Source organism: Vulpes lagopus, chromosome 2, assembly GCF_018345385.1.
Source record: "Vulpes lagopus strain Blue_001 chromosome 2, ASM1834538v1, whole genome shotgun sequence".
Classification (NCBI taxonomy): Eukaryota; Metazoa; Chordata; class Mammalia; order Carnivora; family Canidae; genus Vulpes; species Vulpes lagopus.
This window is the reverse complement of record NC_054825.1, coordinates 157,356,427-157,428,195: the sequence shown is the minus strand read 5'-3', so window position 1 is coordinate 157,428,195 and position 71,769 is coordinate 157,356,427. Positions and strand designations below refer to the sequence as shown.

General features: G+C 44.4%; 1 protein-coding gene across 3 annotated transcripts; it reads right to left on the bottom strand.

Annotated features, from left to right (window-relative positions):
* Nucleotides 1–18,266: 18,266 nt before the first annotated feature.
* On the bottom strand, nucleotides 18,267–71,124 carry LOC121484176 (zinc finger protein 132-like). Of its 3 annotated transcripts, XM_041743034.1 has the most exons (6): nucleotides 70,879–71,124; nucleotides 48,716–49,480; nucleotides 31,276–31,357; nucleotides 25,420–25,738; nucleotides 23,375–23,501; nucleotides 18,267–22,633 (listed from the first exon to the last, which is right to left on the bottom strand). In XM_041743034.1, exons 4-6 carry the CDS (start codon nucleotides 25,450–25,452, stop codon nucleotides 21,351–21,353), a joined length of 1,443 nt encoding a protein of 480 aa, XP_041598968.1. In that variant the 5' UTR covers nucleotides 25,453–25,738; nucleotides 31,276–31,357; nucleotides 48,716–49,480; nucleotides 70,879–71,124; the 3' UTR covers nucleotides 18,267–21,350. The 3 variants fall into 3 exon arrangements, 1 of the variants encoding a protein (XP_041598968.1); XR_005985955.1 differs by lacking the exons at nucleotides 18,267–22,633; nucleotides 23,375–23,501; nucleotides 25,420–25,738; nucleotides 31,276–31,357; nucleotides 48,716–49,480 and adding exons at nucleotides 63,647–63,974; nucleotides 64,859–64,995; nucleotides 65,126–65,240; XR_005985956.1 differs by lacking the exons at nucleotides 18,267–22,633; nucleotides 23,375–23,501; nucleotides 25,420–25,738; ... (1 more) ...; nucleotides 48,716–49,480; nucleotides 70,879–71,124 and adding exons at nucleotides 63,647–63,974; nucleotides 64,859–64,995; nucleotides 65,126–65,240; nucleotides 70,018–70,078.
* Nucleotides 71,125–71,769: the final 645 nt, after the last annotated feature.

Here is a 71,769-nt window from a genome sequence, read left to right as displayed (position 1 = left end):
GTGTTATGGTGGCCTTAGCAAAGTCTTATGGGGGCCATCAGCATCTAGGAAGGAGAGGGTCTGCAGGGTGCCTAGGGACAGAGGGAGGAAGCTGATTGGGATCCTTAGAGTACTTGGAACCCAGAAAGAAGAATGGGCTTGGGATTGATTCCTCCATCCCCACCTTTCACTGCAGATCACAAAGAGAAGCTTTCTGCCCTGCCTGGGTTTAGCTTCCAGCTGTATAAAATGGAGATGATGAGCAAACCTGCCTGTGGGGCTATTTGAGGGTGTAAAGAACTCATGGCCTAGGAAAGGGGCTCAGATGGAGAGTCTTTGAAGAGTGATGATTGTCCTAAGGGTGGGGAGCCAGTGCACCAGTGCCTTTGGAGAGGGGGACAAAAGACCACTGGGGGAGAGTGTTGGGATATTTATTTTTTTAAGGTTTTATTTATTTATTCATGAGAGACACAGAGAGGCAGAGACATAGGCAGAGGGAGGAGAACCAGGCTATGCAAGGAGCCCGATGCGGGACCTGAATCTGGGAATCTGAAGGCAGATGGCCCTGAGCCGAAGGCAGATGCTCAAACACTGAGCCACCCAGGCATGCCAGTATTGGGATATTTATACCTGAGGGGAACTTGGAGGGGCTGAGGTTGACATAAGGGAGTGGGTGAGGTTCCTACCTGGCTCTTCCTGAAGCTCTGGTCCCTACTGGCGTGGCAAATAGGGATTGCATGGCTTGGACCAGGCAAACATCACCATGGAGACCTGGATAAGTGGTGGCCACACCTCAAGGGCCCTTTGAACACTTTCAAATGGATTTTCTACCCTCCATGGGACTTAAATGTTTTGGTTATTTTATGTCTATTTGCAGAATGGATTAAAGCATTTCTTTGCTGAAAAGCTACAGCTCTTATAGTCACTGAAAAGCTGATTGATTTTGTTTCCAAACCTGGGTCATCCCAATGTTTACATCTACATCAAGTGATCATGTCACACATTTTACGGGAAACTTTATATAAGAACTCTATAAGGCAGTTGCCCTGACTGAAAAACAGCACTTCTTTTTATCACTCAAAATCTAGAAAAGTTGAACAGACCACTGGCATTATTAACATCAGCAAAACTTTCAGAAACCTTTGAGCTTCCTTGGCCAAAAGTGTTCCCTCTAGACCTATGGCCGTGTAGTCCACTCATTCAGTTATCCTCCTATGAATTACTAATGTGGAAGACCCATGCATGTGTCGAGGGATTTCATTTCTAATACTAGTCGCTGCTCCGCTACATGCAGACATGGCAAAATATTACCAGGTATTCACATACTATATCTAGTGCTATCACGAACTGATTAAGGCCACCTCCTGAAAATATGTTTTAAAGAGCTTTTTTATGATCTTCACCTAGTAGATTGCATTTATTGGAATAGACCTCAGAGAGTAACTGCTCTTAAGTCTCATTGGAAGGAATCTACCAGGTGCTATTCACAACAAATAGAGCAGTGAAACTCCAGGATATCACTCTGGTTCATGTTTCACAAATAAGAAATTTGGAATTCCACACAGTTGGAAGTCTCCTCCAATCCAAGACTGCAAACAGGATTCTAAGCTGATCTTCAAAAGCAGACAGGTGACCCAAGACTTTCGGAACAAACAGATGCCAGCTTCCACTCAATATCTCAGAGCAAGACATCTAATAAATTACTGTTTTGGTTTTTTAATCTGCCTGCCTATAATTGTTCCTCTTCTCATTTTCCACAGACCCCTTGTCATCACCACTAATGGCCCTTTTATTCGTTCTTCTCCTATTATAAGGTTAAGTTAGGTCAGAACATACTCATTCTAACACCTTTATTAGATTATCCCTAACAGTAGCCACTGCCCTCAGTCTTACTGCTGGATATGCCATTCATCACCAGCCTGCCATAATAAAACCTCTGGGCCATGCAGGTTGCATCAAATGAGACTATAGGGAATTACATCAGATGACATTTCCACATGAACAGACATGAAGGTTAATCTTAACATAAATCAATGTGTGACGTTGCTAGTGTCCTTCTCTCCCAGAAAAAGAACTGATTACTTCAATCTATTTATCAGACCCCAGGTGATTCTAAGTTTGATTTCAACAATCTTCATAGAGCAATGTGCCCAATACTTAATACCTGGAAGAGAATGATAGAGATCCAAAAATGTAACACAGTCATGTAAGCGCCTAGTTCTGACCATATGTCATGAAATCCTTTGTTCTCAGATGTCTATGTGCCCATGACAGATAATCACTTCTTTTGTGGCCAGGACCCGTAGGATTCAGACTACCACCTCGTGTACTGTAGGAATGATATCCTGAGACTTGTCCATACATGAAGGACCCTAGTTCTGTAAATCACCAACGTTGGAAATCCAACTCATGTAATTTCCAAAATGAGGTCTATTCTATTATTCAGCACACTGAGGCAATTACTAATTCATTATTTATATGAACAATGTGAGCAGTGTTGCCATCAGTGGGAATCCTACAAATGGAAAAAACTAATAAGCCTAGGACACCTTGGTGGCTCAGTGGTTGAGCATCTGCCTTTGGCTCAGGTCGTGATCCTGGGGTCCTGAAATTGAGTTCCGCATCAGGCTCCCTGGAGGGAGCCTGCTTCTCCCTCTGCCTATCTCTGCCTCTGTGTGTCTCTCATGAATAAATAAATAAAATCTTTTAAAAAAGACCAATAAATCTATCACTAGCCTTGGCAGAAGTTTTAAATGACACCACTTCTGCTCTAGATGTAGTAAACATTTATCTCAACTCATTGACACAAGTAGTGATGGACAGTCTCATTGCTCTAGATTTCTTGTTGACTAGTCATGGTGGAATCTGTGCCATTGCTAATACTTTTTTGTACTTGGATCTATGAAACAGACAAGGGACTATTAACTGCTTGCTTTTGTCCTAGTGATCATGATACTAGTCTGCTTGACCAGAGTCTTAAATGCTTCTGTGCAAATGCACTGTTGTCAGATGATCACCATGATGATGCAGCAATAAAAAGGTTAAGCCAATCTTGCAATACCATTATGAAGACGAACAATCTCTAAGCAGTGAAGATTTGAATCTCGCATTTTCCCCAAATTGGGCAACTTCTCTGAAGTGAAAGACCAGAGTGGGACTGAGAGAATATGGAAACAGACAATTGCCAGACCACATAGATAAATAGAACTCAGACCCACAGTTGCTGGTAACCAGCACAGAAAACCAACTCATTATCTATATGACCAGCCTGAGATGTCAGCTATCTAGAAGTGAAACCTATAGGAAATTATACCACTATACCTAACAACAATTCAGGACGCCAAAGGATGACCCCAGTAACAATGGTGTCAAAGAGCCAGGACATAATTAATGATGGACAAATTCCTTCATTTTTGTTTGCAACATAATACCGACCAGAGAAGACCAATTATGTACCCTTAACCAAACATGTAGGATGCATATTCTATTTAGCCCACCTACAGCTTCCCAATCAAGGCATACCTGAAGTCTTACCTTTTTAAACTTTACCAATCTGCCGAAATGCAAGTGATGGGTCCTGACAACCTTGTTGCAGCAAGGTCTGAATAAAAAGCCCTTGAAAGTTCTCATTGGTTGGTTCATCTATTCTCCATAGCTCTTAGATATTGTCCTCAAAATATATGTTGTAAATTGATTTAAAATAATTTTGACTGTGACTTTTTTACAAGGATTTATTAGCAATAGTGTTAAGTTTACTTGTTGCCTTTCACTTTTCATCCTAGGTTATTGACATTTTGGCAATGGATCTAAGAATGTACCCTTATCTAAACATCTTTCAGGGAGGCAAGTTTGAGTGTAAACTGCTTTGGAGCCTCTCCATATCAAGTATAGAAAGAGGGTCATCAATTAATCAGAATTTTATTTCCTTTTTGTCCTGCAAATAAACAATATTGCAGGGGCCACTTAGGAACTCTGGCATTAGGTAATTTATGATAAGCGCAAACCTTCCTCACTGGTGAATCCTCCTAAATCTCTCCCTCTTTGTCCTACTTTTACCCCTGCTTTCCTTTCTTTTCCTTCCCTCTACAGTATTCTGAATTGGCTGAAATGCCTCCATGTCCCTTGAGTTTGTAACTTCCTTATAGAGGAGACATTCCTGAAAATGGACATCAACCTGGTTATGTTAAAATCTGTCGCATTGTCAAAGACCTCCCAAATCCCAAGTAGAAGAAGTTTGCTAAGTCATTCTTCTCCTGTGCATACACTCTCCAGGAATCAATCTATCTTCTGATTGAGCCAAGAGATGCAAAAACATGGTTGGAAAGAGTCCAGTAGGCCTGACTTTAAAATATGTCAAGATTAATGAAACTTTAATGTTTAGGGATGCCTGGGTGGCTCAGCAGTTGAGTGCCTGCCTTTGGCCCAGGGCATGATCCTGGAGTCCAGGGATTGAGTCCCACATTGGGCTCCCTGCATGGAGCCTGATTCTCTCTGCCTGTGTCTCTGCCTCTCTCTCTCTCTCTCTCTCTCTCTCTCTCTCTCTCTCTTATGAATAAATAAATAAAATCTTTAAAAAAATAAAAAAAAAAGAGGGCAGCCCCTGTGGCTCAGTGGTTTAGTGCCGCCTGCAGCCCAGAGTGTGATCCTGGAGACCCAGGATTGAGTCCCACATCGGGCTCCCTGCGTGGAGCCTGCTTCTCCCTCTGCCTGTGTCTCTGCCTCTCTCTCTCTCTCTCTCTCTCTCTCTGTGTGTGTGTGTGTGACTATCATAAATAAATAAAATTTAAAAAAATAAAAAGAAAATGTCTAAAAAATAAAAGAACTAAAAATGCTTTGAAACATTTACAAAGGATGCTTGATAATGTGCACATGAAGTATCCTTCATTCCATCTGGACCTTTCTGTTTCTAGAATCTTCACATGGCTTCCTAGCACCATTCTTTCTCAGGCACTTTCTCATTTTGGAATACTCTTCCCAACACTCTACATTTTGTATATTATTGCACAATATTTATTCCAGACATAAAAAATATATTCTCAAGAATTGTTTCCTTGAGCCTTCAGGCTAGGTCAAGTACACTGGTTATACTTTATCATATTCACCTAGTTGACTTTCCAGCACTTATAGTAACTTAAATTTTGTAATAATTTATAGAGATGTATGTTTATAAACTGTGTACTGGCTCAGCTATCTTTTTTTTTATTTTTTATTTTTTTTTATTCATGATAGTCACAGAGAGAGAGAGAGTGGCAGAGACACAGGCGGAGGGAGAAGCAGGCTCCATGCACCGGGAGCCCGATGCGGGATCCGATCCCGGGTCTCCAGGATCGCGCCCTGGGCCAAAGGCAGGCGCCAAACCGCTGCGCCACCCAGGGATCCCTCAGCTATCTTTTTTAAAAATTAATCTAGCTGGCTGTCTCAGTTGGTGGAGCTCAGGTCATCATCTTGGGGTCCTGGGATCCAGCTCCGCTGTGGGCTCCCTGCTCTGCCTCTACCCCCTCCCTCTACTCATGCACTCACTCTGTCTCTCTCAAATAAATAAATAGAATCTTTAAAAAAAAAAAAAAAAAAGGTACCCTCTCTGGACCCGGAAGAAAGAAGATATTGTTATCAGCCTAGAGAAAGCACCAGAGAAACCTATACTCAAAACCTTACTACATTAGTCTCCTCCCATATATTTCCCTTCTCACAAATGCCAACCTGGGGGCAGTCCGGGTGGCGCAGCTGTTTAGCACCGCCTGCAGCCCGGGGCATGATCCTGGAGTCCTGGGATCGAGTCCCACATCAGGCTCTCTGCATGGAGCCTGCTTCTCCCTCTGCCTGTGTCTCTGCCTCTCTCTCTCTCTCTCTGCATCTCTATGAATACATAAATAAAATCTTTTAAAAAAATGCCAACCTGGGAACCCTAAAGCTGCTTTTCTTTTAACATTTCTCTACAACTTAATTGTTCTTTGTTGATGCTATAGAAGCTGGAATTTTGAGCCACCATTTTGAGTTACTTCTGGTTTAAGTTTCTCCTGGAGATGTGCACTGCATGGCCTACTAAACTTCCTCTCTCTCTCTCTCTCTCTCTCTCTCTCTCTCTCTCTCTCTCCTCCCTCCCTCCCTCCCTCCCTCCCTCCCTCCCTCCCTCTCTCTTTCTTTCTCCCCCTTCCTCCTTCCCTCCCTCTAATCTGTCTTTCTGTTACATGGACCTCAGCCAAAAACACAGAAGGGTAATAGAAGGAACATCATTTTTCTTTTCCCTACACCTGCTGAATGTAGACATAACACCAAAGAAGTCTTCCCTACCCCCTCACCAATTTTCTTTTCATCCTTGGGGTCACACACAGCCTAAGTACGTGGACCTTGATGGAAGATTTGACAGCAGCTTTAGTTGCTCTGCAGTATTTTGTTTTGTTTCTTTAAGATTTTATTTATTCATGAGAGAGAAAGGGAGGCAGAGGCAGAGGGAGAGGCAAGCTCCTCACAGACCAGGGAGCCCAAAGTGAGACTCCATCACAGGACCCTGAGTTCCATGGGAAATTGTCTTCCTTATGTCAGAAGGAGAGTGACATTCCTGTCAAGGACAGGAAGCTGAGAATAAGAAAATTCTGTACAGCCCTTTGAATCACTATATTTGTATCTTTGGAGTAAATCTCCAGTAGTGCAATTGCTAGGTCATAGGGTAGCTCTATTTTCAACTTTTTTTTTGAGGAACCTCTATACTGTTTTCCAGAGTGGCTGAACCAGCTTGCATTCCCATCAACAGTATGAGAGGGTTCCCCTTTCTCTTCATCCTGACCAACATCTGTCATTTCCTGTTTGTTGATTTTAGACATTCTAAGTAGTGTGAGGTGATATCTCATTGTGGTTTTGATTTATATTTCCCTGATGCTGAGTGATGTTGAGCATTTTTTCATGTGTTTGTCGGCCATGTGTATGTCTCCTTTGGAGAAATGTCTTTTCATGTCTTCTGCCCCCTTGATTGAGTTATTTGTTCTTTGGGTGTTGAGTTGGTAAGTTCTTCATAGATTTTAGGTACTAGTCCTTTATTACAGTGTCTTTCAAAATAAAACATCCTCGGGGATCCCTGGGTGGCGCAGCGGTTTGGCGCCTGCCTTTGGCCCAGGGCGCGATCCTGGAGACCCGGGATCGAGTCCCACATCAGGCTCCCGGTGCAAGGAGCCTGCTTCTCCCTCCGCCTGTGTCTCTGCCTCTCTCTCTCTCTGTGACTATCATAAATAAATTTAAAAAAATTAAAAAAAAAAAACAAAAAACAAAATAAAACAAGCCTCATAAATAAAGGATCCAGCAATAAATTGGTATTTATTGACCCCGAATGAGTCAAAAAAGTATGTTCACACAGAAACCTGCGCACCAATGTTTATAACTTTATTCATAACTGCCAGAACTTGGTTGGAAGCAACCAAGATGTCCTTCAGGAGGAACCAACACATTGTTCTGGTGGAGGATGTTGATAGGCTAATGGGGGGGTGGGATGGGGCTCTGAGTGCCTGTGTGTGTGTGTGTGTGTGTGTGTGTGTGTGTATTTGGTGGGCAGGGAGCAGTGAAGGCAGAGCAGAGAGCATATGGGAGATCTCTGTACTCTCTGCTCAGTTTTGCTAGAAACCCAAAACTGTTCTTTAAAACACACACACAGGGACACTTGGGTGGCTCAGTAGTTGAGCATCTGGCTTCAGCTCAAGGCATAATCCCAGGGTCCTGGGATCAATTCCTGCATTGGGCTCCCTACATGGAGCCTGCTTCTTCCTATGCCTATGTCTCTGCCTCTGTGTGTGTGTGTGTCTCATGAATAAATAAATAAAATATTTCTTTTTTAAAAAAAACAAAAGGATGCCTGTGTGGCTTAGTGGTTGAGTGTCTGCCTTCAGCTTGGGGTGTGATCCCAGAGCCCTGGGTTCGAGTCCCATATCAGGCTCCTTACATGAAGCCTGCTTCTCCTGTCTCTGCCTCTCTCTCTGCCTCTCTCTGTGACTCTCATGAATAAGTAAATAAAATCTTTTAAAAAATAAAAAAACACACCCATAATAAAACCTATGTGTTTTTTTAAAAGATTTATTTATTCATTCATTCATTCATTCATTCATGAGAGACACAGAGAGAGAGAGAGAGAGAGAGACAGAGACACAGGCAGAGGGAGAAGCAGGCTCCATGCAGGAAGTCTGACGTGGGACTCGATCCCAGGTCTCCAGGATCAGGCCCTGGGCTGAATGCAGTGCTAAACCGCTGAGCTACCTGGGCTGCCCAAACCTATGGGTTTTTTAAAAATTATTCCAGAGACAGCTGGGTGGCTCAGTTGGTTGCATGTCCAACTCTTGGTTTTGGCCCAGGTTGTAATCTCAGGATCATGAGGTCAAGCCCTTGCATCAGGCTCCCTGATTGGTACAGAGTCTGTTTAAGATTCTGTCTCTCCCTCTCCTTCTGCCACTTGATCCATGTCCTCACCCTCTCTCTAAAATAAATAGATAAATCTTTTTAAAAATTCCAGTACTACCACATAGCTGTTCCTCTTTGAGATCCCAATTTGTCTGAGCCAATTCAAAGTCAAACCTCTGTGACTACTTGCCTTTTCAGCATGGCTCCTTCAACCTCTTCACCTGACATCCGTTCTTCACTACACTCAAGTCATCCACCAGATTGCTCCAAAAACTGCTTTCTCTTGCCATAGACACCAATGAGTTCTGTGGCGAACATCTAATGTCCACTTCCTATTTACCAGATTACTGGACATTCTAGCACCTGTAGGAGAGGAAAACGTCTCCTCTGCCCTCTTAGACTCTGGTTGGACCTAAGATAGGAAATGACTTAAGACATTAATAGGAGAAAAGCATACACATTTTGTTAAGTGTTAAGGTACACAGGAGGGAGCCTTCAGAAGAGAATGAAAACCTGAAGAAGTGACCAGAGCAGGAAATATTTATACCTTCAAGACAAATAATCAATAAATTTGTGAAGATCTGACAAGACAAAGGGTTGGGGTAGTTCATGGTGAAGAAGTGAAAGATAGAGGCTAGTTTAATAAGGTTTGTTGGTATGGATTGCTTACCCCAGTTCCTGCATCCATCTGCTATCTCTGGTGACTAATGATTTCTTCCTCCTTTGTGGTACATGAAGGGCATCTTTTCAGAGCATGCTTCTTGCATCTTCTATATCTTAAGGCTCATGAATATGAAAGACTCCATGTGCCAAAGAGGCACCTTTTTGGAGTGTTACGTTCTGGTTTCCTTCAGAAGAGTCCAGGTAAATGGCCCACTCATCTTATTTTTCCTTAGGACACTCTCATCGCTGGCTCTTGACAACCAAAAGCTTCTCCTTTAATTCCTGCCTTTCTTGATGCCCCTCCGTAGCACTGTTTGCTGGCATAGGCTCCTCTGCCTGGGTGTTAAAATTTAAAGTGCATCCATAGCTCAACCCAGGGCCTTACCAGAATCTGTCATTGTTATTTATTTTTTAAAAGCAATCTCTAGGTGATCCAGTCCATTTGTAAGACATTAATAATGAACTCTCTAAACCCCAGATTCCATCTCCATTCAGATTTGAATATACAACCACCTGACTGGGTTTCTGAATTGAATGCGTCATAACACACCATATTAAAAATGGTTCAGTTATAAAATCATGGCCTTCTTCCTTCCTTGCCTTGGCTGTCCCAGATTTCCCATATGAATGGCTTTTAGTACTATTTACCTAGTGACCCTGTTCCATACTCTGGAAGTGTTTCTTTATCCTGTATCTTCCCATACCATAGATAATCCATTGCCTAGTCCTGCCTGTTTCTTCCCTTGATATGTATACCCAAACATTTATTTCCATTTCTGTGACTACTCCCCACAACTATTTGTTTAACCACATGATCCTGAAGGACATCAGGGTTGTTGCCGGTTCAGGGCTGTGGTGAACAGAGCTGCTAATAACATTCATGTCCAGGATTTTCTGTGAATATGTGTTGTCAGGCCCAGAGATGGAGTCCTCCAGACCAGCCTTGGGTTTGATGCCTCACTTCCTAGAAGGACCTCTAGGACTCCACAGAAGCTGACCTCCTGGAGGTCAAACTGATACATGGCCCGGGGCCACCACCATAAAATCACATTATTAGCCTTAAGTACCCAAGATCCCAGCTAAACAAGACAGTCACTAGGCATGACATTCCAACAGTTTAGAGGTTTCCTCCCAGGAGCCAGAAGAGATCAGATGATTCATTGGAATGTGTAGGTTCTGAATATCCCAGACCTGCTCAGGCAACCCTTTACTGCATAATCTGTTTTCATTTGTCTGGGATCGAAGCCCAGAGGTTGAGATTCTGGGTTGTAAGACACTAATAAGTTTGTAGTTTTTGTTTTTGTTGTGTGTTCAAAACTGCAACACTGTTTTCCAGAGCAGCTGTACCATTTTACATCACCAGTGATGCATGAGTGACACAATATCTGTACAACCTCACCAGCGTTTTGATACTGTTCCCCCATTTTGTTTAAGACATCCTGATGGATGTGTCCTGATATCTTGCTATGATTTTTATTTGCATTCCCTGGAAACAGCTCGCATTTTTTCATGTGCTCATTTGTCATCCAACTGGATCTCTTCCTCTCAGGTGAAATGTCTGTTCTGTGTCTTTTGTCCATTTTGCATTTGAAGGGGTTTTTTGTTTAAGAAAATATTGGTGTGAAAAAAAAAAAGAAAAGAAAATATTGGTGTGTTTTGAGAGTTTTTACACATTCCTAGTGAATGTTTGATTTATAAATTTTTTCACAGCCTCTGTACTTTGTTGTTTTGTCCTCCTCAAAGATGTTTTATATAGCCTTTTAATTTTGATGACTTCCTCTGTCTCCATTCTTTTTATGGATCATCTTCTTACGGCAAGTGTTATAATCTCTTTGCCTGACCCTATATCACAAATTTTTCTTAGAACTTTTCTCTCTAAGTGTGTTCTAGTTTTACATTTCAATACATATTGCATTGCAATATCCATTTTTGAGATTATGTTTGTGTGTAGGAGGCTGAGTGTTTAGGTCAAGAGGGTTTTTGGTTGGTTGCTTGCTTGCATGTTTTCCTGTTGATGTCTGATGGCCCTAATCCCATTTTATGGAGAAGCCATCTTTCCTCTGTGAATTGCTTTGCATATTTGCCAAAAATCAGTTGGGCTTGGGCAAATATCAATTTGCAAGCTCCTTGGGAGCTTCCTGGGTATAATCTGAAATGAGCCCCTATATACAGAGGCCAGGAAGAGACCAAACCAAAGGGTAAGGCCACCCAGATGGGTAGATGGCAGGTTTAATAAGCAAGGGAAATAATATATGAGGCTTGGATGCCACCAGAGGAGTAGATCTCCTTACCCATCCACCAAATCTTGACTGGGTTCAGTCATATATACCATCCAGATGGTCTCAACAACACTATATTCCCCTAAGGCCGTGTCCTTGAAATAGCTCCCACTGGGGACAGTAGGCACAGTATACATTCCAAGGACAGGAGAAGTGAGGAACCTCCAATTGTTGGGGTTCAACTCAAGGGTAAATCAGACCTCCAACAGTCTATTTGTTTGAGTTTCTTCTTTTCTATTGATCAGTGTGTCTGTCTGCTAATTTTATTCTTGTCTTTTGAAATTACTGTAGTGATTCTACTTTGGCACACCCATTTTTAAGAGAAATATTTATTTTTGTTTGCTTACAGCAAAAAAGTTCTAGTTTTTTATTCACAGAATAGTTCAACCCTTCATTTCAAACACACACACATAGTGTTGCATTGCATGGATGGGTAAGTACTGTATTTAGTAAACTGGCTATTTATGCTCCTCAATTTTTTTATTATTATGGTAAGTAACACCGAAATTTATGTTTTTTTTTAAACATTTTTTTTTAATCTTTATTTATTTATGATAGTCACAGAGAGAGAGAGAGAGGCAGAGACACAGGCAGAGGGAGAAGCAGGCTCCATGCACCAGGAGCCCGATGTGGGATTCGATCCCGGGTCTCCAGGATCGCGCCCTGGGCCAAAGGCAAGCGCCAAACCGCTGCGCCACCCAGGGATCCCCGAAATTTATGTTTTTAAACTACATTTGCACTGATATTCCAAACATGTATTTGTGTCTTTGGATTTCGTTGTTGTATACGCAGGGAAAGATCTTGTGTAAACTTCTAAGGTGTCATCTATCAATCAACTTCGAGGCTTCTGGGCTTTGTCTTCACGCTTTATCATTTCCTCCACCGGAAATGATAGAACTAAAACGATTCAACCGTCCCTGGTCAGTCTGCAAGCACTTGCGTGTTTGTGTTTGTTTGTTTGTTTTACAGTGCCCACCCGCAAAAGTTTTCTAAGCCCTCTCGGGAGCCTCGGAAGCGCTCGGGCTGCTCAGGGAAGACCACGCGGGTCAGCGGGGCCTCTAGGGCTCCCGGCGTGCGGTCTGGGGGCTTTGAGGCGGACGCCCGAGGCAGGGCCAGAGAAACGCAGTCCAAGATGGGGCGGGAGGAGCTCAGACGTCGGTGCGGCAGGCAGTGCTCCCTCGACGGCCGGCGGTGATGATCCGTCCCGCTGACGTTCTGCGGTTCCTCGTGGGGTCCGGTGGTTGGAGACGCTTCTGCGGAAGTTCTTCCAGGTCCCAACGGGTAGACGTGCATGGACGGCCACACCCCACACGGCTGGGGAGAGGGCAGGCCTTGGCAGTGCACCTACCCGCGTTGGTTCCTGGCGGTTACGCTCGGTTTTCCGAGGTTTGTTTTGATCCAGAAGTGAAGACGGTCACGGGGTGTACAGGGTGGCCAGGCTGAGGGACCAGGGCCGCCCGCGGCTCTGCATGGGGTCGGGGAGTTGGGGGTGCCTCTGCGGTTCTCCTCAGGCCCCAATCTGGAAGCGGGGACTCGCAGGCATCCCGCGAGGGAAGGGGATCACCTAAGCTTTCCAGGTCGGCGGTACCTGCGTGGGACTCACGCTCCGATCCAGGACCCCAGTGGATGGGCCCCAACTGCACGGGCAGCTGGGAAGAAGGTCTGCAACCTCTATAGCGTTGGGGGTCTGTGCCTATGCTCCAGGGTCAACCAGATGGCCGCAGGAGCCCTGGAGCTGTGAAGATGGGGTCCTGCTGGGGACCAGTGGCTGACCTACGGTTACAAGAAACCCATGGAATCCGTGAGTCAGCGCCATCTCCGAACAGAGTAATTTTTTTTTTTCACGTGAAATTGACACTTTTTGTGGCTGTGTAGCCGGGTCAGGGGTCTCGGCAGCTAGCAAAAGAAGCTAGATCTCAGATCGCGTGTGGGAGCTTTGAGGCTTGATTTTGTTCCTGTTTGAGCTGTTCGCCTGAGTCATCCGTGAGCTCAGGCCGCCCAAACGTGGTGCAGGAGGTTGGGGCGTGATGTCCTGCTGCAGGTACTTGGTTGCCTTCGCAAACCTGCCCTGCCATCCCTCATGGTTCAGGGCTGTGTCAGGTGACCGTCTCCAGACTACTGATCTTTTCTCGACAACACAGGGCTGGGGACCAAAGCAGGCCCAGGACGCTTGCCCCTGCTGGGCACCCTTCAGGCTCCTGGAGCCCACCGCCGTGGGGAGCGGCTCTTCTGCACTAAGCCAAGCTCCAGGCAGGAGGCGAATATTGGAATATCTGCGGCCTGGGGCACTCTTCCTCTTTCCCCGCTGGGGTAGGGTTGGTGCAGGGCCCAGACAGCCTCGCTCTGCTCTCGGCCACACTCAGGTCAGGGCCTCCTACCAGCAGATACTTCCCTTCGTTTCCTGGTTATCTCCACGGTGGAGATGCCAACCTGCCACCCTGTGTGCTCCCCAAGGTCCACTACCAGGTGCCCGTTCACAGTGGCCCCTCAACCACTTGTTCTCCCGTGCGTCTGAGCGGGAATCGGGAATCAAGTGGGAAAGGAAGATGCGCCATTCCCATGTGGGGTAGGCACCTCGCTTGGCTGCACCAGTGGCAAGCCAGAGGCGACGGTGGGGGGTTCGACAGCCTTGTTCCGGAGCTTTACCGCTTCTGGGAATAGAATCTGAGCAGCCAACGGATGAGCTCTCAAGGCAGCACAGTTCCTCAGCCGCTGAAGGGCCCCGTGCGCTCACCGGCAACAGGGAGTCCCGAGCCCGGGCCTCTGGACATCTCTGCCGTCCTGCCCGGCGCTGACCTGTGGGGATGCGCAGAGACCATTCCCCCCAACTTTCAGGGCCCTGACATCCTTGCGGCCACCACCCCCCATGCCGAGTACCACTTGGGGGCACGCCGTTGTGAGTGGGCAAAGGCCTCTTCCCGCCGTTGACCCCACGGGGCCCTCGGTGGGGGCCGAGCACAGCTTTCCCTGTCCTGAACTGTGAAGCCGCCTCCAAGGCCGGGCATGGCCTGCCGAAGCTGGACCAGCAAGGACCGTGCATACTGGTCTCCTTTCCGGGGCCCTGAGGCTGTCTCCAGCACCCTGACCCCTGCTCTCGGCTGCTCCTGGCCCCTGACCTGGCGGATGGCTAGTGAGCCCGGCTCGGGCCACCTCGCTGGGGGTGCTTCCCGGACACAGTCCCAGAGCGGAGCTCTGGGCAGCCCCACAGTGGGGCCACCAGGCAAGGAACGAGGGTGCCGAGGCCGACGTGCGCCCCAGGTATCCCAGGATTGCTTCAGCGGCTGTTGTTCAGACCACGTTGGCCTGAGCGCAACCGAATTGGAGGTTCTTCCTCCGCCTTCTCGGTGTGTGCGCCCGTTCCTCTGTGCCATCTGAGTCTTCCTGTGCGTGTCCTGCCCGTCAGCGCTGACTCTCCGTCTGCCAAAGGACCCGCATGAACCCTGCCTGCTCCCGCAGCCAGTCCTGGCTCGCGGATGTCACCCTGGTCTTCCCCCCCCACACACACCGGCTGGTGGCATCCGGGGTGCGGTTGGCATGATGTGGGCCCCGCGCTGCGGGCGAGGTGCACGTGGTCGGGAGAGCTCTCCAGGGCACAGTGGCGGCTGGGGGTGGGGGAAGGGCTGAGCCTCCAGACGTGCAGGGGTTACAAAGGCCAATGTGGGTGTTCTTGGTGCCCAGAGCCCCCACCCCTTCGTCCTAGAGCCTTTTAAGGCCTGAAACTCTCGAGTGCCCAGTGGCCGACTTACAGCCGCGGTGCTGCCAATCCGCGGGTGTGGCTCGAGGCCCCTTGTCCCCTCACCACCCCGTCCCTCCCGCCTCGCTGCCCACCTGAGGCCGCGGTCCAGGGCATCTTACCCTGCCCCCCGAGGCTCCCTCCGCGTCCGTCTACTGTCAGTTCGACAGCGGCGATGTGTGGGCGGCAAGGACGCTTCTCTCACCGCTCCTGCTGAGGGAACAAGGGTGGAGTCCTGTCCACCCGTCCTGATCCGAGGGCCCGGCGCTCCCGGGACTGGGCCGTGGGCTGACCTTTGTCCGTGCGAGAAGCTGGCCTCGACGGGATCGCCCGGCACTCCATGTCTGCCTTCTGTGCCGCGGTCGGGGCAGCTTTGGGGGAGGAGGGGGTGCTGGTGCTCAGTAAAGGCGCGAGAAACCCCAATCTCGTTCCCCTGGTTGCTTGTTTCTCCCCCGGAAAAGAGCGTCTTCTAAGGCTTAGCGCGCCGGGTATACAGGCCCCTTCCCTCCTATTGCAGATCGTGGTGGCAGTTCTTGTAACTCTCGAGGCGGTGATGGGGGACCCGGGGAGAGAGACAAAAAAAAACTGCCACCAAGTCCGAGGGCCGCAGCGGGGGCTCACGTACCCGGCTCCCAGCCTCAGACCTGGAGTGACGTGCAGGACGTTTGGGGGGCCGTGTACTGGAAGTGAGGCCGCTTTAGCTCCTTCAGCAGGCGGGCGAGGATGGAGCCGTCTGCCGTGGGGATGCGGCTCTGGGCGGTGGAGGACGACCAGCTCCGAGGTGGCCTTGCGGGGCGTAGGGAGCTGCTGCCGTCCCCACCGCTGGCCCCTGTGCGCCTCCCAAACCCCTGCTTCTGCGCGCCTCCCCAGCCACGTTCCTCGCCGCCCCCCTGAACCTCCGTAGACACTCACCAGGCGGCCCTGCATCTCGAAGCCGTTGCCTGTGGACCGTGAGACCCCAGACTGTGGTCGAGGAGGGGTGGGGGGTTTTTGTCTTCTGTTCCCAGAGGAAGGACGCTGGAGTGTTCGAGGTAGGACTGGAGTGAGCGCCTTTGCCAAAAGGAGGGTTTGTTGAGAACGGCAGTCCCATCCTCGCTCTGTCCTGAATGATGCCCTCGGACAAAGCAACGGTGACCCCGTGAACCCTCCACCCAGGCACCTGCTGGGAGAACCAGCTCTCTGCCCTTCAGGCGTGCATGGCTGTGAAGCTGGACCAGAGGCATGGTCAGCATTGGGGTGGAGCTGGTGGCTTGACCTAACATGGGGGCCACACCCAGGCTGGACACGGGCAGCACTGGCCCTTTGCTCTCCCCCCATTGTAGGGGGTGGTGCTTGGAGGATGGAGTGGTTAATCCAGATACTGGAGACTGGAATGAGTACTAGGTGTGACCCCCGCGGCCAACTGGAATGCGGCAACTTTTTAGGGGAACAAGTGGTGTAGTCGCCCATTCCCCCCAGCTTGAGCCCTAACACGTGCGGGATGCTCTCTGGTGGGCTGCTCGTGCTCCACTCGCTGAGCCCTTTGGTCGAGAAGTGCCATTGCCTCTGGCTGTCGAATCCGAATTCCCGGTGCGTAGGAGTCACAAGTCCTGCCCTTTGTACACCAGCCCGGGCAGGTTAGGGAGCCCCCCAGATGGGCCGCGGCCGTGGCAGAGCGCTAACCTAGTCGAGCTTGAGAGGTAGGAAAGGTCTCAGTTTCTGTAGGTGAACCTTGAAGGGGCGGGAGCGATCGCTGGGCGGTGCCTGAGGCCTCACCCGCCCGACCCCGGGCGGTCCGCGGCCGCAGGGGCGAGTCATTGCTCTCCCCGCCTCTGCAGTCACTGGCTGCTGTGTCACCCCACGAGGCATGTGTAGTTTCCCACGTTCGTCATCCCTGCCCCTGCGGACCGGGTCGTCCCTACCGCAGGTGCGTCCTGAAGCGTAGGCTCGCAGGGCGCTCCCTTCTCCCCCGTGGTTCCGTCTCCATCCATCTGCCCGGATTCCCCCAAAGCTCTCCACGCTTTGGGGCCCCGGCGGGACATCCCCGACCCCAGCCCTCCTCCGCACCCCAGCCGTGTCTGCTTGCTCCCGGCTTTCCACCGAAGAAGCCCTGCACCCTCCCAGTTGAGAGGCTAGGGCGCGGGTGCAGGGAGAGGACGCGGGGAGTCGACCTCAGAAGCAGCCTGGTGCCGGTCGAGGGGGGCATGGGAGGGGCCTCGCCTGGTGTTGTGTAGTTTGGGTTGACATGGCAATTTGGAGGCCTGGTGGTCCCCTTTCCGCCTCCAGTTGGAGCGGCGTGCCCAGGGCAAGTCGGGAGTTGGTGGGAGGGGACCGGACTGTGGCGAGCCGGCTGCGCCCTCCGGAGTTGGAGCGCTTGGGGAATGCGGCCCACAGCGCCTGGTGGTGTGGGTGTGTAGGTTCCGGCTGAGGCTCGACGCTAGCACGAGAGCCGATCGTGAAAAACGGTCTTGTGGGGAAGCTGGAAAGCACTTGGTGCAAGAGAACTTGAGAGCGTGAAGCGCTTTTAGAGCCAAGCGCATTCCCCCCGCCAGTCGCGTATTCCCGTCGGAGGGGCTCGGGCAGGCAGGGCACCAGGCGCGCCCCGCCCATGGTGCTTGCTGCTCACCGAGGGGCGCTCGCGGCGATCGGTGCCTGTTGGAAGGTGGCCTTGGGCGTTTGGGTCCTGGGGATCGTTATAGGTGACATGAGGGTGTTGGAGGGCCGGGGTGGCTTCACACCGGGGCCAGCTAGGAAGCCCGAGTAAACCCATTCCATGTGAGCGAGTCAGGGCCTCGCTGGGAAGCCGTGGGGGCTGGGACGCTGCCTGCGGGGGAGGTGGGGTCTCCAGGCTCCCACAGCCAGCCCAGGGCGCAGCCACCCCCCAGTTTGTGGAACTGAACGTGAGCGCCCGGGGTTAGGACACAAGAGCGGAAGGACAGGCCTGGGCGTGGGAAGGCGGAGGGTTTGGTCTAGCGACGCCCTAGGGCTTCGTTGGGAACTTTACATTTGACAAATTTGACAAACTTGACATGGACAGTAAAAACGAACTCTCGGGGGGGGGGGGGGGGGGGGGAATACCTGTGTTGCTCAGTGTTTGTGAGCACATTACCTTTGGCTCAGGGAGTGGTCGCGGATCCTGGGATCTAAGTCCCCATCAGATTCCCTGCCAGGAGCCTGCTTCTCCCTGGGTCTCTCATGAGTAAATTAAATCTTTAAAAAAAAAAAAAAAATGATGGCTCTCACTTCATTTTGGTTTTCTTTCCCATTTTTTTAATGTTCTCACCAGAAGTCTACTTGCAAATACACCTTTAGGACTCTGTAAACCACTAGCTCCTTTAAAGGAAGCTTGCATACAAAGCTTTTTTTATGGCTTAATGTATTACAGGTATTTGAAGAATATGCCTTGCTATTTTTGCCCTTTTAGTGCTGCTTATTTGGCCCAATTTAGAGAACACGTGAAAGTATTGGTTTTAGGGGGACACCTGGGTGGCTTAGTTTGAGCCTCTCTGCCTTTGACTCAGGGCGTGATCTGGGATCGAGTCCCACATCCAGCTCCTGCAGAGAGCCTGCTTCTCCCTCTGCCTCTAATGAATAAATAAAACCTTTTTAAAAAATGGTAATCGTTTTAAAACAAGGTAGGACACATAATGTTATGTTCTTATGATCAATACATCGGGTTGGATATGGGTCAATTATAAATTCCTTCCACTTTTAATGCAAGACAACAAATCAATTGGGGAAAGCTATTAACAAGACAGAAGGATTTTTACAAATTGTTCCCCAAGTACTTAAGCTCTTAAAAAGTGTATGTATATATTTGATTATTTTAAATCCCTACAACACCTGCCCAGGCTCTGAGGAAGCCCCATAAACATGCCACTCTTGACAATCCCCCCTCCTACACCAGTGGTTTAAGGGTATTGGGGGTGGACTGGCTTGGGTTGGTTATTTTTGAGCCCGTGTTGCACCTTTAAGGAGGAAAGCAAGAGGATTTTTATAGGTCCTTAGGTTCATGGTGTGGGACACACAGCATGTAAGTAGGGGCTGAGGATGGAGTGTGGTAGGTTGGTGGGTTTTACTCTTTACAGGGTAGATTTCAGCGAGGAAAAAAGGGGGTGTAGATCAATGTTTGCTGCTGGCCCAATGGATCTTTTTTAGTAACTTGAAAAATAAGCAAATAGACTTCTTTGGCCCAAAAAGGGCCAGGTGTCCCTGTTCCTTGCTGCTGTTGGAAACCAAAGAAAGCTTAGCCTTTTATAAGTTGAAGGCGATAATATAACACTCATGCTGTTGAACGATGAGGTTAGACAAATGCAGATTTTCCTGCTCAGGGTCTAAACTAGGAACCAAATTCTAGGGTGTGCTATCATCTTCATATCGTGCAGTGAGCTGGGGTTTTTTTTTTTTTTTTTTAAGATTTTACTTATTTATTCATGAGAGACACACAGAGAGAAGCAGGCTCCATGCAGGGAGACCGATGCAGGGCTTGATCCTGAGACTCCAGGGTCATGCCCTGGGCATGAAGGCAGGCATTCAACATCTGAGCCACTCAGGTGTCCCATCTGTGTAGGATTTCTGAGTGAGATCTGTCTTGGTGTTTCAGCCACAATCTTGGGGCAGTGGTGTTAGTTTTATTTTATTTTTTTCCGGTGGTGTTAGTTTTAGAAATGCTACCAAAATGTCTACAAGTTGGGGAAAGGGAGCAGTGAATGTGGTATGGATTCCCCAGTTTTCATTTTGTAGGGTGGGTTTTTTTTTTTTTCCTTATATATACTTACAAATCTGCCATTTCATAGGTCTGGGGATAAGACAGTTTTTCAACTTTTTACCCTACACAAAGCACTATTTTTAGCAGCAACATTCACTTTAGAGACGTCTCCAAAGTTTATATCCATCACACATTTGTAAAAATCAAGAGTGATTTCTAAGTGGTTAAAAGGGCTACAGGGTAATACAGTAAGAAGAAAGACAATGACTACATGGGGGAAGGATTCATGGGGGAGGGTTGTTATATATATATATTTGAAGTTTTATTTGTGGTGAGTGAGCAGCATAGATTAGTAGTAGGATGAGTAAAAACATCTTGGTTCTTTCAAAATAATTACTCAGTGTAAAGGAAACCACAGTTTAAAAAAAATAAACATTTGAGTCTAATGTAAAAAATACAAAATAATTTACTGTGGGGGAGAAGTTTTTTAAAGGGCACAAGGAAAAGGAGTTTATATAGATTTACCATCCACAGTTTTGTATACAACTTTAAATATGTGCAGTTTTACAGCATGTTAATTAACCTCAATAAAGCTTTACTTAAAAATCAAATAGAGGTCTTGGGTCCCCCAATTTATTTTATTTTATTTTATTTTTGCACAAGGAGTCCAATGCCCTGCATCACTGAAAATTTCAAGATAATTTCTATTTGGGTCTGCAGCTGACCAAAAGCTGCAGGGTCCCACCAACAGGATTTTTATCTCTATCCTATTGCCATTTTCTTGCCCGTGCAGTAATATCCTTGAGACAGACTAGAAAAATAAGATTGACAATGGCCTCAAGTTCCTCAGCTACAGAAAGAACATGCACGTGGAGTGTATAAACTGAACCACAGGCATGGTCACTGGAACACCTGGGGATGCAAGTTTCAGTAGACAAATACATCACTTCCTGCAGTCCTATTTCTGTACACATCACCTGGCCCCTATAAGTAGTCTTACAAACAATAACACCAGAAAAGTGAACCTACACACGAAGGCACATGATTTCTTTGCAGTATTTGGGGAATAGCTCCCCCACAATAGTGCTCAACATTATTTGACAGCCCTGGAGAAAAAGAACCACTCCCCTATGAGCTCTAAAGGTGGTCTTAAGAGAAATATACTGTTCTCATGGCACTCTAGGCCTGGAAGGTAAAAAGTATTATCAACCCCTTAGCTTTGTCAAAACTAGGTCAGAACCCTAATGAGGAAGAAGGAAATTGCTGTGTAACCCCCATCCCCAATCATTCATGATGGTCAAGAGAGAACACCTCCCTTGACTACTACACCCACTGAGGAACCTGGCAGAGCAGAGGGCTATGCAGGGCTCCAGAAAGCTTGCCCATAAACCTACAAGTCTTGGGGAATCTGCCCCAGTGTTGGATGTTCATAGATGTGATGTTCAATTTCCAGGAGATGGCTCCCTCACAGTGAGTCTTGCTCTATGAAATATACCACATTCTGTGCAGGGCCTTCTGGTACCCAACCAGGTTAGACCTTTAGATGAAGGTTTTCCACCTATACGTGCTGCACATTTGTAACACAGACCTGGGTTATGAACATTTTGCCACACTCATTGCATTCACAAGGTTATCTGGTATGAAGTTTTCGGTGTTGAATGATGTGGGAGCTTTGGCTGAAGGATTTCCCACATTCCCCACACTCGTAAGGCTTTTCTCCTGTGTGGACTCTCCGGTGCTGGATAAGGTTGGACTTTTGGCTAAAGGATTTCTCACACTCATTGCACTTATAAGGTCTGGCTCCAGTGTGAATTCTCTGGTGTTGATTGAGAGTGGACCTGTGGCTAAAGGATTTCCCACACTCCCCACACTCATAAGGCCTTTCTCCGGTGTGAATGCGCAGGTGCTGAACCAGTTTGCATTTGTAGCTGAAGGATTTTGCACATTCATTGCATTTATAAGGCCTTGCTCCACTGTGAATTTTCTGGTGTTGAATGAGGTTGGAGCTTTGGCTGAAGGAATTCCCACACTCACCACACTTGTAAGGCTTTTCTCTTGTGTGAACCCTCTGGTGTTTAATGAGAGTAGAGCTGTAGCTAAAGGCTTTCCCACATTCACCACATGCATAAGGCCTCACTCTAGTGTGAATCTGCAGGTGCTGGACAAGTCTGAATTTGAAGCTGAAGGCTTTTCCACATTCGCTGCATTTATAAGGCCTTGCACCAGTGTGAATTCTGTGGTGTTGAATGAGGTTGTAGCTTTGGCTAAAGGATTTCCCACATTCGTTACACTCATAAGACCTTGTTCCTGGGTAAGCTCTCTGACAATTACTAAGGATGGAGCTTTGGTTAAAAGGTTTCTCACAGTCATCCCAGTCATGATAACTTTCTCTAGTGTGAAGTTGCTGAGGCTGGAAAAGTTTATGTTCATAGCTGAATGGTTTCCCAGTGTCACTGCATGTGTGAGGACTTTTCCTACCATGAAAGGACTCCCCATGTTCAAAGCTGCTGTGCGGTTTGGCCCCTTTGAGGGTGGCCTGATGCTGGAGAAGACTCAATATGGCCAGGAAGTCCTTCCCAATTTCCCCACAGGGGAAAGGCTTCCCTGACACATGCAATTTGTAGCTTGTCACAAACTCCATGTCCCATCTGAATGGCTTCTCTTCATTGTGCTTCTGGTGCTGGCGAAGATTCGCACTGAACCACAACTGTTTCCCACACGCCTCACAAGTGTACGATTTCTGCCCATGATGTGATTCTTGGTCCTCAGCCAGGTACAAAATGTCTCTCCCAAGCAAGACACACTTCTCACAGGGCTGAGCTTTCCAAATGGATGGATCTGGACTTGGAGTCTTGCCCAGTGACATTCGTTGCACAGAAAGTGCCGCCTCATCCTCCATTCCATACCAACAACCTGGAAATACAGAAATGCCAGTGTGATGTGCGTATTATATTATCTTTGGGGGAAGGAGCTGACCTCATCATAAACATCTGCTGGGTACACCAAATAATAGGTCACTGCATTTGTTTTCAAGAAGAGGGTGTTGGGGTTAGGCTATCAAAGGGCTGTAGTCCTGGTACTCTAAAGTCACAAGACTTGGGGAGGCCCCACAGGAAGACGCAGGGTCTCCAATTCATTCCTCTGCCAATGGCCTTCACTGGGGCTATATGTAAGTTTAGGTCCAGGCCCAGGAATATCTAGTTGCAACTGATTAGGGATCAAAAACTGAGGCAGAAGGAAAGAAAGGTAGAAAGAAGGGGTGGGCACTGGCATCAACACACTGGTAGGCCATCCTGTGAGGGGTTCCTGACTCCTCTAAACCACAGTTGAATTAACTGGGATTCAGATGACACAACGACAGGACAGGCAGAGGACTGGCCATGCCCCAGAGCAATTCTGCATACGACCCAGGAGAGGAAACACAAATAAATACTATATGCAGACCCACAGAGGAACATCTAAGAACAGCCCCTGGGCCTCCAGGTGAGGAGGAAGAAAACCTGGAGGCTGATCCATCAGGCTCACAGGGGTTTGCAGGCTCAACCAGAGGGCAAGTGCTGAGCCTAGACCTAGTGATGGCAGTGCCCACAATCCAAATGTGAGAAAAAGAGCAGAGTCTAGCCCAGGGCACTGGGGTGGGCATGAGGGTCTTACCCAGTGAGATCACAAGTGCAAAGTTCTCCAGCATCACATCATGGTATAGGCATCTCTGAGTCTCATCAAGGAGACCCCACTCTTCCCAGGAAAAGTATACAACCACATCTTCAAAGGTCACACTACCCTGCCATGATGGGGAGAGATAAAACCACAAACATCCCTTCTCCATAGGACCCACATTCCAGTCCCCCACCCCCACCCCACCCCACCCCAATCTATCCCATGCTCCTCCTCCTCCCAGGGCACCCAACTCAAAGGATATACCAAGCCCTGGTGCCAGTAATGACTATGTCCAGCCCTCTGCAACAACAGGCAGGTGGGCAGATAGAATCTTAAGTTCATGGCCAGTCCCCAACCATGCAATTTCCCTGAAATCCTCCACAGCGTATCTACCAGGTATCATAAAACATAGCCTCAACCACTGTTCCTAAGTCCCTAATACCAAGGATCTGGGGCCCATCAGCTCATATACCTCTTTTATACCTTTATGGCATCAAGAGTTCTTGGCAAGTAGCACCCCACTTCCTAGGGCAGCCTCAAGTCTCCAGTGTTCAAGGACACTAATCACATGGGATTTAGAGCCTACTTGAAAAACCTCACTTTAGGGCAGCCCACGTGGCACAGCGGTTTAGCGCTGCCTTCAGCCCAGGGTGTGATTCTGGAGCCCTGGGTCGAGTCCCATGTCAGGCTCCCTGCATAGAGCCTGTTTCTCCCTCTGCCTGTATCTCTGACTCTATCTGTGTCTCTCAAGAATAAATAAAATCTTTAAAAAAAAAATTTTTTTAATAAAATCTTAAAAAAAAAAAAAGAAAAACCTCACTTTAATACCCACTATCTCTAAATATTGAGAATTAATATGTAAACATAATACTAGGTCTAGTAATTAACAGATGATGACCTCTGCCCTTGAATTAGGCTCATCTACCAGGTTCCAAGTAAGGTTGCCACAAATAGGCAGCAGCCCCCTCTTGCCTCTACATCCTGCTCCGGTCTCCTCTTCTGTAAGTCTTCCACCCCTTCCGTGTGTTTGAGAGGTTATGCAGTACCCACCCTCTTCTTCCTGGCCTCTTAATCTTCTCTCCATCATTTGAATTTGCCTTCCTAATGTGACACAAAGGTCCACCTATGCATCTAATGCTGAACCCCAACTCAAATTTACAGACTTTTATATCCAGCTGCCCTCCTAATGCCCTGCATTGTTTTCTAAAGATGTCAGACTCAACATGGTTGCTGAGACAAAAGCCCTAGGGGTCATCCCTGTCTCCTATTTCCTACATTAGAAAATCTGGTTCTACTTTAAAAAAGGAATTTAGGGATGCTTGGGTGGCTCAGCGGTTGAGCGACTGACTGCCTTTGACTCAGGGCATGATCCCAGATTCCCAGAATCGAGTCCCACATTGGGGTCCTTGCATGGAGACTGTTTCTCCTCCCTCTGCCTGGGTCTCTGCCTCTCTGTGTCTCCCATGAATAAATAAATAAAAATCTTAAAAAAAAAAAAAAAAAAAAGGAATTTAAAATCCAACATTTTCTCTTATCCCCAGGGCTGTAATTTACATCTATGTTGCACCCAACCCTAACCTTCCCTTTGTGTTTGCTGCAGTAACAAAGCATTGGTAAGGTAAGATCCAAACCATCATAAAGAAAGAACACCTGCATTTCCCTGAATACTCAAAGCTCAGCCATACTGGTACCTGTACCCCATGAAAACCTCATATTACTGGCTTTTGCTACACCTGGATGTCTTTCCAGGGTCCTGGACACCCTCCCCTTTATGGGTAGCTTCCAAAAGTACTTCATCAGTAGAGCTCTGGTCTCCACTGCATCTCTGACCACCTCTCTGCCTGTGAGTCCAGGCATGCCTCTGCCTCACACCCTGCTTACCGTGTAGACATAAAACTGACACCAGGTTTCCCCCAGCCTAGAGCCACCACAGTGGCGCTCAGACACAGGGCCCCCCTGACATCAGAGCCTGGGCAGGGAGCAGGCACCCTGCCCGCAAGTGGGTGGCAGGAGGGCCCAAGAGAGATGAGACAAGTGTTTACCTGAGCTGGATCCCTGGGCTCGGCCGCCGCCATCAGACTTGGTGGGTGGAGCGGGGCGAGGAGCAGCCCAGTGCTGCGGGAACGCCTCCTCTCCAGCGGCACCAGTCCTTGCCTCGTCCTGACCCTGTGCTCTGGAACCTCCAAACAGGAAATGGACCCCAGAGCTGCCAAAACAACTGCCACGAGGACCCTGGAAGTCCCACTCTGATGTGATGGCACACACAGAAACGCCCGTCTCCTGGACCTTCATTGGCTCCACGATGGCGTCACTTGGCACGGGGTCCTCTGGGCAATGCAGTTGTTACCGCTCTGCAGGCTTCTGCAAAGGGCGCAGCACATAAGAACCTTCTGGAACACAGGCAAAGCAGCACCACAAGGGGCACTGGGAAGTGTTGTGCTGGCTCTGAGTGCGGGGTTGGGAGGTTGTGCCCAGATTCCAGGGAGTTCCCGACAACTGATCACTTGAATGTTTAGCAACACTGATGCTAATTCATACTTTACAATAGCAGGCTCCCAGATGCCCTCCAAAGGTTACAAATCCAAATGGATGTGGCATTCCATAGAGTCACTCATAATAGTGTGTCCTTTATTGTGGAGGGAACTGGGAATAATGTGACCTCATCTCCTATATTTTTGTTTTCTCAAGGCTCATTGTCCAATCAGTGCTTTTGTCCAACATCAGAAAGCCACTGGTATTTGGTCCAGTTTTATAGTCACTTACAGAAGGAGAGTGAGGGAGACTGCTCTAGCTTCACAGCCAGAAGCAAGGACACATTTGATAAAAATGAAAGTGATTCTAAAGCTTTCAAAACCATATTCTCAGTGCAGACCTTGCTCTAAACTTTGCAAATGGTAGGGCTATTAAGAGAGTAGGTTATAAAATGTAAAGCTTCGGGGCAGGCCGGGTGGCTCAGCGATTTAGCACTGCCTTTGGCCCAGGGCATGATCCTGGAGACCCAGGATCGAGTCCCAAGTCCGGCTCCCTGCATGGAGCCTGCTTCTCCCTCTGCCTGTGTCTCTGCCTCTCTCTCTCTCTCTCTCTCTCTCATGAATAAATAAATAAAATCTTTTAAAAAAGTAAATAAATAAGATAAAATAAAACGTAGAGCTCCAAACCAGATTCACTCATATCAGTTGTGCTCACTAGCTTATACGGCTTTACGTAGAACCCATTGTAAAAGCGATACACATGCAAGGACTGAGAATAAATGAGTTCTCACTTCTGGAGAGATGGCTCAGAGTTACTGAGTGCATCTGAATTAAAGGAGCAAATAAAACCGTATCTCTCTTAGGGGGGTTAAATAGATGAAGATATCCATTAAAGATATTGTGAGGGACATACTCCTGAGTTGAGGTGCCAAAGACCACACCTACACTTACTGTGTCACAGTGATTTGCTAATCTGCAGGTATATAAATGATATGGCATCAAAGATTCTATGTAAAATTGAGGCACCTGGGAAAGACAAGCTCTCCCACAAGTCTGTGTGTGCATACATACAAGCACAAAGAACATTATCCAAACAAGTAAATTATTGGGAGTAAAAAACAGTAAGTGCATCAAGAAATTTTTGGCTCTTAAATTAGAAAATACTCTAAAGCTCATCTCTCTCTTGTGAAACAATTAACAGGTTTGATATTTCCAGGTAATGAAGCCCTCTTTCAAGGGCCATCTAGAATTGATAAATGCTGTGGTGTCTATTCTAACTGCTCCATCTTCAGGCTTCCTTAGTCCCTAAGACACGACAGCATTGAAATTATGAAAATTAATATTAAAACGACCTCTATCAGGGATCCCGGATGGTTCAGCAGTTTGGCACCCGCCTTGAGCCCAGGACGTGATCCAGGAGTCCTGGGATCCAGTCTCGCATCGGGCTCCCTGCATGGAGCCTGCTTCTCCCTCTGCCTGTGTCTCTGCCTCTGTCTCTCTGTGTGTGTGTCTCTTATGAATAAATGGAATCTTAAATAAATAAATAAATACATACATACATAAATACATAAATAAAGAACGACCTCTATGTATTCAAGTGAAAAGAAGAACCATACATTTTTCAGTTTAAATCAAAAGATAGAAATGAGAGCAGTCCCAGTGGCTTAGTGGTTTAGCACCGCCTTCAGCCCGGGGTGTGAACCCAGAGACCAGGGATTTAGTCCCACAGCAGGCTCCGTGCATGGAGCCTGCTTCTCCCTCTGCCTGTGTCTCTGCCTGTGTGTGTGTCTCGCTCATAAATAAATAAATAAACAAACAAACAAACAAACCTACCTTTAAAAAAAAAATAAATTTGTCAAACTGTGTTGAAAAAAAAAAGAAAAGATAGAAATGATTAAGCTTGGTGAGGAAGGGATGTTGAAAGCCAAGACAGACCAAAAGCTAGTTAGGCCTCGTGAGCCCAACAGCTAGCCAAGTAGCCAAGCTGTGAACACACACACAAAAAAACCCTCAAAAAGTCTTTGAAGAGAATTAAAAGTGCTACTTCAGTGAACACACAAATGATAAGAAAGCAAACAGCCTTACTACTGATATAAAGTTTTAGTGGTCTGGATAGAAGATCAAAATGGCCACAACATTCCCTTAGGCCAAAACCTAATCCAGAGCAAGGCCCTAACTCTCTTCAATTCTAGGAATGCTGAGAGGGGTGAGTTGGCAGAAGACAAGTTGAAAGCAGAGGGTGCTTCATGAGGTTGAAGGAAAGAAACCATCTCCCTATCATCAAAGTACAAGGTGAAGCAGCTAGTGCTGATGCAGAAGCTGCAGCAAGTGATCCAGAAGATCTAGCTAAGATCATTCATGAAGGTGGCTACCCTAAACAATACAGTTTCAATGCAGACAAAACAGCCTTCTATTGGAAGATGCCATCTAGCACTTTCAGTATATGTGCTGTCAAAGCGACGACCATCTAGTACTTTCGCAGCTAGAGACGTCAAGCCTTGCTTCAAAGTACAGGTAGACTCTCATTAGGGACCAGCGCTTATTTATCATTTTGAAAATACTAGGGCTCTTACGAATTATGCTAAATCTGGGGATCCCTGGGTGGCTCAGCAGGTTAGCGCCTGCCTTCGGCCCAGGGCATGATCCTGGAGTCCCGGGACCGGGTCCCACATCAGGTTCCCTGTGTGGAGCATGCTTCTCTCTCTCTGTCTCTCTCTCATAAATAAACAAGTAAAATCTTTTTAAAAAAAAATTATGCTAAATCTATCCTGCCTGAGCTATCAATGGAAAAACAAAGCCTGGATGACAGCGCATCTGTTTATAATATGGTTTACTGAATATTTTAAGTCCACTGCTGAGACCTACTGCTCAGTGTACCTCGTCACTCAAGAGCTCTGATGGAGATGCTAACACAACATCCATTCTGTAGCCCCTGGATCAAGGAGCAATTTTGACTTTCAAGTCTTATTGTTTATGAAATACAATGTGCAAGGCCAGAGAATTAAGTTTACCAGAGAAGTAAACTAAACTGAAAATTCTATTCTAGCAGCCATTTATGGGTGGCAGAGTCAAAGTATGAATGGGAGTTTGGAAGAAGTTGATTCTAACCCTCATTTAAGACTTCTGTAAAAAAAGTAACAGTAGGATCCCAGGGTGGCTCAGCGGTTTGGCCCTTGCCTTCGGCCCAGGGCATGATCCTGGAGACCCAGGATCGAGTCCCACATTGGGCTCTCTGCATGGAGCCTGCTTCTCCCTCTGCCTGTGTCTCTGCCTCTCTGTGTGTGTGTGTCTCTCATAAATAAATAAATAAAATCTTAAAAAAAAAAAAAAAGTAATGATAGATGTGGTGGAAATCGCAAAAGAATTAAAAGTAGAGGAGATGTGACTGAAATGTTGCAAAGTATCTCATAATAAATGTTGCAAAAAAATCTCGTAATAAAACTTGAATGGATGACCAGAGAAAGGGTTGCTTGAGGTGGAATCTAGTCCTGGTGAAGATGCTTGATGACTGCTGAAATGACAGTTGATAAAGAAGTTCTATGGTGAAAGATTTGTGAAAGAAAGAGTCGATTGATATGGTGAACTTTGCTGTCTTATTTTAAATTGCCACAGCTACCCACAGCTGAGTCATGATTAGGACTCATGAAAAGCTCAGATGAGGGTTAGTGTTTTTTTTCTTTTTTTTTTAAGGTTTTATTTATTTATTCATGACAGACACACAGAGAGACAGAGAGAGAGAGAGAGAGAGAGGCAGAGACACAGGCAGAGGGATAAGCAGGCTCCATGCAGGGAAGCCCAACATGGGACCTGATTCCGGGTCTCCAGGATCACGCCCTGGGCCTAGGGCGGCACTAAACCGCTGAGCTACCCAGACTGCCCAGGGTTAGTGTTTTTTAGCAAGAAAGTATTTCTTGGGGATCCCTGGGTGGCTCAGCGGTTTGGCGCCTGCCTTTGGGGCAGGGCATGATCCTTGAGTCCCGGGATCGAGTCCCACATCGGGCTCCCTGCATGGAGCCTGCTTCTCCCTCTGCCTGAGTCTGCCTCTCTCTTTCTCTCATGAATAAATAAAATCTTAAAAAAAAAAAAAGAAAGAAAGAAAAAAAGAAAGTATTTCTTAATTAAGGTCTGTATATGGAAGCGGGGAAGGGGGGTTAGACATAAAAGACTACACTAAACATAATTTTTAGGGACACCTGGGTGGCTCAAGCAATTGGGCACCTGCCTTCAGACCACGGCGTGATCCTGGAGTCCTGGGATCGAGTGCCACCTTGGGCTCTCTGCATGGAGCCTGCTTCTTTCTCTGCCTATCTCTACCTCTCTCTCTCTCTCTCTCTCTCTGTGTGTGTGTGTGTGTGTGTCTCTCGTGAATAAATAAAATCTTTTAAAAAAATAAAAATTAAATTAAATTTTTAAAAAACATAATTTTTATGTATGCACTAGGAAACCAAAACCTTCATTTGACTTGCTTTATTCCAGTGGTCTAGAACCAAATCTGTGCTTGTAGTGTTTCTGGTGATGGGACTAAAATATACTGCTTTGGCATAAGAATCAACATAGGCAGAAAGAAGCTTTCCTGGAGCATACATTACATGATACAAGAAGAAACTTTTTAGAAAAAAGGAATATCGACAATCTTCCCCTCCTTCAGAAAGTTGAACTGAGGTCAAACTACACAAACTAACCTCTAGCTTTCTCACTTTTTTACTCTCCTCTGCTAAGAGTGTAAAGGGAAAGAGGTCCCTACTCAAGAAATGTAATCTTTTCTCTATCATTCATAGCATTAGATTAAAAATGCTACTTAGACAATTTAGACATTTTTATTCACCATGGTCCATATGCATTGACCCTTCACCCAATGTTTATAAGATACATATTTTGGGTACTAGCTTAAAATTCAGATCAAAAAAAAACAAAAACAAAAACAAAAACAAAAACAAAAACAAAACAAAACAAAAAAAAAATCAGATCAGCACGGGATATTTACTGTCAAACTCCCAAAACCTGAAAAAAACATACATTACATTTTCATGAAATTCTGTCTTTGAGTAATTGCTTACAACAATGGTTTCTTTTGTATCCTACAACTATTATTCAACACTGAATGCAAAATTCCCAGCAGATTAACTGCCATAGTTTATGAGACTATAAATATTTTTTAAAGTGTTACTTAATACATAATTGAGTGTTCTGGAGGGTGGAGGGAACTTAAGAGCCCAGAGACTCTATTTGGAAAAAGATGTTTTCTACGCCTCCAAAACAGAACCAAGGAATGGGTTTGTCACTGCTAATGAGTACAAAGGAAGGAAATGTTGAGAAACATGAAGACAGAAGGGAAGACAGGTGGTTGTGAGCCGACAGCTTGGATTCATAATCAGGGTTATCCAAAAGGATAAAAGTGAATGAGTAAAAGGAGTCAAACATTCTCACCAGGATCAGGATGGTGTATATGGCTCTGGCTTCACAGAAAGAGAGTCTACTGCTGAGAGGGTACTGAATCCACTGCTTGTATCTGTAAAGAACAAAGACGATGTGGAGTCAAGCCCACACCATGAGGCTCAAACATATTACATCGATATCACAGATGCTGTAAATTTTCTATGCCTCCTAAGCTTCTCAATCTGTCTGTAATATCCCAGGGAAAATGTATTACATTTCCCCCGATACTTATGTTTCTGCTTTTTTTTTTTTAAAGATTTTATTTGTATTTATTCATGAAAGACACAGAGAGAGAGAGAGAGAGAGAGAGAGAGAGAGAGAGAGAGAGAGGCAGAGACAGAGGCAGAGGGAGAAGCATGCTCCATGCAGGGAGTCCTATGGGGACTCGATCCCGGGACTCCAGGATCACATCCTGGGCCGAAGGCAGGCACTAAACCACTGGGCCACCCAGGCATCCCAGTATTTCTGCTTCTTAGCACAACTGGCACTCTCATAGGAATGTCTAAAAAAAAGGGTGAGGAATTTCCAAAGATCTGAACTCTAGTCTAAGTGAGAAAGATAATATTCAAACTTAAGTTAGTTGAAACTACCTTATCAATTTACAGAGCATGATTAAAAGCTAATTTTAGTTGAATGAATACTGGGTCATTATCATTATACCAGAAAATTTCTTTGTTATGTGAACATAACAAATTGTTTCAACTAATAATAATCATAAAAGCAAGTCTTTCATAATTACAAAGCTACTTCACTGGATTGGCTTTTAATAAAGATTAGTATCACAGAATCAAATTAGTATCTATCAACCAGGAATTGAATAAATCCTCATGGAGCATTAGGCAGTTGTGGATATGATCAATAAACTTTCCCTACTGCTTAAATTTCAGGTCATAATCTCACATTAAAAAAGGTATCAGAATATCATCTGTAATTAGCTCTTTTTCCTCAACACTGGAAGATAAATTGTATGGAAAATGTATGGTTATATACCAAATTTTTAAAAACTTAAAAGAATGGTATCTAAGAGAGGAGAGGAGAAAAGTAAACAGGATGAAAGATTCCTTTTGCATATTTATGATGAAGTATTTTAAAATACATTCCTAAAAAAAATAAATGAAGCTTATATTCACAAAATCTTTACTCATTATATAGCACAACACTAGGAAGAAACTTCAAGGATGAGTAACTGAATAAATTCTCTAACATCTGTACAATGGAAGACTACTCAGCAGTAAGGAATGAATAACTGACACATGCAATAACCTGGATGGACCTCAAGCATGTTAGGTTTAGTAGAAAATAAATTCATAGAACTATAGAGATGGAGACTGGATCAGTGCTTTTCAGAGGATAGGGAGGAGATAGAATGTGAATTGGTGTGAATACAAATAGCATGAGGAAGTTTTTACGGTCCCAGACCAGTTTGGTATCTTGATTGCATTGGTGGTAAAGTGAATCTCTGTGTATGGGAAAAATTTTGTAACACTACATGCAAGTTAAAAAATGGTGAAAACTAAGTAAAATCTATACCTATCTAATATGTCATCATTTGGGGAGGCTGGGTGAAGGGAACATGGGGCTTTTAGACTATGTAACTTCCTGAGATCTATACTTACTTAAAAATAAAAAAGCTAGGGCAGGCCCAGTGGCACAGCGGTTTGGTGCTGCCTGCAGCCGGGAATGTGATCCTGGAGCCCCAGGATCAAGTCCTGCATCAGGCTCCCTGCAATGGAGCCTGCTTCTCCCTCTGCCTCTCTCTCTCTATGAATAAATAAATAAAATCTTTAAAAAATAAAAATAAAATAAAAAAGCTAGGGACACCTGGGTGGCTCAGCGGTTGGGCGCCTGCCTTCAGCCCAGGTCATGATCCAAGAATTGGGGATCGCGTCCCACATTGGGTTCCCTGTGAGAAGCCTGCTTCTCCCTCTGCCTATGTCTCTGCCTCTCTCTCGTGTCTCTCATGAATAAATAAAATCTTTTTTAAAAAGTTTTTTCTTGAAGATGTTTTATTCATTCATTTGAGAGAGAATGTGTGTGTGCGCACAAGTAGGGGAGAGGGACAAAGGGAGAGGGAGGAGCAGACTCCCCACTGAGCAAGGAGCCCAATGTGGGGCTCTATAGCCCAGGACCCAAAGATCATCACCTGAGCCAAAGGCAGATGCTTAACCAGCTGAGCCACTCAGGCACCCCAAGAAAAGTTAATTTTAAATTAAAAAATATGGGCAGCCCAGGTGGCTCAGCGGTTTAGCACCATCTTTGGCCCAGGGTGTGATCCTGGAGAACTGGGATCAAGTCCCATGTCAGGCTTCCTGCTTCTCCCCTCTGCCTGTGTCTCTACCTCTGCTGTGTCTCTACCTACTTCTCCCTCTGCCTGTGGGGGCCTGCTTCTCCCTCTGCCTGTGTCTCTACCTCTTTTTCTCTTTATTTATTAAATATTTAAAAATCAATTAATTAATTAATTCAACAATATAACTCATATTAACCACCAAATAGAAAACATTTACCTAACAATGTTGTAAAAAACAACTTATCTTCAGGGCATCTGAGTGGCTCAGTTGGTTGAGTGTCCAACTCTTGATGTTAGCTTGGGTCATGGTTGGGGGGTCATGAGACTGGGCTCTGTGCTGAGCCTGTGTAAGATTCATTCTCTCTTTCGCCCTCACTTTCTCCCTCCTTCTGCTCACACTCTCTTTTCTCTCTCTTCTCACTAAACAAAACCCAGTTTGTTTTCTAATGTATATATCTACTTAGAGCTGTCCGCTTCTTTATCAGTATACCTTTATACATCTATTGTCTCCAAATATCATTTTAACTTAAAGAATATAGGGGTTGTGGAGGAATAGACAAGAGGAGTGAAGGGGAGTGGGAAGCACATTATTCCAATTATGGAATGAATAAGTCATGAGGATGAAAGATACAGAATAGGGAAACAGTCAATGTTAGGCTGCCTAGGTGGCTCAGTTGGTTAAGCATCTGCCTTCAGCTCAGGTCATGATCCTGGAGTCCTGGGAATGAGCCCCATGTTGGGCTCCCTGCTTGGTGGGGGAGGGAATCTGCTTCTCCTTCTCCCTCTGCAGCTCCCCAGTTGTGTTCTCTCTCTCTCCCTCAGAGAGTGTATGCACAAGAGGTGGGAGCAGAGAGAGAGAGAAGTACACTTCCTACTGAAAATCAACAGGGCCTAACTATGGTAATGGGAAAGCCAGAAGGCTATAGGAAACTGAGATTCCATTCTTAAAGGGCCAACATACTATAACACACAGTCTGAAACCCAACACAAAAGGCAGCAGTTTGAAAAATACCTGAGTCACAGATGAAGATAAACTAATTTTGGAGCATGTGCCAGAGGAGCAGAGATGTGTAGAGCCTTCTCAAAGAAAAGAAGTGCTAGTAGGGGCTATTCTTCTGGTTCTCCTTCAGCCTAACTGGCTGGATGCTTGTAACATCCAGTTCTGACCCTCTCCCTCTATCTTGCTAGCACCTCCACCCTAGCATTCCCTTGCAAACCCACCCCATCTAAGCTACCCATCCCCAGCAGGTACCCTTCCAAAGCAATTCCTGTCCTGCGACAGCCCATAGGCAGCCCCAGCTGGGTCAGGCATCTCTCCAAAGCAACTTCTACCCTTGGGAGGAGAGACTGGTCCAACCCACCAGCATACCAGCAGGAGCTACAGGATGGTCTCTCAGCCAGCCACAGCAGGGACTAGCCCTGTCCACTAGTGTGTTTGCAATAATCATGGCTGGTCATTGCAGAGAGATGGGCTGAGAGCCAGCCCCACCCACCAGCATACCCACAGCAGTCCCAGACCGGTTATAAAAGAGCTCATAAAGCATACACAGGAGACACACCCTGGAGTGAATTGTTTTGGTGACTGGAGGGACTGCACTCCTGGGGCCCCCAGGATGCCTTCCACATAAGAGGTCACTACCTTCAAGACCAGGACCTGTGGCTGACCTAATACATACAAACAAACAAGGAGTCAGACAAAATGTGGAAAGAGGAATATGTTTCAAATAAAACAGGACAGAAAAAAGAACTAAATGAAACAATCTATCTGATGAAGAGTTCAAAGTAACAGTCCTAAAGATGCTCACTGATCTTGACAGAAAAGTAGATGAGTTCAGTGAGAACTTCAAAAACAAGACACAAGATATAAAAAAGAACCAGAGATGAAGAATACAATAAATGAAATGAAAACTACACTAGAGGAATCAACAGACTAGAGGCTGCAGCAGAACAGATCAGTGACGTAGAAAATATGGCAGTGAAAAGCACCCAAGTTGTACAACAAAAAAAGTAATTATTTAAATTGGGATAAATTAAGGGAACTCTGGGGCAACATTCTCATTACAGGACTCTCAGAAGAAAGAATGGTACTGAAAACGTTCTTAACCTGGGAAGAGGAAAACTAACATCCAATCCCAGGAAGCACAGAGAGCCCCAAACAAGATGAACTCAAGTAGATCCACATAAGACACATAATAAGATAGAGAAAAACCTGGGTGCCTGAGAGGCTCAGTCAGTTAAACCTCTGACTCTCGGTTTCAGCTCAGGTCATCATCTTGCAGTCATGGGATTAAGCCCTGAGTCAGGCTCTCTGCTCAGCATGGAGTCTGCTTCAGATTCTCTCTCCCTCACCCTCCCACTCTCTCTCAAGTAAATAAAATCTTTTAAAAAATAAAATAGAAAAAACACTAAATAAAGAGATGATCTTAAAGCAAGAAAGGAAGGTACTTGCATGGCTTAGTCGGCTGAGCACCTGCCTTCAGCATGAGTCATGATCCTGGAATTGAGTCTCACATCAGGCTCCCTGCTCAAAGGGGAATCTGCTTCTCCCTCTGCTTCCCCCACCACCACCCCCACTCATGATCTCTCCCCCTCACCTTCAAGTTAATAAATAAAATCTTTTTTTATGATTTTATTTATTAATTCATGAGAGACAGAGAGAGGCAGAGACCCAGGCAGAGGGTAAAGCAGGCTCCCTAGAGCCTGACGCGGGACTCGATCCCGGGACCACAACCTGAGCTGAAGGCGGCACCGCTGAGCCACCCACGCTGCTCAAATAAAATCTTAAAAAAAAAAAAAAAAAATCAAGAAAAGCTAAGAGTTACATATCAGCAGAATTTTCAGCAGAAACATTTATGGTCAGAAGGTAGTATCATGATATATTCAAAGTACTGAAAGGAAAAAACTCTACAACCAAGAAATACTTTGCCCAGCAGGATTATAATTCAGAATTGAATTATACAAGGAGATGGGGTGCCAGATTGCTCAGTCAGTTAAGCATCTGCCTTCCTCTCAGATGATGATCCCAGGGGCCTGGGATCAAGCCTCACATTAGGCTCCCTGCTCAGAGGGCGTTGGCTTCTCCCTCTGCCACCCCCTGCTCATACTCTTTCTTCTCTCAAATAAATAAAATCCTTTAAATAATTTTTTTGAAGAATTAAAGATTTCCCAGACAAACAAAAGTTAAAGTCCATCACCACTAAACTGGCTTTACAGTAAAATTAAAAGAATTTCTTTCAGCAGAAAAGACAAAAACATAACTAGAAGAAAACTATGAAAGGAAAAAAGTTCCATTGGTAAAAATAAATATATAATAAAGGTAGAATCAGTGACTTATAAAGCTAGTATGAATACGAAGTAGCAAAATCAGTAAAATCAATATTACCTACAAAAATAAGTTAAGTAATACATGCAAAAAAGATGTAAAATATGACATCATAAACATAAACTGGGGCAGAGGAGTAATAAATGTAGTGCTTTTAGAATTCGTGTGAATTTAAGTGACCATCAACTTAATATAGACAACTACATGCTTGGGATATTATAGGATTCTCATGGTAACCACAAAGCAGAAGCCTACAATACTAAAAAGTCATCAAATCACAAGAGCACAAAAGAAAGGAACACAGAAAAATTACCAAAATATAAAAGGGGGGGGACAAAAAAAATCAACAAAATGCATTAAGTACATACTTACCAGTAATTAAATGTAAATGGACTAATTGCTCCAATCAAAAGACACAGGGTGAGGGCAGCCCCAGTGGCCCAGCGGTTTAGCACTACCTTCGGCCGGGGGTGTGGTCCTGGGGACCTGGGATCAAGTCCTGGGTCGGGCTTCCAGCATGGAGCCTGCTTCTCCCTCTGCCTATGTCTCTGCCTCTCTCTTTCTGTGTCTCTCATGAATAAATAAATAAAATCTTAAAAAAAAAAAAAAAGACATAGGGTGACTGAATGGATTTTTAAAAAATAAAAATAACCATCTATATGCTGCCTACAACAGACTCACTTCAGACATAAAGACATAACAAACTGAAAGTGAAGGAATGGGAAAACATTCTATGCAAATGGAAGTGAAAAACAAGTTGGGGTAGCAATACTTATAATAAACAAAGTAGAGTTTAAAACATGGATTGTAATAGGGACGCCTGGGTGCCTCAGCAGTTGAGTGTCTGCCTTAGGCTCAGGGAGTGATCCTGGAGTTCCGGGATTGAGTCCCACATCAGTCTCCCTAAAGGGAGCCTGCTTCTCTCTCTGCCTATGTCTCTGACTCTCTCTGTGTGTCTCTCATGAATAAATAAAATCTTAAAAAAAAAAAACTTTAATTAAAAAAGATTTTAATAAAGACAAAACCATTCCATAATTATAATGAAATTAATCCAACAAGAAGATATAACAATTGTAAAAATCTATGCAACCAACACAGGAGCAACTAAAAACACAAAGCAAACATTCAGCAGACATAGAGGGAGAAACTAACAGGATACAATAACAGAAGGGGACTGGGACACCTGAGTGGCTCAGCAGTTGAGCATCTATCTACCTTTGGCTCAGGGCACGATCCTAGAGTCCTGGGATTGAGTCCCACATTGGGCTCCCTGTAGGGAGCCTGCTTCTCCCTCTGCCTGTGTCTCTGCCTCTCTCTGTCTCTCTCATGAATAAATAAAATCTTTAAATATAATAATAATACTTGTCCTTCAGGGACTTCGATACCTCACTTATATCAACCGATAAATCATCTACACAGAAAATCAATAATAGTCACTTTGATCAATGATAGATCACACAAACTTAACAGACATATACAGAACATTCTATACCAAAACAGAATAATACACAACCTTTGCAAATGCACATGAAACATTCTCTAAGACAGATCGTATGTTAGGCTACAAAACAAGTCTCAATAAATTTAAAGATGACTGAAATCCTATCAAGTATCTTTTCTAGCCACAAAAGTATGAAACTAGAAATCAATTACGAGGGGGGAAAAAAGGGAAAAAACAAACACGTGGAGACTAACCAATGAATTAGTCAAAGAGAAAATTGAAAAACAGCTGGAGACAAATGAAAACAGAAATATAACAGTTCAACAAAATCTTTCATATGAAGCAAAAACAGTTCTCAGAAGGAAGTTTACAGCAATACGAACCTACCTCAAGAAACAAGAAAAATCTCAAACTATCTAACCTTATATCTAAGGTAACTAGAAACAGAACAAACAAGGTCCAAAGTTAGTAGAATGAAAAAAAATTATAAAGATCAGAGTGAAAATAGGTGAAATAGACTAAAAAGCAATAAAAAAAAAAAAGTCCAGGAGGGACACCTGGGTGGCTCAGCAGTAGAGCATCTGCCTTCCACTCAGAGAGTGATCCCAGGATCAGGATCAAGTCCCCTATCAGGCTCCCTAAGGAGCCTGCTTCTGCCTCACGTCTCTGCCTCTCTCTGTATGTCTCTCACGGCGTGATCCTGGAGTCCCGGGATAGAGTCCCACACCGGGCTCTCTGCACAGAGCCTGCTTCTCCCTCTGCCTGTGTCTCTGCCTCTCTCTCTCTGCCTCTAATGAATAAATAAATAAAATCTTAAAAAAAAAAAAAAAAAAAAAAAAAAAGCTCCCAATAAAAGTGCCTGGGTTGCTCTGTTGGTTAAGCACCTGACTCTTGATTTTGGTTCAGATCAAGATTTTAGGGACATGAAATTGAGCCCCCATGTTGGGACTCTAGGCTGGGCATGGAGGCTGCTAAGATTCTCTCTCCCTCCCTCCTCCCACTCCTCCCCCCCCCCCCAAAAAAAACAACCCACAACTCCCAACAAACAAAAGTCCAGGACCAGATGGCTTCACAGGTGAATTCTACCAAACATTTAAAGAAGCATTAGCACCTATCCTTCTCAAACCACTACAAAAAATAGAAAAGAAGTGCTTCCAAATTCATTCCTCAAAACTAGATGAAGACATTGGAAAGAAAGAAAGAAAAGAAAAGAAAGAAAAAGAAAAAGAAAAAGAAAAGAAAAAGAAAAAGAAAAAGAAAAAGAAAAAGAAAAAGAAAAAAGAAGAGAAAAGAAAAGAAAGAAAGAAAAGAAAGAAAAGAAAAGAAAAGAAAGAAAAGAAAAGAAAAGAAAAGAAAAGAAAAGAAAAGAAAAGAAAAGAAAAGAAAAGAAAAGAAAACTACAGACCAATATCCCTGATGAACACAAATGCAAAAATCTTCAACAAATTACCAAACTGAATCCAATATACATTCACCATGATCAAGTGGGATTTATTTCAGGGATGTAAGGATGGTTCACTATCTGCAAATCAATCAATACAACATGTTTTTTTAAAGATTTTATTTATCAATCGTGAGAGACACAGAGAGAGAGGCAGAGACACAGGCAGAGGGAGAAGCAGGCTCTCTGCAGGGAGCCTGATGTGGGACTCAATCCCGGGATTCCAGGATCATGCCCTGAGCCAAAGGCAGATGATCAACTGCTGAGCCACCCAGGTGTCCCCATAATACAACATATTAACTAAATGAAGGATAAAAATCATGATCATCTCAAGAGATGCTGAAATAGCATTTGACAAAATTTAACATCCGTTCATAATAAAAACTCAACAAAATGAGTTACAAGGGAAAATACTTCAACATAATAAAGGCCATAGATGAAAAAAATCACAGCTAACATCATACTCAATGGTGAAAAACTGAAAGCTTTTCCTCTAAGATCAAGAACAAGACAAGGATGCCCACTCTCACCACCTTTATTCAAAATAGTACTGCAAGTACTAGCCACAGAATTCAGACAAGAAAAAGAATTAAAAGGCATCCAAGTTGGAATAAAAAAGCAAAACTGTCACTATTTGTAGATAACATGATACTATACATAGAGAACCCTAAAGACGCCAACTAATTAATTCAGTAAAGTTACAGGATACAAAACTAATATACAGAAATCTGTTGAGTTTCCTCTCCCCTCTGCTCCTTTTTATTTTTTTAATTTTTATTTATTCATGATAGTCACACACACAGAGAGAGAGAGAGAGGCAGAGACACAGGCAGAGGGAGAAGCAGGCTCCATGCACCAGAAGCCCGACGTGGGATTCGATCCCGGGTCTCCAGAATCGCGCCCTGGGCCAAAGGCAGGCGCTAAACCGCTGCGCCACCCAGGGATCCCCCCTCTGCTCCTCCTGCTCATGCTTGCTCTCTCTATAAAACAGAAGAACAATTTTTTTTTAATGGGGGGGAAGGGCACCTGGGTGGCACAAATCCGTTGAGCATCTAATTCTTGGTTTTGGCTCAGGTTGTGATCTCAGGGTGATGAAATTGAGCCCTTCATCGGGCTCCGTGCTCAATGCAAAGTCTGCTTAAGATTCACTCCTTCTCCTTCTGCTCCTCCAACTCATGCTCTTGTGCTCTCTCTCTAAAATACATGAATAGGGACACCTGGGTGGCTCAGCAGTTGAGCGTCTGTCTTTTGTCCAGGACATGATTGAGGATCGAGTCCCGCATCAGGCTCCTTTCAGGGAGCCTGCTTCTCCCTCTGCCTGTGTCTCTGCCTCTCTCTCTCTCTGTGTCTCTTATGAATTAATAATTTTTTTTAATAGGTAAATATTGGGACTCCTGGGTGGCTCAGTGGTTTAGCGCCTACCTTCGGCTCAGGGCATCCTGGAGACCCGGGATCAAGTCCACGTCAGGCTCCCTGCAGGGAGCCTGCTTCTCCCTCTGCCTATGTCTCTGCCTCTGCCTCTCTCTCTCTCTCTCTCTCTGCATCTCTCATAAAATAAGTATTTTTTTTAAAAAGGTAAATAAATCTTAAGAAAAAAATCTGTTGTTTTTAAACACTAACAACAACCCAGCAGAAAAAGAAAATACGTTTAAAAAAATAAAGAGAAATTAGGAAAAACAATTCCTTTTATGACTACACCAAAAAGAATAAAGTACCTAGTAATAATTTAGGCAAGGAGGTAAAAGACTTGTATTCTGAAAACTGTAAGACACTGATGAAAGACTCTGAAGACATTACAAATAAATAGAAAGATATACCACATACCATGTTCATGGAGTGGAAGAATTAATATTGTCAAAATGTCTACACTACCCCAAGTAATCTGCAGATTCGATGCAAGCCCCTTCAAAATATCAATTGTATTTTTCACAGAACAAAGAATCCTAAAATTTGTACAGAACCACAAAAGATGGGATGGGACACCTGAGTGGCTCAGCAGTTGAGTGTCTGCCTTCAGCCCAGGGTGTGATCCTGGAGTCCCGGGATCGAGTCCCACATCGGACTCCCTGCATGGAGCCTGCTTCTCCCTCTGCCTATATCTCTGCCTCCCTCTCTCTGTGTCTCTCATGAATAAATAAATAAAATCTTAAAAAAAAAAAAAAAAACACACAAAAGACTACAAATAGCCAAGCAAGCTTGAGAAAGAACACTGAAGTATCATAATACCAGATTTCAAACTATACTACAAAGCTATAGTAATGAAAATAGTATGGTACTGATACAAAAATAGACACAACTCAATGGAACAGAATAGAGCCCAGAAATAAGCCCATGTTTATATGCTCAATTAATTTACGACAAAGAAGGCAAGAATATACAATGGGGAAAGACAAAAGTCTCTTCAATAAATCATGTTGGGAAAACTGGACAGCTACATACAAAGAATGAAACGGGACCATATTCTTACACTATACACAAAAGTAAATCCAAAATGGATTAAAGACCTAGATGTAAGTCTTAAAACCATAAAACTAAAAGAAGACATATGCAGTAATTTCTCTGACATCAGCCTTAGCAACATTTTCTAGATTTTTCTAGATATGTTTCCTCAAAAAAGGGAAACAAAAGAAAATGACTAACTGGAATTACATAAAACTAAAAAAACTTGCACACAGCAAAGCAAACCATCAACAAAATGAAAAGGCATGGGATGCCTGGGTGCCTCAGTGGTTAAACGCCTGCCTTTGGCTCAGGGCATGAACCTGGGGTCTTGGGATCAAGTCCAACTTCGGGCTCCCTGCATGGAGCTTGCTTCTCCCTCTGCCTATGTCTCTGCCTCCCTCTTTCTCTGTCTCTCATGAATGAATAAATAAAATCCTTTAAAAAAAAAATGAAAAGGCAATCTACTGAATTAGAAAAGACATTTGCCAGTAAGATATCCAATATATAAAGAACTCACACACCTCAACACCAAAAAACTCCCCCAAACAACCCAATTACAAATTGGCAGAAGATGTGAATGGACATTTTCCCAAAAAGGACATACAAATGGCCAACAGATATAAAAGATGCTCCACATCACTGATCATCAGGGAAATGCAAATCAAATCCACAATGAGTCTCATCACCTCACACCAGTCAAAATGGCTAGTATCAAAAAGATGAGAAATAACAAGTGTTGACTATGAAGTAAAGAGAACTCTTCTGCATTTTGTGTGTGTGCAGGTGGAGAGGGAGGAGAGGGGGAATGGAGCAGCCACTCTACAAAACTAGAAATATACACGATCCAGTAATTCCAATTCTGAGAATGTGCCTGAAGAAAATGAGAACACTAATTCATCCCTGTTTACCACAGCATTATTTGCAACAGATAAATTATGGACACAACTAAGTATCCACTGATAGATTAATGAACAAAGACGTGGTGTGTGTGCATGGAAGGGAATATTACTTAGCCATTTAAAAAAAATGAAATCATGGGGCACCTGGCTGGCTCTGTTGCTAGAGCATGCACCTCAATCTCCAGGTCATGAGTTCAAGGCCCACATTGGGCATAGAGATTATTTAAAAAAAAAAAAAAAAAAAAAGGACAAAACATCTTGCCATTCACAACACTGATGAATCTATGGGGTATTATGCTAAGTGAAATAAGTCAGAGAAAGACAAATACCATATGATTTCCATTATATGTGCAATCTAAAAAACAAAACAACCAAATAACAACAAAAGCAGTTTTATAAATACAGAGAACTGGTGGTTGCCAAAGAAGAGGAGTGAGGGATATGGGCAAAATAGGTGAAGGCGATTAAGAGGATGAAAATTCTAGCACTAAAAAAATCACAAGGATTAGAAGTACAGCATAGACAATCGTCAATAATATTGTAATAACTCGGGATCCCTGGGTGGTGCAGCGGTTTGGCGCCTGCCTTTGGCCCAGGGCGCGATCCTGGGGACCCGGGATCGAATCCCACATCGGGCTCCCGGTGCATGGAGCCTGCTTCTCCCTCTGCCTGTGTCTCTGCCTCTCTCTCTCTGTGACTATCATAAATAAATAAAAATTTTAAAAAATATATTGTAATAACTCTGTTTAGTGACAGATAAAAAAGTATACTTATAATGAGTATTTAGGGATCCCTGGGTGGCACAGCGGTTTGGCGCCTGCCTTTGGCCCAGGGCGCGATCCTGGAGACTCGGGATCGAATCCCACATCAGGCTCCCGGTGCATGGAGCCTGCTTCTCCCTCTGCCTATGTCTCTGCCTCTCTCTCTCTCTCACTGTGTGCCTATCATAAATAAATAAAAATAAATAAATAAATAATGAGTATTTGGAGGGAGAGGGAGAAGCAGACTCCCTGCTAAGCAGGGAGCCCAACTCAGAGCTTGATTCTAGGACCTCAAAATCATGGCCTGGGCCAAAGGCAGACACTGACTGAGCCACCCAGGTGACCCTTTTGTAATGCATATAATAGTTAAATCATTATGTTGTACACCTAAAACTAATATTAATGTCAACTATACTTCAATAAAAAAGAGGAGGGTGGGAACATCAGAGAACTTGCACTTTCTGTGTTACAGTCACCTTAAGACACAAGAAAGCCATCTGCAAACAAGAGTCCTCATCAGGAACCAAAGCAGGAAGCGCCTTGATCTGGACATCCTTTTCAGCTTCCAAAATTGTAAACAAAAAATTACTGTTCTTCAAGTATCCAGTCTATAGTATTTTTTTTTAATAATATTTTGTTACACCTAAGACAATTCCTGTTTATTCCTGAGTGGTATTCCATTATACAGAGATACTACAATTTGTTTATTCATTCAACTGTTTTTGGTGGACTTTGGGTTTTTTCCCCTTTTACCCTAAAAATACAGCTTTCATAGATCTTCTGTTCATAGATCTTTGCATAAACATATGCTTTTATTTCCCTTGGATAAATACCTAGGAATGGGATGGCTGGGTTGTATGAAAGCTTATGTTTAATGATAGAGACACTGCCAAATGCTTTCCAAAGTGCTTGTACAATTTCCATTCCTACCATCAGTGGATCAGAGTTCCATCTGCTCTACATGCTTGACAACATTTGGTATGGTCAGAGTTTTTAAATACTGATTCTAAAAGTACACAGTGGTTAAGTCATTATGGGTTTAATTTTTCATTTTCCTAATGACTCCAGCTTCTCTTTATGTAAATTTTTGCCGTAACTTTTTGAAATTTCTATCCACACTTCTGTTTTTTAAAAATTGTTTATAACTACTGATTATAGGGGGAAAAAAAACTATTGATTATAGGGACGCCTAGATGGCTCAGTAATTAAGTGTCTGCTTTTGGCTCAGGTCCTGATCTCGGGATCCAGGATCAAGTCCCGCATCGGGCTCCTTGCAAGGAGCCTGCTTCTCCCTCTGCCTGTGTCTCTGCCTCTCTCTCTCTGTGTGTCTCTCATGAAGAAATAAATAAAATCTTTAAAAATTTTTTTGAGTTATAAATGTCCTTTCTATATTTTAGATGCTTGTCCTCTGTTGAATTTTTTTTTTTTTTAAGATTTTATTTATTTCTTCATGAGAGACACACAGAGAGGCAGAGACATAGGCAGAAGGAGAAGCAGGCTCCCCGCAGGGAGCCCGATCCAGGACCCCAGGATCACAACCTGAGCCAAAGACAGACGCGGGACCACTGAGCCATCCAGGTGTCCCTGTTGAATATGTTTTGCAAATAAAGTCCCTCTGTTCTTCTGGGTCTGCCATAATGCATACATTGGTCAGCCTGCTGGTATCCCTAAGTCCCTTAAGCTCTTTCCTTCATTCTTTTTGCTGCTCTGACTTGACAATGTCAAATGACCTATCTTTTTACAGATTCTTTATTCTACCTGATCAGCTCTGCTACTGAGCCTCTCTAGTAAATTTTTCACTTTAGAAAAATTGCTCAGCTCTATCATTTCTGATTGGTTTTCTTTTACAGCTTCTCTGTTGATATTCTCATATTGTCTATGAATTGTTTTCTGATATTGTTGTCTGTGTTCTCTCAAGTCCATGAGCATCTTTAGCAGTTGTTTTAAATTTCTGTCAAATAACTCAGAGGCCTACATTTTTACAGGTCCAGTTTCCAGACATGTGTTTTGTCCTTTTGATTAGGCCATGTTTCCTCATTTCTCTGTATGCTTTACACTCTTTTGTTGAGATTTGGGCATCTGAAAAAATAGCCAACTTCTCCAGTCACTAAGAACTGGCCCTGTGCAGGGGAAGACCTTCACTAATCTCTCTAGCTTAGAGGTTCTGGGGTCACTCAAATCTCTTCTGGGAATGCAAATTCCCAGTGCTTGTGTGTGTTAACTACAGCATATATGATTGCTTTTAAATATTTTAGTTTCCTGGAGAGGCTCTCCCTTGCTGCTTCTTAGAAGGCACAGCCACTTCCTGCCCCCACAGGAAGGCACAGGCATCTCCCTCGCCTCCCCATACCATACCTGCTGCATAGTAACCAAAGAAGTTTTTATAAATCCAATCAAGATCCAATTGATCCTCTGATATCTTCACTGTCAGAGGCAGCTCTGAAGCCTGCTAAGTAGTCCTCCCTGCTTAACTGTTGCTACAACCTCTACAACGCAGAACGACCTTCAGATTTCAAATACCCATGACCTCATTCCATTTCTGTGCTGCTCTTGCTTTGCCCTATACAGTCAGAAATTTCCTCTTTGACTTAACCCTCATTCAAAGCCCAGCCCCACTAGTGACCCATCTGAGTCCTAGTGGTTCTCAAAGATTTCTCCCTAACCTTAACCTCCAGACTGAATGAAATTTCCCAGATCCCATCAAAGTCACCACAAAATTCATGAAGTCCTTTGAATGGAATAAACACTAGCTCCAAGGACAGAGTATTAATGTGCCAACTCCTATAGCTCTGTATCCACTCTTCTACTGGTACCCTTCATCAGCTATGAGTCTACCCTGCCCTTGACATGTCTTCCCTCCATGCCACTTATTTCTCTTACCTTGAGTAAGTGAAACTCAATGTCCTCAACCAGATATCCAAGCAAGAGGTCCAGTTCTCAGCCATCACCTTTCCTTTCCTAGTCTGAAAACAGTTTTATCATCATTACCTACAGAATGCCCCTCCCAAATACAACTGACTTAATAGCCACAATATGTTGGATGTCTCCATCCTGAAGCCCTCCCCAGAATTCCAGATAGGAGTGTCCAGCTGCCTACTTGATGCCTTCATTCAGTGGTCTCTGAAACATCTCAAATCTTAATATAGCCAAAAGGAAGTTCCTGATATCCCCAGTGAAAATTACTCTATAATCAATTTCCCCATATCAGTTGAAATTTTCATTCTTCGTGTTGCTTTAATCAAAACCCTAAGGGCTGAATCCTGTGCTTCACTTTCTCACTGTTCTAGAAAAACGGTTTATGTCGCCCCGCCCATTCATATTTTGACACTACCCTCCCCCACAGACACACACACAACTTGATGATATTAGGAGCTGGGACCTTTAGGCAGAAATTAGGAAGGAGGCCTTCATTAGACAGAATCTGACCATGAAGGCATCCTGATTCTAGTCTTCTAGCCTCCAGAACTGTGAGAAATAAATATCTGTGGTGTATAAATCACCTAGTTTGTGGTATTTTGTTACAGCAATACAAGCAGACCAAGCGTGACTTCCCTTGCACATTAGGAAATCTAGTTGACTCTTAAAAATAGATCCCGAATCCAGCCACTTCTCCTAAGCCACCACTCTGTCCCATGAACCTTCAACTGGGCCACTACAGTGGACTGACTCCACCCTAGTTTTCCTTCCTCTTCCCTCATACTTAGGATCTGTTCTCTACAATGTAGCCAGATGAAGCCTGTTAAGACCTGGTTAAGATCACCTCCCTCCTCTAATCCAAAGCTCTCATCACCTCCAGAACAGATAACCAACTTCACCAGCAGCCATTTCAGCTCTGAATCCCATCTTACTGCTCTTTTTTCCCCACCTGAAGGAAAGAGAATCTATGGTTTCCTTAATGCTCAAAGATTACCTCTACCTCCAAGCATTTTTACATCTTGGTATGGACAACCTTTCTACACCTGCTTACATCAGGTGCGAAAAATGAAAATACCTCCGTATAATCCCTGATATGGACCCAGGGCGGAGCCTTGGGTTTCTCCAGGGTCCCTACACCCAAGGTCTGGAATAATGGCACTTAAGAGTCCCCGAACACTACAATACAGAAAAATATGAGTGGGAGTAGGAGTCAGTGAGGGACTGGGATACTCTCCCAGTGGATACGTGAATACACACGTACCTGTGTAGGTTCCATAAGTGCGTCTGTAACCATGTTTTAACGGGCAGTCTACAGATAAATACAATGTCCGGTTTCAATAGGCTTGCGCCCAGACCAGGTGAATCTATGCCTGGTGTTTATCTTACTAGTTCTGTGTCCTCGAGGAAATATTCAACCTCTTAATGCCCTCAATGTCGCCAGCACCATTCTTCAGTTCATTTTTCCAATCCACAACCTTTAGAAAGCTTTTAACACCCTAACGCAATTCGTAGTGCTCTTTTGTTTAAAATTCTCTAGAGCTTCCAGAGTCCTGAGAATGCCAGCAGAACCCTCGGCTTGTTATTCCAGGTGTGACTCCGCCTCGAACACGGTTCCTCAAAGGCACCAGGGTCCACAGCTTTCCCGAATATTCCTGGCTCAGTGGCACCTCCAGGCCTTTGCACAAGGGGGTTCCTCTGCCTCTAAAACCCCCCACACCTAATCACAACCACATCAGTAAAATTAAACAGAGGAGCTGAGGTATCCGCTTTATTCAGAGCTATTGTCAGAAACGGGACCCCACCTACTAGTGCCTCATCGTCCCAGACAGTAAGACCTGGGTTCGAGGACGCCAGCAGGCGCTACTCCCCCCGGAGCTTCAGGTTCTGGGAGGCGATGAGGGGCCGCAGAACGCAGCATTTACCTGAGCCGAGTCCCTCAGCGTGGCTGCCGCCATCCGGCCCTGTGGGCGGAGCGGGGCCGGGAGCGGGCAGGGGTTTCTCAGACCGGCCCTGGTGCAGGGCACCCCGGGTGGCGTCGCCGAGCCTCAGACCTGCCTCTGCGTGGTCAACGACTCCTCTGAGTCCTTCTCCCGCAAGCCACCTCCGCGCAGACCCAGCGCTCCGGAACTTCTGCCCAGATGAACACAGGGGAGAAGCCAAAATGACCGCCCGGAGGAGGACGCCGGAAGTCCCGCCTTGCGCTGGGTGTCACACACGGAAGGCCTCTGTTCTAGACCTTCACTGGCTCAGCGAGGTGTCCATTAGACGCGGAGCACACAGGGTAAGGTAGTTCCTGCGGATTCCGATCCCGTTGATAAGGGCGCTCCGCAACGGACCTGCAGTCGGCCAGCGAGCTGCACTGGGAGACGGCGAGTCCGAGAAATTAGAAAGGTCTCTGCCCCTTCTTAAAGAAGTAGAGCTCAAGTTTTGGGGGAGTGTTGTGTGTTGCCTGCAGCTGTTCATCCAAGCGTTTGGGGACATGTTCTTTTGGACTCCGTGAAGTTCAGCTTGCTCCCAGAGGCAAAAACATTATTTCAGATACTCCCAAAGGCTACAGATCCAAATAACATTTATCATCCGTAGTCATGAGGGCTCAAAATGTGTCCACGGGTAGCAGAAGCTAACATGTCACGTTGCAGTTTAAATCCATACACCACGAAGTGTTAGAGCCAGTTTTATCAGTTGTTCTATGTTTGATCAGGGACGAGAGAAAAAATAGGTCATGACAGGAAATACTGAGGGGGATGTTGGGCTACTCTGAAGCAGGAATACAAAGGTGATCTCTGTAATTACCACAGAAAACATTTACCTTGACTGTAAATTATTGTGTCCAACTTAGCAACACATTTATCTCTCTGACATTAATCTCAAAAACAGAACTGTGAAAGATGTGCTATTTTGATACCAGTGGCTTCAGTGTTCACAGGTGTTAGCATGTATGAAAAGGGCTCTCTGATTTCCAAAATGTAGGAAGTAACTTAAATCTATGATCTCATCACGTTACTGGAAAGTGGTTATCATTTCCCCTTTGATTACAGGGAGTATTCTACATGAGGAACTGGTATTATCTGAGAAAAACAGTTGTAAAATGCAAATTAAGCAAAGCTATTAATAATAGCCACATAAGGGGATCCCTGGATGGCTCAGCGGTTTGGCGCCTGCCTTCGGCCCAGGGCATGGTCCTGGAGACCCGGATGGAGTCCCACGTAGGGCTCCCTGCATGGGGCCTGCTTCTTCCTTTGCCTGTGTCTCTGCCTCTCTCTCTCTCTCTCTCCCTGTCTCTCCTGAATAAATAAATGAAATATTAAAAATAATAATGGCCACATAATGATTCAGAGATTGTGTCAGAAATGTCTTAGTGGAAATACCAGTGGATGGTAAAAATGTGAAGATCGTAGAGAAATTTTATTAAGTGATGTCTGAGAAAAGATATAATTAAGCTGAGCACGTGACTAAATCATGCTGAAGACTCTCTCTCCAAATTTGATTCTTATTCATTCTTGAAATTAAGCAATACCAGCATTCAGGGAGAGTGAACAGGGATATTAGGAATAGGTAGAATTGGGCAGCCTGAGTGGCTCAGCAGTTTAGCACCATCTTCAGCCCAGGACATGATCCTGGAGACCCAGGATGGAGTCCCATGTTGGGCTCCCTGCATGGAGCCTGCTTCTCCTTCTGCCTGTGTCTCTACCTCCGTGTGTCTCATGAATAAACAGAATCTTAAAAAAAAAAAAAAAAAAAAAAAAAGGAATAGGTAGAATCATAAAAATACAAAGGGAAGCTAACATATCTTGTTTATCCACTTTTCTAACAAATAATCAGAGTATTCGGCTTCAAGAACTTCTTGTAGATGCATAAGAGACATCCAAACAAAGGGACACCCTCCTGGGTGTTATGTTATATACAAGGAGGTCACAGAAATCATGAAAAAAAAAAAAAAGCCTAAGTCATATAGCATCTTGGAATGTGGTAGGCACAATGGAAGAACATAGGTGAATGTGCTTAAAAATATGGTATCTATATTACAAAGCACAGTAAGGTGGACCTCTGATAATAGGGTCATTGAACAAAAACTTGAAGGATATGAGGAATAACTATATGGGTATTTTTAGAATAAGTTCTAGGCAAAATATGCAGGGAACTGGATAGGTTTGGTGGGTGGAACCCTCACAGGGCTCCTAAGCATTTGAGGACTCCAGCCAAGTTGGCCATTAGCCTGACTTGCTCACTGCAGAGACATATGTATGTGAGAAACCTTGGCTCTGCCTCTGGGAATCTGCAATATTTCACTGTGGTGGACTCCAAGACCTGGAACTAGGTAGCCTAATTTTTCACAGGATCCTGGTTTTCTTGTTTTTTTCTTTTTCTTTTTTTTTGAATTTTTATTTTTTTTATTTTTATTTATTTTTTTAATTAATTTTTATTGGTGTTCAATTTACCAACATACAGAAAAACACCCAGTGCTCATCCCATCAAGTGTCAAGTGACCTCAGTGCCCGTCACCCATTCCCCTCCAACACCCGCCCTCCTCCCCTTCCACCACCCCTAGTTCGTTTCCCCGAGTTAGGAGTCTTTATGTTCTGTCTCCCTTCCTGATATTTCCCAACATTTCTTTTCCCTTCCTTTATATTCCCTTTCACTATTATTTATATTCCCCAAATGAATGAGAACATACACTGTTTGTCCTTCTCCGATTGACTTATTTCACTCAGCATAATACAAGATCCTGGTTTTCTTTCTTTTTTTTTTTTTAATATTTTATTTCTTTCTTTATTTATGATAGCCACAGAGAGAGAGAGAGAGAGAGAGAGAGAGAGAGAGGCACACACAGGCAGAGGGAGAAGCAGGCTCCATGCACCGGGAGCCCGATGTGGGATTCGATCCCGGGTCTCCAGGAAAGCGCCCTGGGCCAAAGTCAGGCGCCAAACCACTGCGCCACCCAGGGATCCCCAAGATCCTGGTTTTCAAGTTTGATTCCTAGACCTTTACCATTCATGTCACCTGGTGACTTGTTTGAACTGTTCATTCTCATTTCAGAAACTAACCTAGTGAAACAGAGATTCTGTGGATCAAGACCTAGCTTCCGTGTTTTAACAATTTTCCAGGTGATTCTGATATAACTTTCCACTGCACTGTTGTGGTTTCTGTGGATCAGGTCACAGTGTTCCTGAAAATAACAGGAAAATCCTCTAAAATCTGCAGGATTTTTGAACTGATATAAAAAAAAGAACGGATCAGTACAGGTTATTTTCCCTAATAAAAAACATTATATACAATTACAAAATAAAATGTAAAGGCGCACCTAGGTGGCTCAGTTGGTTAAGTATCCAACTCTTGGTTTCAGCTCATTGTCATGATTGTAAGATCAAGCCACCTGTCGGGTTCTGTGCTCAGAACGGAATCTCAAGATGCTTTCTCGCTCTCCCTCTGTCCCTCACCCCGCTCTCTCTAAAATAATTAAAATCTATCAAAAAATACAATGTGAAAAGTCTAATAGTTGTACCTCCTGGAGAAAAATATTTAGAGTACAGCATTATCTTTTCAGAATTGTGTCTGCACATGTATCACTTTGTGTCTGAGTTCAAATACATTCCTTTATAGTTTTTCTCAGTAAAAATTAAGTCAGACTTTGTACACCAATCCATATTCTGATTTTTCTCAATACATCTAAAGCTACTTTCTCATTTTACACTCAATATCTGATATTTCCTTCTCTTGAAACTTTGTAGACCTAAAGCTGCCTTCTTTTAAAGACTGTTTTGCATTTTGTGCACTGGCATGTACTATAGCTGGCCAGCTGCTGTGAGGGAGCAGGGCTTATGGCTATTCATCACCTTTCATTTTTTTTTTTTTTAATTTATTTATGATAGTCACAGAGAGAGAGAGAGGCAAAGACACAGGCAGAGGGAGAAGCAGGCTCCATGCACCGGGAGCCTGATGTGGGATTCGATCCCGGGTCTCCAGGATCGCGCCCTGGGCGAAAGGCAGGCGCCAAACCGCTGTGCCACCCAGGGATCCCTATTCATCACCTTTCAATCCCCCTTCTCCAAGGCCCCCTTCTCCAACGTCCCCTTCTCCAAGGCCAAAGAAACTCCTCAGAGGCAACTAGAGTGCTCCAAGTGCTGATCAAGCTCCTCTGTAGTTCCCTGTGGGCAGAAACACCAGACCAAGTAATGATAGCATGAAGGTCCAGAGGCTGGCAGCCGTGTCCCAGGGCTCAGAATCAGCAGACATTCCTGATGCAGAGTCCATGAGGCTGCATCCTGACACAAGGGCAGGTCCCCAAGATTGCATGTGCAAGAGAGGGGCTAGCACTGCTCAATTGCACAACGGGGTATCAACTTCTTGAGTAGGAGTGGGACCTCAGCTTCTGAGCCTGAAATAAGGACACTGTCTCTGTAGGAGGAAGCTGGGATGCAGCAGCTAGCTGGTGGCAAATGCCTACACCTGACCTCTGATGCTAGAGTGAGGGTCTTCACCTCTGGGGCTGAGGTTTGAGAGAGGCCAGCCTGAGGTTTCAGAACCATCGTGGGTAGGACTCCCCTGAAAAGACAGACACAGGATCCTAGCTCCCTCTGGAGCACTGGGTTCTGATCTGTTACCCTCACCTCTGTTTTCTGGGCTCCACTTCCCTATAATAGGGTTAGAAAGTGCCCTTGCCCTGGCAGAAGACATCTCATCTGCTGTGCTGTCATTCCGTCAAAGAACACAGCCCAATGGGATCCCTGGGTGGCGCAGCGGTTTGGCGCCTGCCTTTGGCCCAGGGCCTGATCCTGGAGACCCGGGATCGAATCCCATGTTGGGCTCCCAGTGCATGGAGCCTACTTCTCCCTCTGCCTGTGTCTCTGCCTCTCTCTCTCTCTCTGTGTGTGACTATCATAAATAAATAAAAATTAAAAAAAAAAAAAAGAACACAGCCCCATGCTGTGTGCTGTCCCACATGTGAAGCAGGAACTCCATGTATTTTGCCCTTTTTATAGTCACATATGGCAGGTGTGTTACTGTACACGTAGACAAAGGCACTTAACAAATGCAAATACCCACCCCAATGAATTTCTAATGCACTATTTAGTAAATGTTGCTCTCGAGTCCCCTTACTTGAGGACTAGTTCACATTTTCTTAAGAACATGTACATAATAGGTTGTATCTGCCTGACTGTATAAAAAGGTGAGATTTCTTACTGACTTCACAATATCTTTATTAGATTGCCTGTGATGCACATCACATCTCTTTTAATGCTTACTAATAATAAAAATGTTCTTTCTCTTCTACTTGTGTGCAAAGATTTTCTGGGTAAGCAGGATATTTTGTTTCCCCAGTAGATCCTCCTACCTCAGAACTCCAAAATGCTGAATGTACAACCCCAAAAGTGAACTCTAAACTATTAACTTTGGATGATAATGATATGTCAATTTAGGTGCATCCATTGTAACAAATGAACCACTTATATAGGATGTTCATAGCTGGGGAGACTGTTCATATAGGCACAGGCAGGCAGTATATAGGAACTCCCTGTACTTTCTGATCTTTCATAGTTATGAACCTAAAACTGCTCTAAAAGAATTTTATTTCAGGGGCACCTGTGTGGCTTAGTGGTTGAGCATCAGCCTTTGGCTCACGTTGTGATCTCAGCATCCTGGATTGAGGCCCGCATCAGGCTCCCCACAAGGAACCTGCTTCTCCCTCTACCTATGTCTCTGCCTCTCTCTGTCTCTCTCATGAATAAATAAATAAATCTTTTCTAAAAATAAAACAGGTTTATTTCAAAAATTAAAATCCATTTCTAACATTTTAGAAAGTCATCTTTGAGTAATAATTATTTTAACATTTTTATTATAAAATATACATAATAAAAATTTACCATTTTAACCATTTTAAGTGTACAATTCAGTGGCAGTAAGTACATTTACATTGTTGTGCGACCATTAAGACTACCCATCTCGAGAATTCTTATATCACTCAATGAGGCCCTTTTGTTCTCATGGAGCTTAGGGCCTGACACACAGAAATGTTCCGGTTCTCCAAGTGTGAAACCTCTCCAAAATGACCAAAAGACATGTCCTCTTGGGTCTTTATGAAGGCTTTATTACAGAGTCATGATTGCCAAGTCATTGGCCATTAGCTGATGCAACCTTCCAGCCCCTCTCATTCCCTGGAGGTGGGGGGACTAAGGATAGGGACTGAAAGTTCATCATGTGATTGCTCCTCCTGGAAAACTGCCTCTGAACCTTTGGTGGGTTTGGAAAGGAAAAATCACCTTCATTAATAACAAGACACTCATTTTACCTCTATGGCTCTGAAGTGTTTTCAGGATCTGCGGATGAGGACAAATATATCTGAGAAGCTATATACTATATAATAATATAATATTTCTTATAAATCATTGTATCACACCAGCAACAAATGGAATTTGAAATTTAAAAAGTTACCATTTACATAATACCCTCAAAATGGAATACTTAAGTATCAATCTAACAAAACATGTAGAAGATATACATGGGGGAAAATTACAAAATTCTGATGAAAGATATCAAAGAAGAACTAAAAAAAAAAATGGAGAGGTATACCATGTTCATGAACAGGAAGACTCAACATTGTCTAGATGCATTTTCCTCAAATTTATCTATATATTCAACACAATCTTAATAAAAAAATCCCAGAAAATTATTGTGTGGATTCTAAAGCTTGTATGGAGAGGAAAAAGAACAAAAATAGCTAACTAACCCAATATTGAAGAACAACAGTGTTGAAGAGTCACACTACCTAACTTTAAGATTACTATAGAGCTACAGTGAAGACAGTGTGTTACTGGCTAAAGGATAAAAAGATTAATGGAATAGAATAGTCATCTTAGAAATAGACCCACATAGTCAATTGATCTTTGACAAAGTAACAAAAGCAATGCAATGGATCACAAATAATATGTTCAACAAATATGCTGGAACAACTGGACATCTACATGTGAAAAAAAAAAAAGAAAGGATCTAGACATAGCCTTTATTCCCTTCACTTTAAAAATGAACTCAAAGTGGATCACAGACCTATGTATAGCAAGAACAACTATAAAATTCCTAGATGAGGGACACCTCGGTGGCTCAGTGGCTGAGCATCTACCTTTGGCTCAGGGCGTGATCCTGGAGTCCCGGGATCAAGTCCCACGTCGGGCTCCCTGAATGAAGCCTCCTTCTCCCTCTGCCTGTGTCTCTGCCTCTCTCTCTGTCTCTCTCATGAATAAAGAAATAAAATCTCTAAAAAAAAAATTCCTAGATGATAACATAGAAGAAAACTTAGATAACCTTGATAATTTTTTCAATACAAAACCAAAGGCATAATTCACTACAGAAATAATTGATAAAGACTTCATTAAATTCAAAACTTCTGCTCAGCAAATAACAATGTAAAGAGAACAAGAAGACAAGTCACAAACCAGAAGAAAACATTTGTAATAAAAGACACATCTGATAAAAGACTGCTATCAAAAATATACAAAGAACTCTTAAAACCCAAGAGTAACAAAACACTCAAAAAATGGGCAAAAAAATACCAAACAAACAAAAAAGGGCAAAAAAAGGACCTTAACAGAAACTTCACTAAATAAGATACACATACCACCACTGAGCATATGAAATGATGTTCTACATCATAGGTCATTAAGAAACTGCAAATTAGGGGTCCCTGGCAGCTCAGTCGGTTAAGCATCCGCCTTTGGCTCAGGTCATGATCTCAGGATCTTGGGATCGAGCTCTGCACTGGGAGAGCTCAACAGGGAGTCTGCTTGTCCCTCTCCCTCTGTCCCTCACCCCCACTTGTGCTTTTTCTCTCCTGCTCTACTCTCTCTCAAATAAATAAAAATTTTTTTCAAATAAATAAAAATCTTTTAAAAATGAATATTAAAACGAGATGCTACTACACACCTAACAGAATTGCCAATATCAAAAACACTGACAATATCAAATGCTGGTGAGAAGGTGGCACGACAGGAATTATCATTCATTTCTGGTAGCGATGCACACTTGCATAACTACTTTGGAATATAGTCTGACAGTGTCTAACAAAACTAAACATACTCTTAATACATGATTCAGTAATCAATCACATTCCTTGGTATTTACCCAAATGGGCTAAAAACACATCCACACAAAAACCTGCAAACAGATGGTATAGCAGCTTTATTCATAGTTGCCAAACTGGGAAGCAACCAAGATTCACTTTAATAGATAAATGGATACATAAACCCTAGTATATTTAACAATGGAATATTATTCAGCACTAAGAAGAAATGAACTTTCAAGCCTTGAAAAGATACAAAGGAATCAAAAATGCATATTACTAAGTGAAAGAGGATAATCTGAAAAGGCTACACACTGTGTGATTCCAGTTATGTAACATTTAGAAAAAGGCAAAACGTTGGAGACAGTAAAAAGATCAGTGGTTGCCAGGGATTAAAGTTAGGAATGGATGAATATGCAAAGCATGAAGAACTTTTAGGGCAGCAAAATTATTCTGTATGATAATGATATCATTATATGTTTGCCAAATCCATAGAATGTACAACACCAAAAGCAAACTCTAATTTAAACTACGAATTTCAGGGATTCCTGGGTGGCGCAGCGGTTTAGCGCCTGCCTTTGGCCCAGGGCGTGATCCTGGAGACCCGGGATCGAATCCCACGTCGGGCTCCCGGTGCATGGAGCCTGCTCCTCCCTCTGCCTGTGTCTCTGCCTCTCTCTCTCTCTCTGTGTGTGACTATCATAAGTAAAATAAAAATTTTAAAAAAAAAAGTCTCTTTTAAACTAGGAATTTCGGTGATAATGATGTATCAACTTAGGTTCATTGATTGTAACAAATGAACCACTCTAATATAGGGTGCTCATAATTGGGAAGGCTGTGCATCTGGGGACAGGCAGACAGTATACATTGTATACTCCCTGTACTTTCTGCTCTATTCTGCTATGAACCTAAAACTGCTCTCAAATAAGTTTATTTTTAAAAATTAAAAATAGGCACGCCTGGGTGGCTCAGCAGTTGAACATCTGCTTTCAGCTCAAGGCGTGATCCCAGGATCCAGGATCAAGTCCCGCATTGGGCTCCTTGTGAGAAGCCTGCTTCTCCCTCTGCCTGTGTCTCTGCCTCTCTCTCTCTGTGTGTGTGTGTCTCTCATGAATAAATAAAATCTTTTAAAAAATAGATAAATAGATAGATAGATAGATGATAGATAGATAGAGAGAGAGAGAGAGAGAGAGATGCCTGGATGGCTCAGTGGTTGAGCTCGTCTGCCATCGGCTCATGGCGTGGTCCGGAGGTTCCTGGGTTGAGTCCCACATCGGGCTCTATACATGGAGCCTGTTTCTCCTTCTGCCTGTGTCTCTGCCTCTTTGTGTATCCCTCATGAATAAATAAATAAAATCTTAAAAATAAATACAAATAAATGAAAATAGAGAAGCACCTGGCTGGCTCAGTTGATAGAGCATGCAATTCTTGATTGCAAGACCATGAGCTTGAGCTCCGTATTGGGTGTGGAGCCTAATTAAAATTAAATAAATAAAATTAAAAACAGATTATCACACTTTAAAGCTTTTACATAATTAAAGAGGAAAACATACATTTAAAGGCATGGAATGTACAGGAGTTTGAGTAGCTCTTCTTTTCCCTTTGATCTCTGGGTGAAAGATGAGTCAAAAATAGGTTTATAGTAAAAATTTCCTAGAGCTAGTTACTTAAGAAAAAAATTTAGGCATTACCTACCATACTGTTAGATTGTAGAGTATGAGGGCAAAAGTCTTTTTTTTTTTTTTTTAAGATTTTATTTATTCATGAGACACACACACCGAGAGAGAGAGGCTGAGACACAGGCAAAGGGAGAAGCAGGCTCCATGCAGGGAGCCCGACGCAGGACTCGATCCTGGGTCTCCAGGATCACGCCCCGGGCTGAAGGCGGTGCTAAACTGCTGAGCCACCACGGCTGCCCACAAAAGTCTTCTCTACTTACTCTTAGCTCTTCATAATTATTCAGAACCTCCAGATTCAAGAAACTGATCAATGACAAAATCCAAGTATATTTTGCATCTGAGTCTTAATATATTAGCACATGATTCTAGAAAGAAGATGGAGGAGGATCCTAGTCACATACATCAAGATCTTCAATACATAGCCATGCCATCTGCCCTGTCCAACAACAGAACCTTGGATGTTATCCTCATGAGATGGGGAGTATCAGGTTTAGAACCCAAAAGAGACTGGGATTCAGAGAGGAACACCCCAATAAGGAGCATGGTACACCAGGGCCATCCCTATAATTACTGGGTTTTTTAAAGATTTTTTTTAGTTATTCACAAGAGACAGAGAGAGAGAGAGAGAGAGGCAGAGACACAGGCAGAGGGAGAAGCAGGCTCCATGCACGGAGCCCAATGTGGAACTCGATCTTGGGTCTCCAGGATCACACCCTGGGCTGAAGGAAGTGCTAAACTGCTGAGCCACCAGGGCTGCCCAAGATTTTATTTATTTATTTATTCACAAGAAACAGAAAGAGAGAGGCAGAGACATAGGCAGAGAGAGAAGCAGGCTCCATGCAGGAAGCTGGACGCAGGACTCGATCCAGGGACTCCAGGATTACACCCTGAGCCGAAGGCAGACGCCCAACCACTGTGCCACCCAGGTGTCCCTGGCCACAGGATAATTTACTAAATGTATGCAGTGACCATGTACTAAACTTTTATGAAAGAGAGACACAGGAAAATGATGAGCCATCTGGAGTGGCTTCCTAGACTTGGAATATTCTTCATATGGATTTATTCCTGGCAAATGAAGAGGAAATATGACTGAGTTGAATTTAGGACAGGTCCTAGATGTCAGACATTTTCTCTTTTATATTATTTAGTGGAATCTTCAAGAATGGAGTCGTAGGAGTTTTGATGTAGTTATGAAACCTAATCTTTTTTTTTTAAGATTTTATTTATTTATTCACGAAAGACAGAGAGAGAGAGAGAGAAGCAGACACACAGGCAAAGGGAGAAGCAGGCTCCATGCAGAAAGCCCAACACAGGACTTGATCCTGGGACTCCGGGACCACGACCTGAGCCAAAGGCAGACACTCAACCGCTGAACCATCCAAGTGTCCCGAAACCTAATCTTTATACTATAGCTAGATTGTATTTTTGCCTTCTATCTGCTGTTCCACCTGCCGTTTGAAATCCTCACGTTGCCTCTTCACATTGCAGAATCATGAACATTTTTATATAAAACTCTTGTAGATGATGGCAAGATAACAGTATGGGGCACCTGGGTGGTTCAGTTGGTTAAGCGTCTGCCCTTGGCTCAGGTCATGATTTCAGGTTCCTGAGATCCAGCTCATCAGGCTCCCTGCTCAGCAGGGAGTCTGCTTCTCCCTCTGCTTTCCCCAACCCCTGTGCTTTCTCTCTTAAATAAAAATAAAATTTAAAAGGTAACACAGTATGTGGGAGGCTCCCAATTCAGAGAAACTCCAAATCTTATGACACCATACAGAGTATGACTGTTTCTCTGAGGACACACTAAAGAAATCAGGATTATACTTCCATAGGAAGAATTATATGAACTGCAAAAAACAGAAAAATCTTCCCTCCCCTCTTAAACAGAGAAAATACAAATTTAAGGAAAAGACTTAGTTATTTCAGGTAAAAGGTTGTAAGTGGTTTTATCAGTTTCAAAATTCAAATGTTTTCCTAAGATGCTTTTCCTAACTTAAACAGCTTTAATCTAATCTCATCCTGTCTCTTGACATGTTTGCTCTTTCCATTCTTCCTACTTACAAATATCTCTTAAATCTTTTACTTCTGGTCTGAGGGACTGAGTGGATGAGGCAGCTGATGTTTGCTAAAAGTTCATTTGTTTTACAAATGGTGTACGTGGTCATGAATTATACATTTAAAATCTTGTAGGAAAAGTGTTTGAAAGAATACTGTCTCAAATAAAACAAAACCACCTAACACACCTAAGGAACCATGGAATTGTCTTGACAGAACATGCATGCACAAGAACACACAAATATCATTTGTGATATGGAAAGCTGTCTTCCCAACTTTCGAAAAATATGAATGTTTTTGGTTTTATCTATATAACTAGGATTTCAACAGCTCTCATCAAGAGCACAGGGTAGGTTTTTCTCAGTCACTGCGGTCAATAGATGGACCTCAAAACACCAAACCTTACTGCTTTAGTTTTCTTAATCACTGCACTGTGCTTGTTCACAGTAGTCTCTTGTGATTCTTTTATTTCTGTGGTATCCACTGTAAAGCCTAGACTTTTTATAGTTTTAATTGGATCCTTTCTCTTTTTTACATTGGGTAACTAGTTTTATCAATTTTGCTTTTCTTCACACACACACACACACAAAAACCCTCTTGGATTCACTGATCATTTCCACTGTTTTTCTAGTATCTTTTTCACTTATTTCTGTTCTAATCTGTATCATTTATGTTCTTCAACTAACTTTGGGCTTAGTTTATTGTTTTTCTGGTTCCTGGAAATGTAAAGTAAGGTTGCTTATTGGAGATCTAGCTTTTATCTTAATGTAGATATTTCTATAACCTTTCCCTTTTTTCTTTTTTCTTTTAGATTTTATTTATTTATTCATGAGAGACACAGAGAGAGAGGCAGATACACAGGCATAGGGAGAAGCAGGCTCCATGCAGGGAGCCCAACGTGGGACTCGATCCCAGGATCCCGGGTCTCCAGGATCACACCCTGGGGCCAAAGGCAGGCGCTAAACCGCTGAGGCACCGGCACTGCCCTACAAACATTTTATTTTATTTTATTTTATTTTATTTTATTTTATTTTATTTTTTTTATTTTATTTTATTTTATTTTATTTTATTTTATTTTATTTTATTTTATTTTATTTTATTTTATTTTATTTTAAAGATTTTATTTATTTATTCATAGACAGAGAGAGAGAGAGAGGCAGAGACACAGGCAGAGGGAGAAGCAGGCTCCATGCACCGGGAGCCTGATGTGGGATTCGATCCCGGGTCTCCAGGATCGCGCCCTGGGCCAAAGGCAGGCGCCAAACCGCTGCGCCACCCAGGGATCCCCCTACAAACATTTTAATACAATTCTTTATGTGGCTGTTTCATTTTTCTTGTGTTAGTACTTCAGGGTGCAATTCTGGAGTCACTGGCTGGGTGAATGTGTGAACTTTTTTTTTTTTAAAGATTTTATTTATTCATTCATGATAGAGAGAGAGAGAGAGAGAGAGAGACAGAGGGAGAAGCAGGCTCCATGCCGGGAGCCCAACGTAGGACTTGATCCCGGGACTCAAGTTCAGCAATATAAAAATAATGAACTATTCATATTAAGTGTAATTGCTGAACCTGAAAATAAACATTCTGTAGAGGGTTCCCATGAAAGAAAAAGAGTAAGCAATTAATTTATTATTTCAATTATATAAAATCCTAGACAATGCAAACTAATCTGTTATAAAGGAAAGTAGATCAATGGTTCCCTGCAGGGCAGAGAGAGAGATTATTAAAGTGCTGAACATAAATATGAGAGTAATGGATAGGTCCATTATCATGACTGTAATGAGTTTCATGCATTAAATGAATTTCAACTTACTGAGCCGTACAGCTTAAATATGTACAGTTTATTGTATGTTATCTATACCTTATCAAAGCTTTAGAAACATGGTTCAGACTAAAATCTAGATTTCCTACTCCCCCTATCTTGACTCCACCATCTCCACCTCCATCCCAGGAGGGGATCTCTTGCCTCAGTAATAAAAAAAATACAGGTAAACAATGAAAGTCATTTCCACTTGAATCAGAAGGAATGCAGGCTGCTGGGGTATGAAGCACTGACCAAGACATCTCCTTTGTCTCTATGCCCTGATTTTCCTCCCTACACAGCAAAGGCCTGGAGATAGCCCAAAAAAGCTACAAGTCATTAAAACTTTACATTATTTTTTCTGACAGGCCCTCAGGTATACAAGATACATCCTTCTGGTAAGCCTGAGAATTTCTGTACCTGCTCATCCTTCACAGTCATAATGACTAAATATTGTGGATACCCTTTTAAAGGAGCCCATTCTAACTAGTTTGTTGTAATCTCCTCACTCCCTATAAATCCATTGTTGTTGTTTTAGCAATTATGATTCCAAGATACCTGGGTGGCTCAGCAGTTGAGCGTCTGTCTGCCTTTGGCTCAGGGCATGATCCCACGGTCCCAGGATCGAGTCCCGCATCGGGCTCCCTGCATGGAGCCTGCTTCTCCTTCTGCCTATGTCTCTGCCTCTTTCTCTCTGTGTTTCTCATGAATAAACAAAAAAATAAAATCTTTAAATAAAAACAAAACACAATTATGATTCCTCCTTATAATCTTTCAACCAGTGGCACCACCCTAAAGAATTCTGGACACCAGAGTATATGGCCTCTTTTAGGACCTGAGGAACAGATTTCCCTTACTTACCAGTACTGAGCACAATGCAACATCCTCTGTGACTAAGTGAACAATTCTGTAACTCTCATAAACACCAGAAGTTGTCACAACCATCTCTCCTCAGGCTGACCTCTGAAGCTACAAAATATCATGACATCCAAGCTCTAAGTAAGGACCATAAAGCCCTGCAGTCTCTCCTGGGAGGCTGTGGGCAGCAATGCAAACTAGGGCAAAATGAGAGAGCCCTACAAATCCTGCCATAATATTATCCTATCTGAGGCACACAAAGTTTGGTCCCAACACAAGCTGGCTACACCTTCATGCTAGCAGAACTCAAATAGTTATTTTCAAACTGCCACATACACAGTGAACAGAATCCCCAAGGTTAAAGGTGCCTTAAATAAGGCCTTCATTATCACACAAACCAAAAACACAGAAGGCAGGCTGTTCCAAGCTTTTTTATTTGAAGGCTGGAAAACTCCATCACGAGAGTCATATGAGACCATTCCTGAAACAGGAAGTTTATGTTTTTGGGACGCCTGAGTGGCTCAGTGGTTGAGTGTCTGCCTTTGGCTCAGGGTGTAATCCCAGAGTCCTGGGATCGAGTCCCAAATCGGGCTCCCTGCATGGAGCCTGCTTCTCCCTCTGCCTGTGTCTCTGCCTCTCTGTGTCTCTCATGCACAAATAAATTTTTTTTTTTTCAAAAGGAAGTCTGTGTTTTCAAATCATGAGCAGAATCTTCTGAGCCCAAATTTGGTCAGGTCCAGGGCCTAAGTCATCACAGAGAAAAAAATAAGAAAGGGATGAATGTTCAGGCTTCTCACATATCCTTTACAAATACAACAGGGAAGTTTTACTTCCCTAAAGTAGTTAGTAAATGATACACACCACAGGCACCTTCCAAGGGTAGGCTTCTGCCAGAACCAAGGGACACACATCTGGCAACAGGCTGTGCAGTTTAAAAACATACCTCTCACATACCTGGCACTTAGTGGCCATTCTCATGTAGGAGATTAAATTCAGGTAGATAGCATCCTCATATGGATCACTTCCAGGTTATAAGGAATACAATAGAACACTCCCACACATCTACATTAGTTCCCTAAGTTTTCTACATGAATTTTCCAGTATTCAATGAGATAGGGCCTCTACCTGAGCATTCAGCACTCATAAGGCCTTCATCCATTGTAAATTTCCCAGCGCTGAGGAGCACAGAGCTTTATAAAGGATTTCCCACATCCCCCACACTCATAAGGATTCAGTGTGAAACCTCAGGTAATTCAGGAGACTGAATCTATAAATGAAGCTGCCACATTCCCTGTATATATAAGGCCTTTCTCCACTGTGAACTCAGGGATGCTGAATGAGGTTGGTCTTGTTGGTAAATAATTTACCACATTCCCCACACTCATTTAGACCTTTTCCACTGTGAACTCTCCAATGGTGATTGAGGGGTACCTTTTGTTAAGACTTCCCACATGCACTACATATGTAACATCTTATTCTAGAGAGATCTCTCTGGTGTTGAATAAATATATATTTGTTCTCAAAAGTTTTCATGTATCTTCCCCATTTATAATGAATTTTTACATCATGTAAGGCCACTACATACTTGGTACTGCTCTTTGACTTCTCCACGGTGTAAGTGACTTACTGTTGGAGAGATCCTGAGCTGGTCATGAAGTCTTTCCCAATCTCCCTGCAGGTAAAGGGCTTCCTCAACACACAGAATTTGTAGCTCTTCACAAATGAGGCTCTGCTTCTGAAGTGTTTCTCTCCAATGTCCTGTTTCTGGTGCCATGGAAGGTTTGCAGTAAAACATAATTATTTCCCACATGCCCCACAGGTATATGGCTTCTTCCTAGTACGTATTCCTTGACACAACCAAGTGCAAAATCTCTCTCAAGACTAGGCTACATACCTCACAAGAGTAGGCCTTCTGGGAGACACCTGCCTTGGAGTCCTGACCTGTGACACTCTGACAGAAATGCTCTGCTCAAAAGGTGCCTCCTCAGTGTGTGCTCCATATCAACAACCTGAAAGGAATAAAATGCTGGAGGAGTCCCTGTTGACTCCGGTTGGAGTCAACTACCCATTCACAAGAATGCGTTTGACAAACTCAGGACAAGTCCATGGGCTTGTCTGCAGAACCAGGATTGGTTTGGGCTGAAGACAGCCTTTGTTCCAGGGAAATGAAGAACATAAAATGGGGAAGGTCTCAAATGGTGAAGGACACAACTCTGATGTATGACAAGTGGAGGAGAGGAGGCCTATGCCCCGTTTTTCTGCAAATAACTTCCAACAAGTTCTTGTTTACGGGTGACACATGAGCACTATATAGAAAGGTAAGTCCAGGACCAAGAAAATCCAACTGCAACAGAGTAGCTCATGTTCAAGGACTATTTGAAGAAATATGCACACCTCATGACAAATTATGTAGAAGTCAATGTTGGGAAGCACTGCAGATGGAGGAGTGAGAAAAGTAGGTAAGACATGGAGTCCAGAAAGGTATGGACTGGTCCTGCACAGAACATAAGAATAGAAGTAACATGTAGAGTTGATAAGTAGGCAAAGCATCAAGACTGAAGAAACACCAGAAATGAGGTGTGTCCCCTGGCACTGAACACTAACCAAATAGAATAGATTTCTTCTACAATTTATTTATTTTAAAGATTTTATTTATTTATTCATGAGAGACACAGAAAGAGACAGATATAGGCAGAGGAAGACGCAAGCTCCATGCAGGAACCCGATGTGGGACTCGATCTCAGGACCCCGGGATCATGACTTGAACCAAAGGTAGATGCTCAACCACTGAGCTCTACCTGGGTGCCCCGACTTCTGCTACAATTTAAACACAACCTTGATATTATGTCCTTCTCCAGGTATCAACCCTCCAGATCAGGATCCTCCATCTTGCTGTGGCTTGATCAGAGCCATTTGTGAACCTACCCCCAAGATGACCAAATACATGGCACCTGGATGATGCAATTACTAAGGAGAACACATTACAGAAGAGCAGACAGTACTGGGTCAGAACAACTCAGCATGTGATAGCACACAGGAGGAAAAAAAAATACAGAAAACGTAGAGGAGTTGCAAGAAAAAGACCGTGGTCCACACAACTGTAACTGTGCTGGTGTTAGCAATTCCTGGCACAAGCATTCATGAAAAAATGTCAGCTAGAGGAAAGAAGTAGCAACTGGTATTCAGGTGCCTTGGACCTGCACAAAGTCACCAGGCTAGGGAAAGGGCAAGCAAAGTAAAATCAATTACAATGACCACTATATGCCTAACCCTGTGTTGGGGCTGCTCAGGGAGAGGGCAGTGCACACACCTCAGACTTCTCAGCCACAGCACAGGCTTAGGGAATTGGGGAAACAAGTAGTGTCCATGGTCCTGCTATGGGAAGGAGAGACCAGTGCCTGGGGAAAAAGGGAAGAGCAGAGAACATCTAAAGGTACCATGATGGGTATGAGGGCCTTACCCAGAGAGACTGTAAGTTCCTTTTTTTTTTTTTAAAGATTTTATTTATTCATTTATGAGAGACACACAGAGGCAGAGACACAGGCAGAGGGAGAAGCAGGCTCCTTGCAGGGAGCCCAATGCAGGACTTGATCCCAGGACTCCAGGATCACACTCTGAGCCAAAGGCAGACGCTCGACCACTGAGCCACCCTGGCATCCCGAGATTATAAGTTCAAAGCTTTCCAGCATCACATTATTGTATTAGTGTCTCTGAACCTCAAGGAGACCCTACTCCTGCCAGAACAAGTACATAGCCATGTCTTCAAGGGTCACAGTGCCCTATCATGATGGTGACACATGAAACCACCAACAGCCCTTCTCCAGAGTACCCACAATTCATCTATACACGAATACCCCATACCCATTCTCCTCCCAAGCCCTCCAACTCCGGGAATAAATCAGGCCTTGGTACAACTTGCACTGCTGTCTCCTCATGGGCTCACTGGTCAGGTCCAATCATCAGCAAAAAGAGGCAGGTGAACAAATGGATGTCTAAGCTGTTGCCCTCACTAGATGAATCCACACACTTCTGTCAAGCTATTCCTCTGATGTTATCAAAGTCCTGTAAATCTCAATAGTAGGTTTCTGAAACCATCAGACACACTCTCTCCAAGTATTCTTTAGAATGCACAGCCCTCACATTCCTGGACACCACAGCCATATGCCCATGGCCATACCTCAATGCCCCACAGCACAGGCATCTCCCTGGTCTCCCTATAAGTCACTCTTGTGTTAGTCATCCCTCCTTTACACCACTGCGAGAAGAGCAGAATTCCCATCCTAGGGTTAAGGGGATGGCCAAACACAAAGTACCTAATACTGGACAGACAAGGTCAAAGGTAGTTTATTAATTACATATACTCACAGCCAGGGAGAGGAGGACACCACAACTTTATAGGGCCACATGAACGTTGTACACTGTGTAAGAGTAAACAACCAGGGGCTGTGAGATGCAAGTTTTACAAGATCAAGAGGTGGGGTACAATCTGGTTCCCAGAGGATGATGTGAATGGCTTGTGTGAATAACCCCATGGCCTAGCAGAGAAGTGAAACCCATTTTAAAGGCATAAGCAGGGGGAATCCCTGGGTGGCTCAGTGGTTTAGCGCCTGCCTTTGGCCCGGGGCGCGATCCTGGAGTCCCGGGATCAAGTCCCACATCAGGCTCCCGGCATGGAGCCTGCTTCTCCCTCCTCCTGTCTCTGCCCACCCACCTCTCTCTGTCTATCATAAATAAATAAATAAATCTTTTTAAAAAATTATTTAAGGGATCCCTGGGTGGCGCAGCGGTTTGGCGCCTGCCTTTGGCCCAGGGCGCGATCCTGGAGACCCGGGATCGAATCCCACGTCGGGCTCCCGGTGCATGGAGCCTGCTTCTCCCTCTGCCTATGTCTCTGCCTCTCTCTCTCTCTCTCTCTCTGTGTGTGTGTGTGTGTGTGTGTGTGACTATCATAAATAAATAAAAATAAATAAAATAGGGATCCCTGGGTGGCGCAGCGGTTTGGCCCCTGCCTTTGGCCCAGGGCGTGATCCTGGAGACCCGGGATCGAATCCCATATCAGGCTCCCGGTGCATGGAGCCTGCTTCTCCCTCCGCCTGTGTCTCTGCCTCTCTCTCTCTCTGTGACTATCATAAATAAATAAAAAAAATTAAAATAAATAAATAAATAAATAAATAAATAAATAAATAAATAAAATAAAAAATTATTTAAAAAAAATAAAAATAAAGGCATAAGCAGGAACTGCTCTGGTCCTCTTGATGAAAAGGGATGCTTGGCTAGGAAACTTTATCTAAGAGTGGGGAGGAGAACTTGCACTCAGGCCATGTGAAGCACTTGGGAGTGCTCAAGGGAGCACATAACAATGGGTCTTAATTTTAGGCCATGAAATACAACTTAGCAGAAAACAGCCAGAGTTGCTTGGCAAATTCAAACAGGACCCAATACTACCCCAGAGCTCCCACGGCTCCTGTTGGGAGTTGGAAACACCTAATCCTTCTATGAAGGCCTCCCTCTTGACTCTGTTCCGTGCCTGACACTAAGCCACACAGAGCCAGTTGTGGATCTCAGAAACCCATGGCCCTCTTGCACCCTGTGTTGTGCTTGCTGTCCCCTCAGCAATGACAACCTTCTCTGTCCACCTAACCCTCATTCAAAGTTCAGTCCATTTATCACCCACCCCAGTCCTACTGATTCTTACAGATGACCATATTTGCCCCAACTACACCTACCAGGCTGAATGAAACACCCCAGGTCCCACCAAAGTCCTCACAAATCATAGAGAATAAGCAAGAGCTCTGGCCTGAGTGACATCTTGCCTCATTTACCCCTTGTCTCTGCATCTTTCTCATCTCCATTCTTCTCTTGGAAGCCCTGGCCATCTGCTAGACTAGTCAGTCTGATACAGCCTACGTTAGGGATACATACCACCCTCACCTGCATTTATGAATTCTAATACCATCACTAAGGTACCCAAGTGAGAGACCCAGTGCTCAGCCCTTACCCTCTACATCCTGGCCTATAAACAGCTTCACAATCATTAACAAGACTATACCTCTTATATGTAACCACAGATTAATTGGGTCCACACAGTAAATACCACATTTTGAAGGTCTCCAATTTGAACCACTCTTTGATTTCCCAACTTGTATTGTTTCCAGTTGCCAATCTGATGCCTCCACTCAGTGGTCTCTGAAATACCTCAGATTCTCAATGTGGCCAAAACAAAGCTCCTGATATCCCCAGTGATTATTACTCCTACTACCAACTTCCTCTTCTCAGTTGGAACTGCCATCCCTACAGTTGCAAAGATCAAATCCCCTGGGGTTATCCCTGATACCTCTGTTTTCTTCCCTCATCACACATATTAGAAAATCTAGTTTCGGGGATCCCCGGGTGGCTCAGCGGTTGAGCGCCTGCCTTTGGCCCAGGGTGTGATCCTAGAGTCCTGGGATCGAGTCCCACATCAGGCTCCCTGCATGAGGCCTGCTTCTCCCTCTGCCTGTGTCTCTGCCTCTCTCTCTCTCTCCCTCAGTCTCTCTCTCTGTGTGTCTCTCATGAATAAATAAATCTTTTTAAAAAAAGAAAATCTAATTTCGGAGGGATATCTCAGTGGCTCAGCAGTTGAGCATCTGTCTGCCTTTGGCTCAGGGCGTGATCCCAAAGTCCCAGGAACAAGTCCCACATCCAGCTTCCTGCATAGAGCCTGCTTCTCCTTCTGCCTATGTCTCTGCCTCTCTCTCTGTGTCTCTCATAAATAAATAAAAACTAGGGGATCCCTGGGTGGCTCACCGGTTTAGCGCCTGCCTTCAGCCCAGGGAGTGATCCTGGAGTCCCAGGATCAAGTCCCACATTGGGCTCCTTGCATGGAACCTGCTTCTCCCTCTGCTGAGGTCTCCGCCTCTCTCCCTCTGTCATGAATGAATAAAAAAAAATCTTAAAAAAAAAAAAGAAAAAAAAGAAAAGAAAAGAAAAGAAAAAGAAAATTTAGTTTCGGATGCCTGGGTGGCTAAGTCAGTTAAGCGTCTACCTTCAGCTTAGATGGTAATCCCAGGGTCCTGAGACTGAGCCCCATGTTGGGCTCTCTGCTCAGTGGGGAGCTTGCTTTTCCTCTCTCTGCCTGCTGCTCTACTTGTGCGTGCACGTGCATGCTCCTGTCAAATGTGACCTCAGGCTGGCCGTCTAACCAGTGGGCCTCAGGGCTCAGTGTTGCTTTTTACCAGCTGTGTGACCCTGAACAAAGACAACCTACCAGGGCCTCAATGTCCTCATCACTCCTCACCCCTTACGGAGATCCTGTCCCTCCTTTGGCCAAAACTCCCCCTGGCGTCCAGAGTCCTTACATAAAGGTGCCGCAAGTCTCGGACCGCCAGTTCCTGAGTGACCCCGCCTCACGCTCCCTATTCCCAGACCTCAGACTCCTCCCGCCTCAGCCCCCCGACCCCCGAACCCGCAGCCTCTGCCCCAGCCCGCCCCTCCCCTGCAGCCCGCTCCCGCACGCCAGCGCTCACACGCGGGGCCCCCACCCACCGGCTCTTCCCGGTCCGGAACACCCGGGCCTGGGCCGCAGGGACCCGAGCAGGCGCCCTGTGCTCCGGCCTTGAGGGTCTGGGTCGGGGGAGGGCGGGAAGGGCCCGGGGGACGAGCGTTTACCTGCGCTGGGGCCCTGGGCTCGGCCGCCGCCATCGGACTCTGTAGACGGAGCGGACACCGGGCTGGGGGTCCCTGTCCCGCCCCCGTAAGGCGCAGCCCGGGCGGCGTCGCAGAGCCGTGCGCCAAGTCTCTGCCCTGAGGACGACTCTTTTCACATCTACTCGGCTCCGTCACCTACTCCTCAGCCCTGCGGAAAGGATCTCCGAAAACTGCAAACTACGCCGAACAGCCGCAGGAAGCCGGAAGTTCCGCCCCGATGCCATGCGCAAGCACAGATACGCCTCGTCCTGATCAGTTATCGCCTCCTCTCAATGCAGAACCTTCTGGGTAATGTAGTCCCGGAGCTCTGGAGGTGGCTGGGAAGGGTGTTCTCCACCCTGACCAACCAGAGCATTGACTGCACGGCACTAAGAGGGAAGCTGGAAAGTAGTATTCCTCCTACCTCAAGGAAGGTAGAGGCTTTGCCTGTGTCAAAGGCGGAGAAAAGACATTGTTTCAGACTCCATAAAGTCAGCATGCCTCAAGAGGATAAAAACCGGGGATCCCTGGGTGGCTCAGCGGTTTAGACCTCTGCCTGTCTCTGCCTCTCTCTCTCTCTCTCTCTCTCTCTGTCTCGTGAATAAATAAATAAAATCTTAAAAAAAAAAAAAAAAGAGGATAAAAATCTTATTTGAGATGCTCCCAGATCTATTTAACATAAATGGCCTAATCATCCCATAATCAGTCAGTCATAAAATGAGTCATAAAATGAGTACATGGGACGTCGGGGTGGCTCAGCGGTTGAGAGGCTGCTCAGGGCGTGATACTGGAGTCCCGGGATGGAGTCCCTCATAGCGCTCCCTGCATGGAGTCGGCTTCTCCCTCTGCCTGTCTGCCTCTCTCTGTCTCTCA

What these genes read in the sequence shown, in the direction of transcription:
- LOC121484176 (XM_041743034.1), bottom strand. Translation starts at nt 25,452, where the DNA reads ATGGCGGCGGCCGAGCCCAGGGATCCAGCTCAG. An exon ending in AGCCCAGGGATCCAGCTCAG is followed by an intron (nt 23,502 to 25,419) that starts GTAAACACTTGT and finishes CCATCATGGCAG; the next exon opens with GGTAGTGTGACCTTTGAAGA. An exon ending in TGCACTTGTGATCTCACTGG is followed by an intron (nt 22,634 to 23,374) that starts GTAAGACCCTCA and finishes CTGTATTTCCAG; the next exon opens with GTTGTTGGTATGGAATGGAG.